The following is a 60,948-nucleotide window of genomic DNA, read 5'->3' as shown; positions in this document are numbered from 1 at the left end:
AAGTGGTACAACCATCCACTTAGTTGCCAAGTCAAAAATCTAGAGGTTATTCTTGAATCTTTTCTCCTTAACAAACTCAATATCCAGCCCATTAGCAAGTTCCATAGACTCTACCTCCAAAATATTTAAACTCTGGGCTGGGCACAGTGGCTCATGCCTATAATCCTAATACATACCCTAGGAGGTCAAAGCAAGAGGATCATTTGAGCTCAGGAGTTTATGAGCCTAAGCAAAACTGAGACTGCGTCTCTACTAAAAATAGAAAAATTACCTGGGCGTTGTAGCAAGTGCCTGTAGTTCCAGCTATTCAGGAGGCTGAGGAAGGAGGATCACTTGAGGTTGCTGTGAGCTTGGCTGACGTCACAGCATAGTAGCCTGGGCAATAGAGTAAGACTCTATCTTTAAAAAAAAAAAAAAAGTTATCTAATTTTCTCTGTCTCCTCCACTATTAGCAACAACTAAGCTACCTTCTAGCATGCACTTCTGGAATAAAGTCCTGATAAGCTGAATCAACTAAGATATTCCAAGTCTTCAGCCAATGCTTAATTTCTTTAACCAATTACAAATCAAAGCATCTTTAAACCCACCTATAACCTGTAAGTGCCCCTAATAGAGATGTCCTGCCTTTTGGGACCAAACCAATGTACATCTTCCATACACTGATTTATGACTTTACGTGTAATTCCTATCTCCCTAAAATATATAAAGCCAAGGTGTTACCAAAACACAGTGAGACCACTTGCTCAAGGCTTCTTGGGCATGACTTTCCAGAACATGGCAACACATTTGGCTCAGAATAAACCTCTTTAAATTATGTTACAGAGTGTGGGTTCTTTTCCATTGACAGTGGTCGAGGAAAGCTCCACATGCTAGGCAGTTGCTTAGATGTCAGCTGGCTGTGGGTGATGACTTGACCATGTGTCCCTCATCATCTATCAGGCTAGCCCAAACTTATTCATATAGTGGTAGTGACAGGATTCCCAAAGATCAACAAGCGGGCAAGCCCCACCTTGCAAGTGCTTTTATGACTCTGCTTGCATTATGTTTGTTAATGTTCCATTGTCCAAAGCAAGTCACAGACTACCAGAGACTTAGTGTGGGGGAGACAATACAAAAGGTGTGAATCAGTTGGGAGACTGGGAATATTTTTTTACTATTTTTATAATCTACTACACTGAACTACTTTTATAATGTACTACACTGATCTTTTTCCACCTGCTTTGTCTCTCTAAAATCCATTTTCCACACAGCAATCCAAATACTCTTTTCAAAATACACACCCACCCCTTTCACTTCCTAGCCCAAACACTACATTTTCATTGAAAAATACAAACTCTATCATGAATTTAAAAATCCTTCCCAGATCTGGCCTCTGCCTACCTGCCCAACTTATCTAATATCATCACCCCGTGTTCCAGCAGCAGTCGTGTTTTTTTTTTTTTTTTTGTAGAGACAGAGTTTCACTTTATGGCCCTCGGTAGAGTGCGGTGGCCTCACACAGCTCACAGCAACCTCCAACTCCTGGGCCTAAGCGATTCTCTTGCCTCAGCCTCCCGAGCAGCTGGGACTACAGGCGCCCGCCACAGCGCCCGGCTAAGCAGTCTTTTTGTTTTACTTAATACAGATAACTCCTTTATACAGCAGATCTTTGCACTTCTGTTCCCTTTGACTGGAATACTTGTCCCTCCCCTCATAATTGCAGGGCTATCTCTCTGTCATTTAGATTTAAGCTTTAAACTCATCTCATTACAGAGATCTCAGTTCATCCAGTTTAAGATTACTCTCAATCACTTCACCTTATTTTAATTTTCTTTGTTGTTGTTGCAGTCGTCATTGTTGTTTTTAGCTGGCCCGGGCTGGATTCGAACTCTCCAGCCTCAGTGTATGTGGCCGGCGCAGTACTCACTGAGCTATGGGCACTGCCAACCTTATTTTAATTTTCTGCAAAGCACAGATCTGTGGTATTTTGTTTGGCCCCTTTCCTGTTTATCAGGGTACTGTCCAGGGTCTACAACACTGCTTGACATGCGACAGACACAAAATGTGTTGAATTAATACAAAAGCGCATACTACCTCCTCAAGTTGTGCGAATCTGCATACTGTACTGTCTTCTCATTTCAGCAGGATACTTTCTTAAAATGTAAAGTCCATACTAAGGATTAATTAGATGCCTGTTATAACGCATCCCACGCCAATAACTCGCCTTCCTCTATTTCCCCACCTTTCCCTTTGGGGAGGAGGAAAAAACACAGGAGTTGGGAAAACTTAGGATCATCACTTTGGTCTCTTGTCACATTTCTTGTCACATTTCGTTGGCTTCGTCGGCTCAGCGCGACATAAAGTAACAGCAGCAGCACCAGCAATGAAAGGTTCAGGGTAAACTTGGCCACCCGCCCAGGCGAACAACCCGGGGTCGGCCGGCAGGTGCGAAGAAGTGCATGCTGGGAACTGGAGTTCCCCGGAGAGACCTAGTCCGATAGGGCCGGACCCCCGCAGCATGCTGGGAGCTGTAGTGGAGGGTTGCGTCGTGGGGACTCCACCTCTGCACGTCTAGTTGGCCTCACTGCATGCTGGGAATTGTAGTCTTAAGAGGAACCCGCTCTTCCAGGTGTAGAGGCGCCGAGACTGCCGCCATTTTAGGTCCCGAGGTGAGGCGGCCGAGACGCGGCGCGCAGGCGGGCTCAGCCCCGGAGCTGGGCCGGCCCCGCCCCCGGGGCGCCCGGCGCCCGCCCCCGGCTCAGGCCCCGCCTTTCCCCACGTGTCTGCCGCCGAGAGGAGGCGCCTGAGCCGGAGCGGGCCTCCGCGGGTCCGGCCCCGTCCGCGCAGAGTCCCCGGTCGGCGGCGCCTCGGAGCTGCCCGGCTGCCCGATGCTTCCGCCCCGGCCGCCGCGGGCCGGGCTGTGCGCGTAGTGCCCGGCTCAGGCCCCCGAAGCGCCGGCGGGGGCGACAGCGGCCTCGGGCCCCGCGGAGACGGAGCGGCTGGAGGACGAGGCGGCGGCCGCGGGGAGGAGGATGGGGGCTAACCAGTTAGTGGTGCTCAACGTGTACGACATGGTGAGTGCGGCTCCGGCCGCTTCCTCTCGCGCCCGAGGTCGGACCCCGGCCCGGCGCTTCCTGCCTGGCGTCTCCGCCCGCAGCTTAGTTCTCTTGGGGAAGGCGGGAGGAGGGAGGACTGTTCTTCCTTAATCCTCTCCTCCGTCGATGCTCTGTCTCGCTCTGGCTGCCTGCTCGGCCCCAGGGCTTTGGTCGGGGTTCCGGCCGCCGTGGACCTCTCCCGCGCCGTCGGCTGGGCCCGCACCCCGGCTCTGGGCCCGACCCCGCGGCGGCTGGCAGTGTCCTTTCCGCAAAGCTTCAGTGGCGTTTCCGACGCCCCAGCTCCCACCCGGGCTGCCCCACCGCCCCGGTCCCGACGGTCCTGGCTCCCAGCTCCTCTGCTGCCGGACGTACAGCTCGCTTCCTGCCGAAGTCTTCAAAGTCTCCCAAGCCCCACTAAGTCCAGAAAGTGATAGTTATCGTTGCCTATGTTGGAATCTGGTCCAAGGTGAACAGGAGCCAACACAACCTGCCTCCAAAGGCAAGCTCATTAAAATGAATGAGGCTAAAATTTAGTAAGAAAAGAGCCCCACTGATTAGAGATGAGGTGGTGCTCCTTTCCAAGATTCTGAAGACCACTTTGTAGGTGATGCAACAGGTGACGTGACCACAAGAGAGGCAAGGGAGGAGCTTATTGTGTCGTCTAACTTTGGAATACTGTAAGCACACAGAATCCAGTCCATGGACTGGTTTTCCTCACAATTGCAGTTGAGATACACCCAGAAAAAGTAGTGGATGGAAGTTTATATTTGGTGTTAGAGGTAAGCTTGACTGTTTTTGCTTGGTTTTGGTTGATCAGGTTTTGTTTTGTAAAAGATTATCTCTGGTGTTTAAAATGTCCTGGAAGTTGACTGACAAATGAAAAATTCTTCATAGCTATTCTTGAGGGCTTAAAAATGTAAAAGAACAGAAATAATACAGGTTAAGAGTCTTGCCATTCTAAACTTCTTATTTCCTTACATTGTTTATAAGTTTCTAAAGTTTTCGTGCTGTATTTTGGAATTGTGGCAGGAAGACATAGGATCCACCTACGGTTTGAAGTGAGTCATTAAGTTCTGGTGTGAGCCTGGAGTAAAAAGGACATGGTTTAACATACAGAGAAAAGTGATGATGGCGCGGCGCCTGTGGCTCAAGCAGCTAAGGCGCCAGCCACATACAGCTGAGCTGGCGGGTTCGAATCCAGCCCGGCCTGCCAAACAACAATGATGGCTGCAACCAAAAAATAGCCAGGCGTTGTTGCGGGCGCCTGTAGTCCCAGCTACTTGGGAGGCAGAGGCAAGAGAATTGCTTGAGCCCAGGAGCTGGAGGTTGCTGTGAGCTATGATGCTATGGCACTCTACCCAGGGTTACAACTTGAGGCTCTGTCTCCAAAAAACAAAAAGTGATGGATGATAGAAAAAGTTAGAATAATCATCAGAATGCCTAGAAACACATAGCACTTTAGAAGGTCTTTGTCTTACGTCAAGAAAAAATTCTGTAGGCGGGGCGGTGGCTCACGCCTGTAATCCTACCACTCTGGGAAACCGAGGCTGGTGGATTGCTAGACCTCAGAGTTTAAGACCAGCCTGAGTGAGACTCCATCTCTACTGAAAATGAAAAACTGATGAAGAGGATCATTTGAGTCCAAGAGTTTGAGGTTGTTTGTGAGCTACAATGCCATGGCACTCTGAGGGTGAAAGAATGAGACTGTGTCTCAAAAAAAATCTTTTGTGTTCAATTGGACCCCTTTGTTTTTCAAGGCTTTTTATTGCCTTTTACTTTTTCTGTGTTGTCCATCTAAATTTGGTTTCTTTTTTATTCCTATAGACCATTACAAACCATCTCAGGATGTATAGTGCTCTTGATTGAGAGCACAGTGTGCCTTTTCTTCTAGCAGTAGATTATTAAACCCCTTTATAAATTAGGAGTATGCAATGGTCAGAGGCTGCAGGTTCAGAGCCTAAAAGAAATTTATAAGAGTAAAGGAAAAGAAGTTTGCTTTATAAAAGAAACTGAAAATGCTTTCTTGGGGGGTGGGTGTGTGTGTGAGGTGAACAGAGTCTCCCTGTGTCGCCCTGGGTAGCGTGCTGTGGCGTCGTCACAGCTCACAGCAACCTCAAACTCTTGGGCTGAAGTGATTCTCCTGCCTGAGCCTCCCAAGTAGCTGAGACCACAGGCACCTGCCACAATGCCTGGCCTTTTTTGCTGCAGCTGTTGTTAGCTGGTCTGGGCTGGGATTGAACCTGCCACCCTTGGTATATGTGGCTGGCGCTGTAACCCCTGTGCTATGGGCACCGATCCTGAAGATGCATTCTTTGACATACAGTGTGCTGCTTTACTCTTTAGGAATTACGGGAATAGGAAAATACATTGCTAATTGTGGTAAATTGGGACAGGCTAGAGATGATATTCAAACCATTATCTTTTAAAGGAGGAGTGTTCTGAACAGATGCTAAAATGTTAACAAATTAACAAAGACCTTAATCTTCATATTACTGTGTAAAGTAGGTAGTTACAGAGGAAGCAAGCAGAGAAAAGCTTAAGTGACTTGCCCACACAACTAAAAAGTAGGATCTAGAATTTCTAGACCACAACCTGATTCACCATCTTCTCTACTGAATAGTACCTACATTATTTCTTATTTATTGCTTTTTTTCTGTCAACAGAAATGAAGCATAAGAAGAGTTATCAGAATGGTAAATGGTTGAATTATTAGACTTCCAATAAACTTGGTCTTGTGATTTTTCCTTTTTGGGTTTTTTTCCCCCTTCTGTTTTTTTTGTTGTTTTTGTTTGTTTGTTTTGAGACAGAGTCTCACTTTGTCACTATTGGTAAAGAGCTGTGGCATCATAGCTCACAGCAACCTCAAACTTTGGGCTTAAGCGATTCTCTTAACTCAGCTTCCCAAATAGCTGGGACTACAGGCGCCTGCCACAAGACCCAGCTATTTTTAGAGACACGATTAGAGACAAGGTCTCACTCTGGCTCAGGCTGGTCTCAAACCTGTGAGCTCAGGCAATCCACCCGCTTCTGCCTCCCAAGTGCTGGGATTACAGGTGTGAGCCACCACGCCCAGCCTCCCCTTCTGGTTCTTAATTCAGGATTGTGTGTTCTTTTGAAGGCTTTTGGTCTATCATTATGTCCCTAATTCACCCATCTACTATTACTTATTTAACTTTGATCCTGTAGAAGCCTTAAGAATGAGTTGGTTGTACTTTCTTCTTTAAGGAATTTAGAATCTTTTAAGGGAGTTACACCAGTAACAACAGTATAAGACAGAATAGCGTAGTTTTGATAAGAGCAGAAAAGGGTGTAAAGGAATATGTGGTTATAGGGTCAGGGAACACTGAAAAATAAAAGGTGGAAAACTTGAAGGATTGGTAGTATCTACAAGGGCAGGGAACAAAACGGCAAGAGTAGGAAAGCACAGGTTGTGTCCTGGTATAACTAGAGTGTAAGATGCATGAAGGAGGCAAAACGGAAAGTTTGATCAGAACTTTGTCAGGTTAGTCATGGACTTGAGTGAAGGGCCGAGGACACTGTGAACTGGGGAAACATTTTCATGGAGGGGAACAGTGAGTTACGTTTTAGACTGAAGACCAGTGGGTTGCGATACAAATTTTTGTCTGTTATACTCATTTTTCTCAAGTCAGTTTTGGTTCCTAAAACATTTTTGCTTGATGCCAGGAATGAATTCCTTTTTTCTTTGGTAATACTTTTTTTTCATCTTAGATGCCTTTGATGAGAATTGCTGTCATCTATACAGGCTTAGTGTATCAGCTGGCTGGTTCAAACTTTGTAAACAGGAGAGTCAACCTTCAGTTTGCTGTAGTAATCACTGTTAATAGGGACCTCTTGCTGTGTGTCCTTGTGCCTCTTTGTCAGATTAACACTTCTGACAATTTTTCCTGTTCTACTAAGTTAGGCAGCTGTGGATCATTCCTTTCCTTGAATAAGTCTGCTACATATATGGAGATACTGTGTAGCCTCCTTTAGGGTACCTGCCCTTGAAGTTCCGTGTCATTGCTCCCTTGCACAGCCCCGCCTTTGTGTGATAAATGTTCTCCGCAAGGCCGGCCCCCAGTGTCCTTCTGAGCCTGTCTCACTGCAGTAGTTCTTCACCTGGCCCACACATGACTAGCTGTGCTCTTACTCGTTGAACCAAGCTACAAGAAGAAAAGTGGTCTTTCCCCAGTTCAAATAAAAGACCAACTTCTAGTATTTCATTTAGATAAGAGTGTCCTGGATTATCCATTTTTCCCACGTATTTGTTTTTAAACTTTTGGCATCTGCTACCATTGAGATAACAAAAATCAATGAACACAGATCCAACAAAAATTAACAAGAAATCTTGCTAACATCCACTCATATCTAGTTCAGCAGCTTGTTTTGTTTGTTTATTTTAATGGCTGTAAGGATACATGTTCTTGGCTGTGATTTCTTTTTGCATATTTATAATTTTTCTATTCCAAAAATATTTTCTAGTTTGTAAAATAAAGTTAAAAATGTCAGTGTTATATTGTTCTACAAAAGCATGAATTTCCTCCTAACAAGTTTGAAAAGCTCACTTGAGCTTTGTAAAAAATCTCCTTACAAAGTGATGCTATGGGACATGAGTTTTGATGGTAGTAAAATAATTTTTAAACGTAATAACAGAATGGAAACTCAGAGAAGCACTGAGAAACACTACTATTAATTTTTAAAATTTCACTATGAGAGGCTAGCAGTTACTTCAGCCTAACTACCAACAGTAGGTAGATCATTATTGTACTGGAGTTTCCCAACTGAAGTCATTCCATGAAAAAAGGGTCAGTTCTCATTTACTTTTTTGTTTTGTTTACATTTATCTTATTAAATCTTCACTTAAAATAGGCATCATTTGTGTTATCTGCATAGTCCTGGCAGGACTTTCAGGCGGAAGGACTGGATAAGGCATTCTGACCTTGAATTAAACTGTGTCTTCTGCAGGCAGCCTGCCCAGTTAGTGAAGATTGAGCCTTCCAGGCGTGTTCTCTAATAATAGATCTAGGAATCCCTAACAGGAGCAGAAACATTTGGAGGACGTCTCTTTTTCTGACCACCTCTCCCTGGAAGATCTTACCCTCTTTTCTTCTAAATCTGTTTAGGAAAAAAGTCACATCAAAGAAAAACATCTAAGTTACTCATTTTGTGTGAATTCTAAAAATTTCTTCAGAAATAATGCTGCTGTTCATATATGAAGGGGTGACTGACCAGAATACCTATTTAGAATTGTTTTTCTGCTGTTTTTGATGTATTACTTTTGTATATCCTGTTTTCCTTGTAACTTAAAGCAGATGTTTTTAGAAGACAGCTGGCTAATTAGGAATGCAATTCGTAACGTAAGAAGTAACCTCTCTAAAGGATTTTGATTAGGGATAGAGTTCAAGAAACTAATTGGATGTCTTTTGTGTTATTAGAAAATGTTTTTGGGTGGCTAACATTTTTTTTTTTCACTTTTTTCCCATCAAAAGCCCTACTCCCATAACCTGTATTTCACTCATAGTGAAGTTCATATTGGATTACATCTCATAGTAGGGACAAGGAAGGGAAGATTTTTTTCCCATGGGTTTTTTTGGTTCTCATTTTGCTAACAAAGGAAGAACTTTGTTAGACTCCCAAATTCCTTTCTTTTATTCTTAAGAAACAAGATGTGTTTTGTAGCTGAAGGAAAATTTATCCTTAGGATTTCAAAATTTATGTAGAATTGTTACTGTTTTTTTTTTTTTTTTTTTTTTGTAGAGACAGAGTCTCACTTTATGGCCCTAGGTAGAGTGCCGTGGCCTCACACAGCTCACAGCAACCTCCAACTCCTGGGCTTAAGCGATTCTCTTGCCTCAGCCTCCCGAGTAGCTGGGACTACAGGCGCCCGCCGCAACGCCTGGCTATTTTTTTTTTTTTTTTTTTTTTTTGGTTGCAGTTCAGCTGGGGCCGGGTTTGAACCCGCCACCCTCGGTATATGGGGCCGGCGCCCTACCAACTGAGCCACAGGCGCCGCCCGTAGAATTGTTTTTGTTTAGGTTTACCAAATATAAAACAATATATTCTTCTGCCGTTTGGTATGAGTTAGATCTTTTACTTCTGTGTCTAATGTTCTTTCTTTAATTAACAGCTTTATTGAGGTATAGTTCATATTCCTTATAATTCACCTGTGTAAAATGTACAATTTCATGGATTTTAGTAAACGCCCAGAGTTGTGGAGCCATAATCACTATAAGCAATTTTAGAAAATTTTTATTACCCCAGAAAGAAACTGTATACCCATTAACAGTCACTTTCCATATCTTCCCAGCTTCCCATTCATAGGTAACCAGTATACAGATACGTTCTGTCTGCATAGATTTAACTTTATGGACATTTCATTTAAATGTGCAATATGTGGTTTTTGTGATTTGCCTCTTTCACCTAGCATAAGGTTTTCAGAGATCATGTTGTAACATGCATCAATACTTTACTCCTTTTTACTGAGTAATAATATTATGGGGATAAAACGACATTGTATCCATCAATTAATAGACATAGCGGATGGTAGTTTCTACTTTAGAGCTATTATAAGTGATGCTGCTATGAACATTGATTACAAATTCTTGTGTGGGTATATATTTTCATTTTTCTTGGGTATAAGCCTAGGAATGAAATTGCTAGGTCATATAGAATGGGCATGCATCACATGTACATATCAGTACAGTAGGCCTAGTTCCTTATGTTGACCATGTTCATGTTAACCGGTTTGTTACAGTCCTTTCATCTTACAGAGGTTCTGCTGTATTTGACTTGCCAATGTCTTTTCCCAGTTTGTGGGTTGCTTTTTATCTTTGACAGCGTCCTTTGAAGCACAAAAATTTTAAATTTTGCAGATGTCTAGTTGATCTACTTTTTGTTGTTTGTGCTTTGCCTTGGTGTCATATATAAGAAGCCATCATCTAATCCAAGATCATGAAAATATCCTTATGTTTTCTCTAAGAGCTTTATAGTTTAAGCCCTTGCATTTAGGTCTTTGATCCATTTTGAGTTCATTTTTATGTGGTATGAGGTAGAAATCCAGTTTGATTTGTAGGTGGATGTCCGGCTGTCTCAGTTCCGTATGTTGAAAAGAATATTCTTTTTTTTGCAATTTTTGGCCAGGGTTGGGTTTGAACCCACCACCTCTGGTATATGGGGCCAGCATCCTACTCCTGTGAGCTACAGGCACCGCCCTGAAGAGAATATCCTTTTCCCGTACTGAATTATCTTGATACCCTTATTGAAGATGAGTTGGTCATAACCATCAGAATTTATTTCTGAACTCTGAATTCTATTTCACTTAGCCGTGTGTCTGTTAGTACCTCAGTAACACACTGTCTTGATTACTGTAGCTCCACGCTCAGTTTTGAAATTGCAAGTCTGAGTCCTCCAAGTTTTTCATGATTTTTTTGGCTATTCTGGGCCCCTCTAATTTCCATATGAATTTTAGTATTTGTTTGTCAGTTGTCAGTTTTGGTAAGGATTGCAGTGAATCTTCAGGTTAATTTGGGGATTATTCCCATCTTAATAATACCAAGTCGTTCAGCCCATAAGCATGGAATGTCTTTCTACTTCTTTAGGTCTTCATTAACTTCCTTCAGTGTTCTGTAGTTTTCAAATACAAGTTGGAAAACTTCTTAAATTTAATCCCTAAGTTTAGTTTTTGATGCATCTGTAAATGGAATTATTTTTTTAATTTCATTTTTTGTTTACTGCTAGTATATAAAATAGTTTTTACATATTGATCTTATACCCTAAAAACTTTTTGAGCTTATAAGTGTTAATAACTTTTAGTGGGTCCTTTATGAATTTTCTAATCTAAGGTCATACCTTCTACAAATAGTTTTATTTCTTTCCAACATAGATGCCTTTAATTTTTTTTCTTCTAATTTCTGTGGCTAGAATCTCCAGCACAGTATTTAATAGAAATAGCAAGAGCAAACATTTTCTTATTCCTGATCTTAAAGAGAAGATATTCATTCCTTCTCCCTTTCATATGTTACTAGCTGTGGGGTTTCTCATAGATGAAGAATGAAGACTTTTATCATCTTGGGTAAACTTCCCTTGTATTACTGATTTGAGAGGAATTTTTTTTTTTTTTTTTTTGATCACAAATGGGTATTGGATTTTGTCACATGCTTTTCTGTGTCTATTGAGATAATCGTGTGAATTTTGTCCTTTATTCTATTGATAATGGTATATTAAGTGGCACCTGTAGCTCACTGGGTAGGGCGTTGGCCACGTACACCCAGGCCGGCAGGTTCGAACCTGGCCCAGGCCAGCTAAACAACAATGACAACTGCAACAAAAAAATAGCCAGGTGCTGTGGCCAGCACCTGTAGTCCCAGCTACTTGGGAGACTGAGGCAAGAGAATCGGTTAAGCCCAAGAGTTAGAGCTTGCTATGAGCCGTGACGCCACGGTACTCTACCCAGGGCGACAGCTTGAGATTGTCTCAAAAATATAAAAATCCCTGATTGTGGTATATTACATTAATTGATTTTTTTATATTAAGCCCATCCATTTCTGGGATAAATTCCACTTGGTCATAGTGTACAATCCTTTTTATATGTTGCTGGGTATGATTTGCTAGTATTTTGTTGATGATTTTTGATTCTCTTCATGTTAGTCAATGTTTTCTTGCGATGTCTTTGGTATCATGTATGTGGCCTTAGAATAAGTTTGGAAGTGTTTTCTTTTGTGTTTTGGAAGAGTTTGTGAAGAATTGGTATTGATTCTTATTTAATTATTTAGTAGAATTCAACAGTGAAGTAATCTCTTCCTGGGCTTTCTTTGTGGATAGTTTTAAATTACTAATTCATTCTCTTTCCTCCTTAGAGGTCTATTCAAATTTTTTGTTTCCTTTTGAGTCAGTTTTGTTTTTTGTGTCTTTCCAGGAATTTTTTTCATTTCATCTCATTTATAATTTATTGGCATACAGTTGTTCATAGTCTTCCTTTTATAATCCTTCTAATTTCTATAAGGTAGAGATGTCTCTTTCATAGATGTGTAACCAGTAGATGGAGTTACTTTTATCTCATGAAGGAATTAACTTGAGGGCCTTTCTGGGATAGAAAATAAAAAAAAGAAAGAAAAGAAAAGAACATGGGTGGCGCCTGTGGCTCAGTCGGTAGGGCGCCGGCCCCATATACCGAGGGTGGTGGGTTCAAACCCGGCCCCAGCTGAACTGCAAACCAAAAAATAGCCGGGCGTTGTGGCGGGCGCCTGTAGTCCCAGCTACTCGGGAGGCTGAGGCAAGAGAATCGCTTAAGCCCAGGAGTTGGAGGTTGCTGTGAGCTGTGTGAGGCCACGGCACTCTACCGAGGGCGATAAAGTGAGACTCTGTCTCTACAAAAATTAAAAAAAAAAAAGAAAAGAACAATTGAATTCCTATTGTTATTACTTACAATGAATAAGCAACATCAATTTTTGCCCGGCACAGAATATTGAAACAGACCCTTCAAATAAAATAATGTTAGGAATGGAGGTGGTCTTAACACTGTTTAATACTGTCCAAAAGAGTGTCTCAAAGTTAAAAATCTTTTCCACACCCCCAGGTAAAAGGCTCAACTACATCTTGAACTTTACCTAGCAAACACAATGTAACCTAATCATTTGTAATAATTTTTACGTATTAATCTGAATTCTTAAAATAAAAAAATCTTTTCCTAGCAGCTTGTGGGCTTTCTATAACCTTGAGCAAAACCATTTGACCTGATTATTCAACTTTTCATCTGAGAATGGAGGTGATACTACCACTTGCAAAGCTGTCGGCTGTTCATTTTTCATTGTACTGTCTCAGCAGTTCTTTAGAAACTTTATTTAGGCCAGATCTCATTATACTGAATTCCAAAGTACTAACATAATTTTTGGATAGTACCTTTCTTTTGTTTTGAAGTTTCTCTCATTGTGCAGATACTCTCCTTTACAAAATATGTCTAACTGTACCCTTTTATTTTTTGAAAATGTAAGAAGTCTTGAATGCAAGAATATTTCAGACTGAAGTTGTACCCACGCAACATATAGAAGTTTTAAACTTGGGATCCTTAAGCATAGAAGAAATTATTTTCACTTGTAAAAAAGTAGAGAATAAAAGATTTCTAAGTTCAGGATACTCACTCTGACAAGTGTACGCTCATCCTAACCCTTTAGCAAGAAGTCACTGTATATATCTATTTTTTGTATTTTCTGGTGAAAACTTTCCATAAAACATTTGTATTCCCGTTATGGAAATTCACTATAAAGCCCTTTTGGAAGGCTATTTGCTGCTCAACTAAAAGAGAAATTGTTAAAATTAAGTGATATTGAACATTATTAAATGAAAATGTTCAATTTACCAAGTTTAAAACCTTTTGATTATATCTCTTTTTGGAAAATACTCTATTTTGTAAGAGAAGCTTACACTGTAAAAAGAGAAAAGGCCATTTTAAAATAGAACTGCCTGCATCTAGAACAAAAGCCTGTTGGTGCCGTTGTTAAGGAAATACATGGTTGGTGTACAGACAAAATTATTGGTTGCATAAACAATGGAATTTCTCGATTGGAAAAGGCAATTTAAGTCCTAGACGTTGGCTGCCAAGGAAACCACCAACTGGCAAAAGACTAGCAGAATTTTTATGCATACTATTATGATACCTTGTATTTTCTACTCATTTTCTGTGAAAAAGGGAGTATAGCAAGAAACTTGGAAAGGCATCTCTTCATTTTAAGGAGGCAAGGATTAGATTATTCTTAGTTCTCTCAACTTTTTATTTTGAAAATTATAAACCTTCCCCCCAGAGTTGAAAGAGTACAATCTGTGTACTCTTCACTGAGATTCACCAGTTTTTAACATTTTTCCACATTTGCTTTGTCTTATACCCTTTCCATCCCCTGCACATAGAAAGTAAGTCACAAATAGTAATTCATCTCTAAACATTTTGGTGTATATTTCCCAAGAAGATTTTTTTGTTTGTTTGAAACAGAATCTCACTCTGTTGCCCAGGCTGGAATACCATGGCATCAGCCTAGCTCACAGCAACCTCAAACTCCTGAGCTCAAGCAATCCTCCTGCCTTAGCCTCTCTATTAGCTAGGACTACTGACAGTGGCCACAATGTCCAGCTAATTTTTTCTACTTTTAGTAGAAACAAGGTCTTGCTATTGGTCAGGCTGGTCTTGAACTCCTGACCTGAAGTTCACTTGGATATGGTGATATTTACCATATTTTTCATTGCAAAGGTATCTTTCTCTCCATTTAGGGAAAGAGGAGGAGGTGGTGTTCTGAGACCATGTGAATATAATTCTTCTAATAATCTTTCTTCTATTGGTTTCCGTCTAATCATCCATGATCTTTGCATAGCTCAGCTGAGGGCAGCAAAGTGGAGAGTACCTGATGTTGCCCTTACGTGCACTTTTGTTCTATAAAGAAAAGCTCTCCCTCCTTTTGCTTTTTTTTTAAGTATTACTATGCATTCTGAGATTTTTTTTAATATGCTATATTAAATGCTCATATTTGATGCTTATATTTTCCCATAGTTAGCCAGTAGAACTAACTAGGTCAGCTTTTCTCTCATTTTGACATGTCTTAATCATTCTTTGAGCAATTCTTATCTTGTACTTTTTCTGCCCCAATTTGGGGTCAACCGTTTCTCTAAGGCAGTGGTTCTCAACCTTCCTAATACCACAGCCCTTTAACACAGTTCCTCATGTTGTGATGACCCCCAACCACAAAATTATTTTCATTGCTATTTCATAACTAATTTTGCTACTGTTTTGACTTGTAATGTAAATATCTGATATGCAGTATGTATTTAGGCGGCCCCTGTGAAAATCGGGGCTTTTTTGCTTTCAAATAACCCTTTTAATTATAAGCGTTCATTCGACCCCCATAGAGGTTGTGACCCACAGGTTGAGAGCCGCTGCTCTAAGGAGTTCTGGTTCTTTTTAGTAAAAAACAACAAAAAGAAAATCTGGCCAGTATGTTGATTACTTCCGCTTCAGTGAGCAAAGCTCCGTAATATATATGTTTTAAAATCATGAGTTTACGCAAATACCTTCAGTTACAATTCAACTTAGCAGGGTTCTTTCTTCTCTTTCTCTCTTCCATAGTTTGTATTTCCCTCACCTACACTGACAACTCTTGAGCCCACCAGCAGCATTGTATTTACTGACTTCTTGCTCTGTGTATGCCATAGTTCATACAGAATAATTTTAGAATTACACCACTGCCACACCGCTCAGTGTTTCTTTGTACTTCTATCCTTAGAATATATTTCATGAAAAGTATATAAGCAGAGTACTATATTTAGAAATTAAATTTGATTTTTCTGTATGGATATATTATTTGATAAACAACTAGGTTCATTTGTTTCTATTTACATTTAACTTGTATAAAATGTTCACATGGTTCAAATTTAAAAGCCATAAAAAGACAGTTTCTGGAAGGCTTCTCTTTCCCTTTCACCCATTCCCCTACAGGTAACTCTTTTCATGAGTTTTCTGATTTTTTTTTCTTTTCTTTTTTTTTTTTTTGCAAAAGTAAGCAAATAGATTGCACAAGACAGGGGTCTTAAACTTTTTCTGTAAAGAATCAGGGGGTATTTTAGGTTTTTGTCACACTAAACTCTGTCACTGTAGCATGAAAGCATCCATAGACAGTTTACAAATGAATGGCTACGACCATGTTCTAGTAGAACTTTATTTGCAAAGATAGGAGGTGGGCCAGATGGTCTGCAAGAGTAGTTTGCTGGCTTCAAGATGCAGAGGTACATAGATATTCTTACAAGAGCATATGCATAGTTGAATGTCAAAACTATTGGTGATGCTTGTTAAAAGTATGGTAAGGCAGACTTTATTCAGGATGACTAGTATGTATGGGGACAACAGTAATGGGATTTTACAGTAGGATAGAAAGATTGGGCTGAACTCCAAACAGCGTGGGCAAATGGGAATTTGTAACCAAGGAGCAGGATTGCGGTAATTGAATGGAAAATTTTTAAGAAGAATCCTCAGGGGTAAAGAGGATTTTCGGTAAACCAATATAACATGATTTTTATGGAAGACAGACCAGGGTGATTAGACATCACGTGGGGTGTGGAGAAAATGAGGAACCTGATCAGATATAGAGGGTGAGTGGATAGTGAGGGTGGGAGCTTCTTGCTGAGCTGAGCAACGAGTTCTTTGCTAAAACTAGATTTTATAGGGATTTGTACAGATGGACCTAGGAGGCTTGAGAGCCTGACTACAGTTTGGTCAAGCAAAGAATCTTTGTCAGTAGTATGTACACATTATTTTACAACTTGGCTTTTGTTCACCCAACAAATACAGGCTGGAAATTACTTCCTATTAGTTCCTCCTGAGCATCCCTTCTGTCTGTGGCTCTATATTCTATTATGTATGTATATCACAGTTTATTCAACTAGTATCCTATAGGTACACATTTAAATTGTTAGCAGTATTTTGCTAGCACAAATAATGCTGCAATTAATAGCCTTGTGCTTATGTTTTTAATGTATACAACCTATTCTCCTTCCATAATGTGAAAAGGCGAGTAAATGAAAACCTGCTCAACCGGAGTGTAGTATTTTGCTTTCAAATAACCCTTTTAATTATAAAAGCAATACTCTTTTATCAAATGTAGAAAAACAGTCCTGAAATATATGAAGTGAAAACTGAAAATAATCATTTTCTACTTCTCTGTTCCAACCCTAACCATATCTGCTTTGCTCCCCCAAATTGTTAACAATTGGATCTATATGCTTCAGACCGTTCTTCTGTTGCAGTTGCTGGTGGTCTTATTTTGTCTTTCCTTACTTAACATGTAAACATTCAGGGCTTATTTTATAAAAATTTGATCATGCTACAGATAATGGCTTGGGTTTTTTAATTTAACCATTCCTTTATTGATATTTAGATTGTTTCCAGCTTTTTGGTATTGTAGATAACTACAGTTAATGACCTGGAATGTGTCTTTGCATACATGCAAGTATTTCTATAGAATCTATTCCAGGAGGTAAATGGTTAAGTAACTGTCATTGATTATTCTTGTGTGTGCAGGGACTGCATCATACCCTTGCCAGCACCCAATTTCCAGTGTTTTTAATACTTGCCAAACTAATGGATAAAAAAGAAAGGTAGTTTGTCGTCTTAATAATTTTCTGTTTACTAGTGAGATTTTTAGTTCAGGTTTGCCGGCACTAGTTTATTCTGAAATTGCTCACACAAGTCTGTGGGTTTTTGGTTTGGGGGGAGGGATTGTTTGTTCATTTATAATGGAACTTTTACATACAGATACACTGTCTGACCTTTTGCTGCCCAAACTCGGGGATTAAGTAGATTTGAGTAAATGTCTTGAGGAATCCTTGCTATATATAATCTCACTATTCTCCACCTAAAATCAAATTGATTTCAGATTAAAAAGTATCCCTCACTTTCCTAACTTGACATCCAAATTCTGGCTGTCTAAAATCAGGAACTCAAAAGAGTTGGATAGAGAGGGATATTTATATTCTCATACTAATTTTTGCTATTTAGAATTTTTCTTCCTATGTATTATCTTTTGATATTGTTTAGTTTTTTGTTTCTTTTTGGAGAGACAGAGTCTCACTTTACCGCCCTCGGGTAGAGTGCCGTGGCGTCACACGGCTCACAGCAACCTCCAGCTCTTGGGCTTATGTGATTCTCTTGCCTCAGCCTCCCAAGCAGCTGGGACTATAGGCGCCCGCCACAACGCCCGGCTATTTTTTTGTTGTTGCAGTTTGGCCGGGGCTGGGTTTGAACCCACCACCCTCCGCATATGGGGCCAGCGCCCTACTCACTGAGCCACAGGCGCAGCCCAGATATTGTTTAGTTTTGCACAGTAAAAATGTGTGCATTTTTACACTGACTTTTGATGTTTTACTTTATATTTTAGGTTTTTTCTTGTCCCATCTACGGTTTTTAAAAATACATTTTATTCCAGTATATATGATTATTTTCAGATATGTGAAATTTATGTGTAATCAATTTGTCAACATTTTTATTTTTTTATTTAACTTATGGCTTTAAGTGATACTCCTGCCTTGGCCTCCCAAGGTGCTGAGATTACAGCATAAGTCACTGCACCCAGCCAACACATTTTTAATAATTTGTACTCTGTTGTTAATTTTTTTTTTTTTTTTTTTTGAGAAGGCATCTCACTTTTTTGCCTAGGTAGAATGCTGTGGCATCATAGCTCACAGCAACCTCAAACTCTTGGGCTCAAGCAATCCTCTTGCCTCAGTCTCCCAAGTAGCTGGGACTACAGACACCTGCCACAATGCCTGGCTATTTTTTTTTTTAATTTTTTTTATTTTTAATTTCAGCTTGCTGGTTCATTCTTCATTTAGAAGTACTTTTTTGTTGTTGTTCATTTTCTTTCTTCTTTTTATAGATGTTCTTTCTCTGGCGATGCTCTGTCCCCTTGCCTCCCCAGTAGCAGTGACTACAGATGCCCACCACAACGTCCGGCTGTCTTTGATGTTAGTAGAGACAGGGTCTTAACTCTGGCTCACTGCTGTTCATACAGGTCTCGAACCTCTGAGCTCAGGCAATCCACCCGCCTCGGCCTCCCACAGCGCTGGGACTACAGGCGTGAGCCACCATGCCCAGCCCTGGCTATTTTTTTTAGAGCTAGGATCTCGCTCTTGCTCAGGCTGATCTCAGACTCCTGAGGTCAAGGGATCCACCAGCCTCTGCCTCCCAGAGTGCTGGAATTAAAGGCATGAGCCACCATGCCTGGCCCTAATTTTATTTTTATTTTTATTTTTTTTGCGACAGAGTCTCAGTGGGGTCGAGTGCCATGGCATCATATCTCACAGCAACCTCAAACTTATAGGGTCAAGCGATTCTCTTGTCTCAGCCTCTTGAGTAGCTGGGACTACAGACACCCACCGCAACACCAGGCTAGTTTTTCTCTTTTTAGTAGAAACAAGGGTCTCATTCTTTGCTCAGGCTGGTCTTAAATGCCTGAGCTCCGGTGATCCACCCGCCTCAGCCTCCCAGAGTGCTAGGATTACAGGCACGAGCCATCCAACCTGGCCCACCGTTAATTTTAAATAACACCTTTACTGTACACCAAATTCTTACATATGTAAGGATCTAGTCCTATAACAGTACAATATTGTTTTAATTACTATTTTGTTATCTAAATTGGAAAGTTCATCGTTTTTTAAATATTTTAGTTTTGGTTAATTTTTCTTTTAGGTACATTTTAGGAAAAAAAAAAAATGACTTGTCCACTTATGCTTCCTCCAGCAATGCATGAGAACATGCCCATACTGGGAGAAACTGGTTAGGGATCCAGAGCCAAGGTTAAGACTTGGGTAAACCTAGGAAAAAATCAAAGACAAATTATTTGTCCTAACCTGGGAGAAATTCAGTAGATTTATAACACTACTGACTGAGCTCTTAACTCATTTACCTCCTAGGTTTAACACCCCAGTGACCCTTTTAGCCCTCTGCACAGTCTTTCTCTGTAATTTCCTAGCTTACTACCTGTTCCTGGCATTTCTTCCCATTCTCTTAACCACTACATCACCACCCCACTCACAGCCCATTTTTCTATCTGGGGAAATTTTATTTGTTTCTAAAGACACAGTTCATATAGTACCCTTTTTTTTTTTTTTGCTGGGGCTGGGTTTGAACCCACCACCTCCAGTATATGGGGCCAGCACCCTATTCCTTGAGCCACAGGAGCTGCCCGGAAGTTTTTTTTTTTTTTTTTTTCATGCTAACAATGAGAATGTTCTAAACTCTGTTTCATGTTATTTATTCCAATATTAATATCATTGTCAAACTTTGGGCTGAGTCAGTATACATGATGCATGCTGTAAATGTTTACTGAAAAAGAATACACTATCCTTTCCCTGAGCAAGCCAACATCCTTTCTCTCAGCAAGCTCACCAGAGAATGAAAGGAAAAGCTTAGCATGGAAAAACAAATATGAAAGCATACATTATGTGTGTAGTTTAAAAAAAAAAAATTACTAACAAATTTATAAAATTTTTTCCCAGGCTTTTGAGCTTTTGATCTTTTGATTTTATTATACTCTTAAGACATGACTTTTGGCCCAGGAAGGCATTCCTGATTGGGATATGGTACAAGTTAACGCACAAAGATGATACCAAATGGATCATTACCATGGTGTTTCAGATCTGTAAGGGAAAATACCAAGAAAAAGGATTGGAAAAATCTACACATTCAGTGAAAGATGTGGGAAATAGTCATCTCCTATATTGTGGAGCTAAGTTGTGAATGAACGGGTGTTCTGAATCTTTTTCTTCTTTTTTTTCTTTGAAGTACTGGATGAACGAATACACCTCATCCATAGGAATTGGAGTTTTTCATTCAGGAATTGAAGTATATGGCAGAGGTACGTGTACACACAGTCTAAATATACTTTCAGAAGATGTGCTTTAAAGAAGATTCAAAATAATTGTAATTTTTTTATTGAAACAAATGACAAATTTTATTACATGAGTTAATTTGTATATCCAAGCACAAGGTTAATGAAATATATTTTCCATGCAAAATATTATATACATTAAATAACATACAGTAACAATGCAGGGTAGGTTTCCTGGGAAGCTGACTGTGATAGAAATATACATGCAGGAAGTGTGTTTACTGGGCAGTGCTGTCTAGGTGAGGACCCGTGAGAATGGAAGAATGAAGCAGGGCAGACAGAGCAAGAAGATGAACTCTGATCGAAGTCCCGACAGATGTTTTAGTTGATCCCTTGAGGACCCTCAAGGATCAAGTTGGGAAAGCCCCTCAAAGATGTCTGAATTGAAGCAATGGCCAGTCTTTGGATATCTGCCACCCCGCAAACATGAACCTTAAATGAGACTGAACCTTGAATGAGGCAGCTCTCTTTAGCTAGAGGCAATTTCCAGCCAAGAACTCAGCAGAGAGCAGCCAACTACCCGTAGTCCCAGTAGCTGAGGGAAGGAGTGCTTCAGTCTCAAAAGGGTTGGGGGATTTGTGAGAATCTGGGAAGCACATTGTAGCATGTAATTCTCTTTTTTAATCACTTCCATATGTTATTACAGGAAGTAGAAGAAAATATACCCATATTTGTTTATAACAGATTTTAGAAAAATCCCCAAAGCAAGATGTATTTGGGAGAAAATACTTAAAAATACAAGAGTATACATTTATTTAGTTATCTTTTAAATACTGTCTTAAAAAGTATTTCCTTTTGATATTATTGTACTAGAAGTTTGTTTTGATCTCATATATATTCCTAAGAAATCTGTTTGAAAAATAGCATGACAAAAACAATCATTTTGGTTGGCAAGGAGTTGGTGCTATGTAGTATCAAACTTGAAATACCAATTTCCTGAATTTGTTTTTGTAGACCTATCAGTATATATTTATAAAGTCTAAAAACATCACTAAACAAAGCCTGATGTCCATTACATGTTGCTTTTTCTCGAGAATGATGTCCTTTCTTATTAACTCGGCCCTTTTAAGGCTTGTTACTTTTACTACCTTTTGTTTTGCTAAATATGTTAGGAGCCACTCAAACTGAGCATGTTTTCAACAGTTTTTTCTTTTGTTCTGATTCCCACTCTTGGCACAAAATAATCCATTCTTGATCATGTTGTATCTAGCAGTGGTCTGCACAAGACTAATCACATGGCTGATTTCATCAGGGTTGTGCTGACATCATTTTAAATAATAAACTAACCTATAGCAGAAGTGTCTTTGTTTGCTTCAAGGGGGAGTCTCTGTGGTCTCTTTTAATATATTAGTGTAGTTCAGAGTTATCCCTGAACAAATCAATTTTAGCTAATGTAAAGAAAAAGACCAGTGTACTTAAATGTGCCAGTGTGATGTTCGTACTGTCTTTTTTATATTTCATGCTAGCTGCTTGGAACACAGCACACATGTTAAGCACATTTAGTGTTGGGTATAAAAATTTGCAATGAAATTTTAAATAAGTTTTAAAAACAAAGAAAATGCTTAACTGGCAGAAAGAAGTAATTAATCTATCTGCCATTTAATGTGCATTTCTACCATAGAATCCCAGAAACAATGAGGGGCCTCTTGGTAATAGCTTCACTGTTTGGAGTATTGCTATGGGTGGGATCAGAGTCTGTAGGCTTGCTTCCTTAGTTGATTTGGCTTATTGCCAAAGTTGCTCATGAATTCCTTTTTTTTGGCCAGGGCTGGGTTTGAACCCGCCACTTCCGGCATATGGGACCGTCGTCCTACTCCTTGAGCCATGAATTCCTTTTTAATTTGAATTTATATAATGTGTTACAGTTTTTAAAGTACCGTCAAGTTTGGAACCACATGGCCATGCTGTGAGGTAGATAAGAGCATGTGACATTTTCTCCATTTTTAGATGCAAAAACCAAGGCCCAAACCTGCTGAAAGTTATATGCTAATAATTAACCAAGCTAGGGCTTGAATCTCTGTGTTCTTGTATGCACGTCATTGCTCTATTATCTGCCTAATCATTGGTTGCTTTCATAAGATGATTTAGTAATAGTTACCACCATGATTCAAAACATGTCCTTATAAATTTAGCAAAGTTAGAACCATATATATTCCTGAAAGTGAATGATCGCTGCTTGAATAAATGAATCTATGACTTTCCTGACCATGTACAATTTAATAAAATTCTGTCATTAAAAACTAAAAAATTAATTTCAAAATAGAAAGCTAAACATTTTCTCAAGTACATCATTGCTGGTCTGAATTAAAAATAAACTTAGTATCTGCTTTGTTCTGATATCTTTTCAGATTGTATTTAATTCTAAGTGAAATTTATACATTTGTTTGAATTCTTTGAATATGTCTGTTGAGACTTAGCTACTTAAATATCTAAGTGAGATATCAGTTTCCTCCTAGCTGAAAGTTTAGTTGTGGACATGAAAGGGTGATAGTGTATATGTTAAAATTTGGCAGCATATTTTTTCTTGAATGAGGAGAATTGAAGTAGCTTTTCAGGTTTGGTAATAGTTCACTCCTTCTCAGAGATAAACCAGGAGCCTTCATCCCAAAAATCATGAAAACTCAATTATTAGATCAGTGGTTCTCGGGTGGCACCTGTGGCTCAAGGAGTAGGGCGCCGGTCCCATATGCCGGAGGTGGTGGGTTCAAACCCAGCCCTGGCCAAAAAGCACAAAAAAAACAAACAAACAAACAAAAAAATCAGTGGTTCTCAACCTTCCTAATGCCGTGGCCCTTTAATACAGTTTCTGTGGGTCGAGACCCACAGGTTGAGAACCGCTGAATTAGATAGTTTTTCCAGTAAGGTAGGAATTTGAGATTAGATTAATTCAAAACATGGCAAAACACTGATCACTTTCCTTAGTTTGACATAGACATGCAGAGAGACTATTCACTTTTGAATGTTATTCACTCTCCTTTTGCCTAAATATGGCAGTCAAGATTACTTTTGGGTGTCTTTCAGTATTTCAGTTTTACGCCCATGAGATGTTCATGATAGCATGTTACAAACTAAGAAATATTTAGATGGTATTATCATCTTCATTTGTTAAAGCTAATTCAGCATTCTGGTTACATTTGATGTGATAAATACTAAAAATCATGAGTTTTTTCTTTTCAGAATTTGCTTATGGTGGCCATCCTTACCCCTTTTCTGGAATATTTGAAATTTCCCCAGGAAATGCTTCTGAACTAGGAGAAACATTTAAATTTAAGTAAGTAAGGAGGATAATTCTTATTACACTGGTTTTAGGTGCCAAAGCTTGTTTTCAGGCACACAGAATTCTGTAGATTAAAACCTAAGAAGTTAAAAATGTTGCTGACACTTTAAAATTAGATCTATTTAACTTATGTAGAGACGGGAATCAGCCAAATAAAGTATCTGAAATAACTATTGCTTTTATTCGGACCCATATAAGTTATTCTGTGCACTTTTAAAGTTTTACCTTTGTGTAACTCAGAAAACTTTCTCATTTAGTGATTTGTTTCCTCCAGTCTCCTGTTTGGAAGGAGGAACATTTAATTGTGACCTACCTACCACTATTAAAAATATTTTCCCGGGCGGCGCCTATGGCTCAGTCGGTAAGGCGTCGGCCCCATATACCGAGGGTGGCGGGTTCAAACCCAGCCCCGGCCAAACTGCAACCAAAAAACAGCCGGGCGTCGTGGCGGGCGCCTGTAGTCCCAGCTACTCAGGAGGCTGAGGCAAGAGAATCACTTAAGCCCAAGAGTTGGAGGTTGCTGTGAGCTGTGTGAGGCCACGGCACTCTACCGAGGGCCATAAAGTGAGACTCTGTCTCTACAAAAAAAAAAAAAAAAATACTTTCCCAATGAAAAGGACACAGTTTATAAACTTGAAATAACTAAATAGTTGACTAGCCTGGTTGTGAAGGTACACTTAACTACATGTAATGATAAATCTAAAATGTATGGGTATACAAAGTATCTCAAGAATGGAAGAAAAAGTATCCAATGTACTCAGCCCTACTATGAAACTAATTTATAGCTTTCATATGTAAGCTATAACCCAGTTATAGCCCAAGAAGAGGAAAGAGGAGTGGGAGGTGGGAGGAGGATGGGTGGAGGAAGAATAATTGCTGGGACCCACATCTATGATGCATTTTACAAGGGTACATGTGAAATTTACTAAGTACAGAATATAAATGTCTTAACACAATAACTAAGAAAATGCCATGAAGGCTATGTTAACCAGTGTGATGAAAATACTTCAGATGGTATATAAAACCAGCATATTGTACCCCATGATTATCGCATTAATGTACACAGCTGTGATTTAATTAAAAATAAATAAAACATGTATGGGTGTAAGTGTTCTGTGGTGCTGTAGATAGTAGTAGTAAAACACAGTGAAATTTTGAATGTTAATCAAATTTCTTAATTGAGGTTTGTATTTAAAGTGATACTTAGAATCTTAATTTTGAGAAGCTTTAAAGAAACTTCTGGGCCTATAATAGATAACCTGCCAAGTGAAAAGTGGCAGAAAGAGATTATAACATTGAAATTGAGAAGAGGGCTACACTTAACACTACTGAGTTCTTGGTTCTCTCATCCTGTCACTGAATTAAGCCTTTTGCACACAGCAGTGCTATATTGCCATCCTTCATGAGCTTAAAGACTACACACGTTTTCTAATAATTTTCACATTTCTTAAATGCGCAACCTGTATTTGACTAATTGTCTATTGCATTCCAAGGTAGTAGTTTTTTGGGGGGGGGTTATTGATAATTGTTTTTAAATTTAGTCAAGTTTGACAGTTCATCTCACTGCAGCATGTAGCAGATAACTTGAAAGTTTGTTTCTGAGATCAGCCCTTTTTTTTTTTTTCCTTCCTAGAGACAGAGTTTCACTTTATTGCCCTTGGTAGAGTGCCGTGGCGTCACACGGCTCACAGCAACCTCCAACTCCTGGGCTTAGGCGATTCTCCTGCCTCAGCCTCCCGAGTAGCTGGGACTACAGGCGCCTGCCACAACGCCCGGCTATCTTTTTGTTGCAGTTTGGCCGGGGCTGGGTTTGAACCTGCCACCCTCGGTATATGGGGCCGGCGCCCTGCTCACTGAGCCACAGGCACTGCCCGAGACCAGCCCTTTGATGGCAGGTGCAGTTAAGCAAGAATATTTGCAATTTGCAGAACAGTTCTGGTTCACTAATAATATAATTATTAATACACTAGTTGCAAAAATAACTGTGATATTACATTTTTAATATGACATACATCGTTTCATAAAGAATTTATTGTGCATTTGTATTTTTCAGAGGTAGTATACTTAAGAGTATTACAAAAAAGTAAAAACTAAAATTATAATTTTATATATATAATTTTAAATTTTAAAATATATAATTTTAATATATATTAACCCCTATATCATATATAACATATAATATACATATATTATGTTGTGTATTATATATAATATGTATTAATATATTAACCCTGCTTTGTTACATCAATCATAATATGTTTGGAAATGAGCAAATCTTTAAACATGCTGTTTATAAATAACTGAAATTCACACAACCATGTCCTTTTTTCTTTTTTTTTCTTTTTGTTTTTTAAGAGAAGCTGTTGTTTTAGGGAGCACTGACTTTCTAGAAGATGATATAGAAAAAATTGTAGAAGAACTGGGAAAAGAATACAAAGGCAATGCTTATCATTTGATGCATAAAAACTGTAATCACTTTTCTTCAGCTTTATCAGAGGTAAGTAAATTAAATTTTATCCCTAAAAGTTGTTGAAATAAATAACATACATTAGTATACTTGCTTTTCTACTATATTTAATCTTGATTCATTTTTTTCCTGATTTTTTTGTTTTGCAAAATATACTATATTTCCTCCTCTTATGAATGACCTTTCCAGAGAATGGCTTTAGAGTCAGAATTTTAAATGGTGATTCTCTTCATTACTTTGCTGTGGGTAGAGTGTAAGTACAAATAATTGGTTTTTTTTTATTTATTGTTGGGGAATTCATTGAGGTACGATAAGCCAGGTTACACTGATTGCAATTGTTAGGTAAAGTCCCTCTTGCAATCATGCCTTGCCCCCATAAAGTGTGACACACACCAAGGCCCCACCTCCCTCCCTCTGTCCCTCTTTCTGCTTTCCCCCCTATAACCTTAATTGTCATTAATTGTCCCCATATCAAAATTGAGTACATAGGATTCATGCTTCTCCATTCTTGTGATGCTTTACTAAGAATAATGTCTTCCACGTCCATCCAGGTTAATACGAAGGATGTAAAGTCTCCATTTTTTTGAATGGCTGAATAGTATTCCATGGTATACATATACCACAGCTTGTTAATCCATTCCTGGGTTGGTGGGCATTTAGGCTGTTTCCACATTTTGGCGATTGTAAATTGAGCTGCAATAAACAGTCTAGTACAAGTGTCCTTAAGATAAAAGGATTTTTTTCCTTCTGGGTAGATGCCCAGTAATTGGGATTGCAGGATCAAATGGGAGGTCTAGGTTGAGTGCTTTGAGGTTTCTCCACACTTCCTTCCAAAAAGGTTGTATTAGTTTGCAGTCCCACCAGCAGTGTAAAAGTGTTCCCTTCTCTCCAGATCCACGCCAGCATCTGCAGTTTTGAGATTTTGAGATGTGGGCCATTCTCACTGGGGTTAGATGATATCTCAGGGTTGTTTTGATTTGCATTTCTCTAACATATAGAGATGATGAACATTTTTTCATGTGTTTGTTAGCCATTCGTCTGTGATCTTTAGAGAAAGTTCTATTCATGTCTCTTGCCCATTGATATATGGGATTGTTGGCTTTTTTCATGTAGATTAATTTGAGTTCTCTATAGATCCTAGTTATCAAGCTTTTGTCTGATTGAAAATATGCAAATATCCTTTCCCATTGTGTAGGTTGTCTCTTTGCTTTGGTTATTGTCTCCTTAGCTGTACAGAAGCTTTTCAGTTTAATGAAGTCCCATTTGTTTATTTTTGTTGTTGTTGCAATTGCCATGGCAGTCTTCTTCATGAAGTCTTTCCCCAGGCCAATATCTTCCAGTGTTTTTCCTATGCTTTCTTGGAGGATTTTTATTGTTTCATGCCTTAAATTTAAGTCCTTTATCCATCTTGAATCAATTTTTGTGAGTGGGGAAAGGTGTGGGTCCAGTTTCAGTCTTTTACATGTAGACATCCAGTTCTCCCAACACCATTTATTGAATAGGGAATCTTTCCCCCAAGGTATGTTCTTGTTTGGTTTATCGAAGATTAGGTGGTTGTAAGATGTTAGTTTCATTTCTTGGTTTTCAATTCGATTCCAAGTGTCTATGTCTCTGTTTTTGTGCCAGTACCATGCTGTCTTGAGCACTATGGCTTTGTAGTACAGACTAAAATCTGGTATGCTGATGCCCCCAGCTTTATTTTTGTTACTAAGAACTGCCTTAGCTATACGGGTTTTTTTCCGGTTCCATACAAAACGCAGAATCATTTTTTCCAAATCTTGAAAGTTGGTATTTTGATAGGAATGGCATTGAATAGGTAGATTGCTTTGGGAAGTATAGACATTTTAACAATGTTGATTCTTCCAAGCCATGAGCATGGTATGTTCTTCCATTTGTTAATATCCTCTGCTATTTCCTTTCTGAGGATTTCATAGTTTTCTTTATAGAGGTCCTTCACCTCCTTCGGTAGGTATAGTCCTAGGTATTTCATTTTCTTTGAGACTATGGTGAAGGGAGTTGTGTCCTTAATTAGCTTCTCATCTTGACTGTTATTGGTGTATACAAAGGCTACTGACTTGTGGACATTGATTTTATATCCTGAGACATTACTGTATTTTTTGATGACTTCTAGGAGTCTTGTGGTTGAGTCTTTGGGGTTCTCTAAGTATAAGATCATGTCGTCAGCAAAGAGGGAGAGTTTGACCTCCTCTGCTCCCATTTGGATTCCCTTTATTTCTTTGTCTTGCCTAATTGTATTGGCTAGAACTTCCAGCACTACATTGAATAGTAAAGGTGACAGAGGACAACCTTGTCTGGTTCCAGTTCTAAGAGGAAAAGCTTTCAGTTTTACTCCATTCAGTAAAATATTGGCTGTGGGTTTGTCATAGATAGCTTCAATCAGTTTTAGAAATGTGCCACCTATGCCTGTACTCTTCAGTGTTCTAATTAGAAAAGGATGCTGGATTTTATCAAATGCTTTTTCTGCATCTGTTGAGAGGATCATGTGATCTTTATTTTTGCCTCTGTTAATATGGTGGATAACGTTTATGGACTTGCGTATGTTAAACCAGCCTTGCATCCCTGGGATGAAGCCTACTTGATCATGATGAACGACTTTTTTGATAAGCTGTAATCTATTGGCTAGGATTTTGTTGAGGATTTTTGCATCTATATTCATGAGTGAGATTGGTCTGAAATTCTTTTTGTTTGGGTCTTTTCCTTGTTTTGGTATCAGGGTGATGTTTGCTTCATAGAATGTGTTGGGGAAGATTCCTTCTTCCTCAATTTTTTGGAATAATTTCTGCAGTACAGGAATAAGCTCTTCCTTGAAGGTTTGATAAAATTCTAGTGTGAAGCCATCTGGACCAGGGCATTTTTGGTTGGAAGATTTTTTATTGTTTCTTTGATCTCAGTGCTTGAAATTGGTCTGTTCAGGAGCTCTGTTTCTTCCTGGCTAAGTCTAGGGAGAGGGTGTGATTCCAAATATTTATCCATCTCCTTCACATTGTCAAATTTCTGGGCATAGAGTTTCTGGTAGTATTCAGAGATGATCTCTTGTATCTCTGTGGGATCAGTTGTTATTTCCCCTTTATCATTTCTGATTGAGGTTACTAGAGATTTTACTCTTCTATTCCTCGTTAGTCTGGCCAATGGTTTATCTATTTTATTTATTTTTTCAAAAAACCAACTCCTTGTTTCATTAATTTTCTGAATGATTCTTTTGTTTTCAATTTCATTGATCTCTGATTTGATTTTAGATATTTCTTTTCTTCTACTGAGTTTAGGCTTAGATTGTTCTTTTTCCAATTCCATAAGATCTCTTGTGAGATTGTTGATGCGCTCTCTTTCTGTTTTTCGAATGTAGGCATCTAAAGCGATGAATTTTCCTCAAAACTGCTTTTGCAGTATCCCACAGGTTTTGGTAGCTTGTGTCTTCATTGTTGTTATGCTCAAGGAAGTTAATGATTTCCTGTTTTATTTCTTCCTGCACCCATCTGTTATTCAACAGAAGATTGTTTAATTTCCATGTCTTTGGGTGGGTCGAGCATTTTTGTTAGAGTTGAGTTCCACCTTTAGTGCCTTATGGTCTGAAAAGATACAAGGTAAAATTTCAATTCTTTTGATTCTGTTGATATTTGTTTTGTGACCCAGGATATGATCAATTTTGGAGAATGTTCCATGGGGTGATGAGAAGAATGTATATTCTTTATCTTTGGGGTGGAGTGTTCTATATGCGTCTGTCAAGCACAGTTGTTCTAGGGTCTCATTTAAATCTCTTACATCTTTGTTTAACTTCTGTTTAGAGGATCTGTCCAGCTCTGTAAGAGGAGTGTTAAGGTCCCCTGTGATTATGGTATTATCAGGTATCATATTGCTCAGACTGAGTAAGGTCTGTTTCAAGAATCTGGGAGCATTTAAATTGGGTGCATAGATATTTAGAATTGAAATGTCTTGTTGTATTTTTCCCTTGACCAATATAAAGTGACCATCTTTGTCTTTTTTGACTTTAGTTGCTTTAAATCCACATGTATCTGAAAATAAGATTGCAACTCCTCTTTTCTTCTGAATTCCATTTGCCTGAAAAATTGTCTTCCAACCCTTGACTCGGAGCTTTAATTTGTCTTTTGAAGCCAGGTGTGTTTCTTGCAGACAGCAAATAGACGGCTTGTGTTTTTTAATCCAGTCAGCCAATCTATATCTCTTCAGTGGGGAATTCAAGCCATTAACATTTATTGAGATAATTGATAAGTGTGGTAGTATTCTATTCGTCTTATTTTGTGAGAGTCCATTGCTTAGTTTTATCTTTTGCATCAGTGTGGAGGTTAGGTTCTGTCCTTTAATTTCTGAGTTCTTACTTTGATGCTAATCCATTGTGGTGGTCAGTGTGCAGAACAGGTTGAAGTATTTCCTGTAGAGCTGGTCTTGTTGTTGTGAATTTCCTCAATGTTTGTATATCCGTAAATGACTTGATTTCTCCGTCAATTTTGAAGCTTAGCTTAGCAGGGTACGGAATTCTGGGCTGAAAATTGTTCTGTTTAAGTAGATTAAAGGTAGATGACCATTGTCTTCTTGCTTGGAAAGTTTCATTAGAGAAGTCTGCGGTCACTCTGATGGATTTGCCCCTGTAGGTCAACTGGCGCTTACTCCTGGCAGCTTTCAGAATCTTTTCTTTTGTCTTGACTTTGGACAGGTTCATCACAATGTGTCTTGGAGAAGCTCGGTTAGAGTTGAGGCGACCTGGGGTCCGATAGCCCTCTGAAAGCAGTGTGTCAGAATCTTTGGTGATGTTTGGGAAATTTTCTTTTATAATATTCTCTAGTATGGCTTCCATTCCTCTGGGGCATTCTTCTTCCCCTTCTGGAATTCCTATAACTCGTATGTTGGAACGCTTCATAAAGTCCCATAATTCTGACAGTGAACGTTCTGCTTTCTCTCTCTTCTTTTCTGCCTCTTTTACTATCTGAGTTATCTCAAGAACTTTGTCTTCTACCTCTGAAATTCTTTCTTCTGCATGGTCTAACCTGTTGCTGATACTTCCCATTGCATCTTTAAGTTCCCTGATTGACTGTTTCATTTCCTTCAGCTCTGCTATATCCTTTTTATATTCTTCATATCGTTCATCTCTTATTTGATTCTGTTTTTGAATTTCCTTTTGGTTATTTTCCACTTTATTAGCAGTTTCCTTCATTGTTTCCATCATTTCTTTCATTGTTTTCAACATGTGTATTCTAAATTCCCTTTCTGTCATTCCTAACATTTCTATATAGGTGGAATCCTCTGCAGTAGGTACCTCATGGTCCCTTGGCGGGGTTGTTCTGTACTGGTTGTTCATGTTGCCTGGAGTTTTCTGCTGTTTCTTCCTCATGAGTGGTTTCTTTTATCTGTTTCCTTGCCCTAATTTTCCTTTCACTACTTCTTGCTCTTTAAGTTCTCGTGCCTGTGGACTCCAGAAAGCCCCCCTTTGGGGTGCGGCTCGCAGCGCAGATGGGGACCTGCTTCCTCGCGCATTGCCCAGCCGTTCCTCCCAAATAATTGTTTTTTTTTATCTTACAACTTATAACTTTCACTTTTAAAAAATACATGTTTACAGAAGTGTCCTGCTTAGCCACTAAGATTTTCCTTTTGCTAAATTTTAGTTGCCAACTTGAATATTTTCCTGGCTCTTGAGTGATTCATCTCTTCCATTTTAAAATTCTAGTCTGCTAACATACCACAGACTCTTATTTTCTTCTCAATTCTTGAATTCCAAACAGATCAAAACTAGATGGAAATTAAAGAACCATAAAAAGAAAATAGAAGAAATCAGAAAAGATTATAACATAAGGTCTAGAGAATTAAATAGCACTTGAAACAGCTTCCCAACTTTCTGACGCCTTAACAGGTGACTGCAGTGGTGGCATCAGGGCACCACAGACATTGTGGAAGTTATGAAGGAGAAAAAGAGCTGCTGTTTCGGTAACCTCCTTTGCAGAAATGTTTAGCTATCTAGCTTTTTCCCTTTCCTCGTGGCTTCCTTCTGCAACACAGCACTACAGTGGTCTGTTAGCCACTACTCGTAAGTGTGTTGCATAGACCAGCAGCAGCAGCAGCATCTCCTAGAAACTTGAGATATGCATCTCTGCCCTATCACAGATGAATCAACACCTTCATTAAAAAAAAAAAAACAAAACTTCATTTTCCTATGATCCCCAGGTGATTCATATAAACATAAAAGTTTGAGAAGCACAGCAGTCTCCAGGAGTGCATGGATACCATAGAGGTGACCTATTCGAGTTTCAGGAAAGGTGATTCTGAGCCTTCTTGACCCTCAACGTTACGTTTGTAGAGAGTGCATTCAAATGTTAAAATTGGTAGAGTTGTTAGTGTGTAAATCTTGTCTCCTCCTTTTACAGACAATGGAACAGGCCCTAATTGGGAAAATGATCAAAAAGTTTTATGGAAAACTCACATTAGACTGATTTCTTAGTCCAGTGCTTATTATGCTTCTTATTGTGTCTGGTTCTGATTTATTCTGTCTTCCAAAATATTAATAACTTTATTGAGCATCTATACCACTACCTCAGCCTTAGTCTAACCCTAAAATGGTGTGGATGACAGTTAGGGGTCCAAAGAGCAATTCTAGATGTTCCTGGAGTCATCCTTTTAGCCTATACTTTTTGTGCCTTCCCCCGTATGAGTGCTGGATTTAACATTAAACTGTGAGACCCAGAAGTTAAGTAACTTAGCCAAGATTACCGAGCTTGCTAATGACAGTGCTGAAGCTACAATTCCAGATATTAAGAGTTGTAAGAAGCTACTTTGTAAACCCCATTAGAGAGGAGGCAAACGAAATTAATATTAGGCACTCTAAAGAAGGATAGTAAAACTAATGTGCCTTTACTTTTTTTTTTTTTTTGGAGACAGTCTCACCTTGTCGCCCTCCTCAGTAGAATGCCAGGGTGTCACAGCTCATAGCAACCTCAAACTCTTGGGCTTAAGCTATTCTCTTGCCTCAGCCTCCTAACTAGCGGGGACTACAGGTGCCTGCCACAATGCCCAGCTATTTTTTTTAGAGACGAGGTCTCACTCTGGCTCAGGCTGGTCTCCAACCTGTGAGCTCAGGCAGCCCACCTGCTGTGGCCTCCCAGAGTGCTAGGATTACAGGCATGAGCCACCTCCCCCAAAGTTTTTACATCTTTAATGTCGTATAACCAGTTGTAGATAGACAAAATAGTTGCTAATTGTAATTGATTGTTGATATACATATTCTTTTGTTAACACATTGCGCACTGGTCTTGAGTTACCAGTAAAATGGCTAGTGTGTAAAATTGCCAGTCAACAATGTGTTAACGTTGTTCCAAAAACTTAACACTATGTCAAATGATGAGAATGCTTATCAGTTCAGATGCTTCCTCTGCAGCAGGGATTAGCGAACTACAACGGCCTGTGAACCAACAGTCTGCCATCTGTTTTTGTACAGTCTGCAAGCTAAAGATGGTTTTTGTTTAAGGGTTGAAAAAAGTCAAAAGAGGAATAGATGGTGACATGTATAAATTATGTAAAGTTCAAATTTCAGTATTCATAAAGTTTTATTGGAACACAGCCACGCTCATTTGTTTGCCTATTATCTTGACAACTTTCAGGCTGTAATGGTAGAGTTGAGTAGTTGCAACAAAGACCTATGACTTACAGAGCCCAAAATATTTACAGTTTGGCCCTTAACAAAGTTTGCCTACTTCTACAGGTTAGATCCATTGTAATCTGATCCAGATTGGCTTAAACAAGGAGGAAACATTATTTTACAAAACAGGTCTCAACTAAAGCAGGTTCCAAATCAGTATGACCAGTGTCTCAACTGTGAGTGTCAGTAGGTATCCAAGGTCTTTTCATTTCTCCAGGTTGCCCTCTTTAGACTGTTGGCTCTGTCCTCAGGCTATCCCTGTATAGTTTTCAGATAGCTACAATAATTTCAGCACATCCAGAGGAAGAAGAAAACTGTGTGGATTGTCAGTGGAAAATTCAAAACATGTATAGAAGTAGAATAGTATAATGAGCCCGTATACACCTATCACTTAGATTTAAAAATTATTAATTCATGGCAATCTTGTTTTATCTGTAAGTACCCACTCTAGAATTCCTCTCCATCCCTAGGTTATTTTGAAACAAATCCCAGATATCATTTAATTTAAATTATATATTATGTTTCACTCCATAACTCTGAAAGATGGGTTCTTTTTAACATAACCACTATACCGTAAAGTATCACTCCTAAAAGAAATGAACATTTCCTTTCTTCATAGTATCCAAACCTACAAGTTCAAATTTCACCAGTTGTTACAATTTTTTAACAGTCAGTTTGAATCCAGATATAAACAAAGTTCACACAGCTGGTTACTGTAACGTACAGTGCCCAGAGAAAAGGCAGAATAGATCCTTGATTCTTTCTCTTACTAGTTTTCAAAAAATGCGTTGGTTCTTGTGCAGAAAAGAGTTAACACTGCAGGCCCAAGACTACTGTCCTTAGAAAGGCCTGCCTGCAGATTTGGCCTTAAGCTGCCATCTGGGAACCTGGTCTAAAGGAGGGCCCTCACCATTCCTAGAACTGGTAAGAGTGGCTCCCTGTGCCTAATCTGTTTGCATTAATTTATTTGTGCTTACCACTTGCTTAACTTCTGGGAATCTGGAATTTTGGCAGAGGAATGCTTACATGACCAGCCCTAACAAAAACCTTCGAGACTGATTTTGTGATGAACTTCCCTGGTAACTATTTTCTACATGTTGTCACAACTCCCTGCTGAGGAATTAAGCATGTCCTATGTGACTTTACCAGGAGAGGGTCCTTAGAATCTGTGCCTGGTTTCATCTTTCTTCATACTTTACCCCAAGTATGTTTTCTCTTTTGTTATAATAAGTCATAGCTATGAGTATGATTAGATGCCAGTTCCTAAGTCCTAGCAAATCCCCAAATCAGCACCCCTTGACTTACCAAAATATGACTGCTTGAGAAGAGAAAGGATGAAGGGAATGGGTATATGGCAAACTTTAGGTGCCTGGGCAGCTATAGAGTCAATCCAAAATATAAAATAGCTGAGATTTGTCTATTGAGAAAGGTAAAAATTAAGTAACTGGAAAATGACAAAGCCAACTCCAGGAGAGCTGATTCACTGGAGCATCCTTGGCTACTTCTGGCCATGCTGGCTAAAGCAAGGAGGTAAAAAAAAAGATGTGCAGCCCAGATAATCTGGTTTTTATTCTCTCCTACAGGTGGGAAGGAAAAAAAACAAAAAAAGGCCCAGAATTCCTAAATATGAGCTTTGATTGTATTGCTCTTTCCTCACATGTAGGAGGGAAGAGGTTGAATACATTCCCAGGGCTGGAGCAAAAGGGGGGCAAAGGGCATGCCCCAGTCTTTCCTTAGCCTCACTTCTGCTGACGCACCCTCAACCCCATTCCATTTAGGATCTCCCCAGGCATCTGTAATGTCGACAAGCCTTTTGCTAAATTTACTGCAAAGGCTTTGATGAAAACATCTGCAGTCAGGAAGTGGAGGGAGGGGAGTGGCCTTAGATTTTGCAGTTATCACATCTATGGTTATAAAATAGAATTTGATGTAAAATGTTTTATGCTTGCAATTTTGCAAATGCTAGAGGGATCATCTCAATCAGGCAATGCAGCAAAGTTAAAGGGTTCGTGGGACCCACAACTTCCTTGCTTTTTGCTGTCATAGGGTAGATGGAAATTTAAATCCTTTGAGTGTTGAAAGCAAAATAAATCTCATAACTAATGATTTTGCCCATTGGAGCCTCTGGGGAAAAAGAGGCAATCTTCAGGTGGAAATACACCTTAAAAATTTTTTAAAGCAGGCTCAGTATCCATAGCTCAGTGGTTATGGCACCAGCCACATACACTAGGGCTGGTGGGTTTGAGCCCAGCCTGGGCCTGCTAAACAATGACAACTACAATTTAAAAAAAAAATTTTTTTTTTAAACAGTTTTTCATTGCTAATAAGCTTTTATAAAATCAACTGTCTGACCATTAGAGGCTAGCGATTATCCAGCCTGACGTACGTATTTTTTGAGTAGGTCTTAGAACGGTATTAGGAAAGCCTTGTCACTTGGCATTGGAAACCTGGCTGTCTGGCCCTTTGGCATATCAGCTTGACTGCTGCCATAGAAAAGCCCCTCGCTTTTTTCTTTTTGAATCCTGAATTCACAGATCCTAATTGTCTGGACTTGGCTCTTAAGCTAAAACCTGACATCGTCTGCCACACAGTTTCAGCCCCACCTGAAAGTAGATACAGGCTCAAGGAACCAGATTTCTGCTTAGGAATCGTTGCAGGGTTAGGATACTATTCTGTGGGGGCTCTAACCTAGAAAAACATGGGTGTTGACTGAACTGTCTGGGTTCCACAGGAAAAGGCTTCTCTGGTTGGAGCATATGAAAGCAGGCTGCTGCTGAGTTCTGTATTTCTGGTACAGAACTGATTGCATCCCTTACTTGCGGTTACTGACAGAAGCTACAAGTTGGGGGAAAAGCATAGTACTGTGACGCTGTTCTTACTCTTCACTGTAGTTGACTTAAGACTTTCTAGATTCGTTGCTAAATATAGCTGTCCGCCAGAAATGGAATTTTTTTTTCCTTAAGGGACAGCGTTCAAGCTGGGGTACAGTGGCATAATCATAGCTCACTGCAGCCTCTAACTCCTAGGCGCAAGCAGTCTGACTGCCTCAGCCTCCCAAAGTGCTGGCATTACAGGTGTGAGCCAATTGCCCAGCCTGGAATGATCTTTTATAGGCCACTCACTAGACGAATGATCAGGATGAAAGCAGTGAGTTCAGGATTTAATCCTGACCAGTTCCTAAAATGACATGTCTTTGTTAAGTTATATAAAAACATTTCCTATGAAAACTTGTGTCCCTCTTTAATACCTCTCAGCCTTTCTGGTTGAGAAAAGGGATAATTAAGATGTAAAGAAGTTAGGATTGTGGGTGGCACCTGTGGCTCAAGGAGTAGAGCGCCGGCCCCATATACCGGAGGTGGCAGGTTCAAACCTGGCCCCGGCTAATTACTGCAAAATAAAGAACAACAACAACAAAAAAGGCTCGGCGCCTGTGGCTCAAGTGGCTAAGGCGCCAGCCACATAGACCTGAGCTGATGGGTTCAAATCCAGCCCGGTCCTGCCAAACAACGACAGCTGCCACCAAAAAATAGCAAGGTGTTGTGGCTGGCGCCTGTAGTCCCAGCTACTTGGGAGGCAGAGGCAGGAGAATCGCTTGAGCCCAGGGTCTGAGGTTGCGGTGAGCTGTGATGCCACTGCACTCTACCCAGGGTGACAGTTTGAGGCTCTGTCTCAAAAAAGAAAAAGAAGTTACAGTTACTAAATGGGACACACTGGTTTTATAAAAAAAAAACAAAAAAAACTCTGGCACCTGAGCAGTTGCAAAGGAGGGCGAACACTGATAATCTTTTTCAATATTCCCTTTACTCTCTTCCTAAAGAAAAACTTCCAATGCGGCCTTTTTTAACTGCTGCAAACACTTTGACTTTAAACAGGCTACTGAGCCTATCCACCTGACAGGACTGTAAGACACCAAGGGGTGGCCTTATGCACGTCCCACGCAGAACACCCACAAATGCAATCCACACTCTTGAGGCTGGTACCCTGGTGTCGTAGATGAGCAACTATTTGAAGTAGACTGCACAAAAATACTCCTTCTGAAACAGACTCAACTAATTTTTCAGACTGGATTGGAAACCTGATTTCCTTTAGACCAGGAATATTGAACCTTTTTTTCCTTCTGCCACACAGAAGAGTAAGAGTTACCTTGGACCACACGTTAAATACACAAACACTAACACTCATGAAAGCTTATAAGCCAAAAAAAGTCCACACAGGCTTTTCATCATATCTGACACCAAAGGTAAGCAAAAAACCCTCATAAAGTCAGCACGCAGCTTGCAGCCACAGGTTGGACACCCCTGCATTAGACTTTACCCAAGTACCTTTTTTCTTGCTAATTTTGATTTATATTTTTTCATTCTGACAAACCATATGTGTGAATACAACTATACGCCAAGTCCTGTGAGACTTCTTAGCAACTCGTCCAACCTGGAGGTTGTCTTAGGGATCCCTGTACAGTCTCTTAGCATTCTCTAAAGGTAGCCAGTGTTTTTTTCCTTTTGAGACAGGGTCTCACTCTGTTGTCCCAGTAGAGTGCAGTGGTATGATCATAGCTCACCGCCACCTCAAACCTCAGGGCTCAGGCAATCCTCCTGCCTCAGCCTCCCAAGTAGTTGGAACAACAGGCATCCACCATCCCGCCCACCTAATTTTTTCTGTTTTTTTTTTTTTTTTTGTAGAGAAAGGGTCTTGTTCTTGCTCAGGCTTTTCTCAAACTCCTGACCATATTGGCAGCTCTCCCATATTGGCCTTCCAAAGTGCTAGGTTTATAGTCATGATCCACTGCCCCTGGCCCCTAATAGTCTTTGCCAGCATTTTTGTTTTCTGGTAAGACAATATTCCAGGCTTATCTATATATATCTACCACAGAGCTGTTTCTAATAGGAAATAATTAGAAACTTTAATCTGGACATTAGGGCTGTTCATTGCTGCTAAATTAATCATTGTTTCTAGATTCTCCCCGCCATAGATCAAGCTAGGACTTAAAAAAAAAAAAAAAACAAAAAACAGGTTCATAGTAATGTTTCTACTACAAAGTCAGGCTGCAGGGTTTTACAGAGTTTATCAGTAGTACATCTATATCTCATCTGTTCCTGGTCAAGAAAGTCTCAGTTCTCAGCCCAACAACAATTACTCATTTATTTTATCCTTCTGTAGCTAAAGCAGCTTTAGAAAGATAGTGTCACCAACACAACAATATGGGTGCTGGAAAGTTGAAGTTTTTTTTAGTTCTCTAATTAGAGTATGGAATAATACATAAATTCGTGTGTTTTAAGTTACTTGGAATTTCTTTCATTGTGGTTATACCACCAACTCAGTACAAAGTTAGGCTCCTTTGTTTCCCCCTTTTTTTATTGGGAGAGATTTCTTTTTTGTTTAAATTTGTTTACTTATATAAAATCTTTTTATGGTTCCAAAGTCAAATCTAAAAAAAAAAAAAAAAAAAAAAGTATATTCTCTGCCACTCCCCTCTAATCATCATATTTGACCTCTAGACCTGAGAAATAAGTTTTTAATGTTTTAAGCCACAGTTTCCAATAATTTGTTACTGTTAATTAGCAGCCATGGGGAGCCAAGACAAGTATTAATACCTGGAATTAGGGTGCTGCTGTAACAATACCTAAAAAATGTGGAAGTGGCTTTGGAATTAGGTAATAAAGACTGGAGCAATTTTTAGAGGTTTCATAAAAAAGCTTAGATTCCTTGAATAGACCGTTAGCGTAATAGAAATAGGAATACTAAAGGTGCTGTTTGTCAGGACTCGGAATGAGGAACACACTGGAAACTACACAAAGGGTTCTCCTTGTTACAGAGTGGCAGAAAACTTTACCAAGTATTTGTAGGACAACCCAGCTAAAGAACGTGTAAGCAATAAACTTAGATTTTAGCTGAGGAGCTAAAGTGTAATAGGTGCAGTGTGCTTTCTTCTTGTTGCTTCTAGTAAAATGGTAAGAAAGAAATTGAGAGAGCCGTTAAGCAAAAAAAAGGAATTAACATTAATGACTTGAAATTAGGAGCCTCCGTTGTGAGGAAGGAATGCTATAGAAAGCCGAGGATATGCCCAGACACCTTTTACTGTTGCTAAGGAGATTAAATATGATTTACAGAGCCTCTCAGAAATCTCTTCCAACAATCTCTTCTCGGCCATCTCTCAATTAGAAATAGAGGTAGGATTATCCAGGAAACATCTATAGAGGAGCCTTTTCTAATGGAGTCAATCTCATACATAGGAGACCCATGTTTTTCAGAAAGTTACATTACCAGAAACACTGCCGGCTGGGATGAAAAGAGAAGACAAAAATGAAAGGTAGGAAATAAGCTGGAATAAAAAGAATGACTCCAGCGATATAATCAAGAGCCAGGCAACAATCCCAGCGGTCACAGAGGATTATTCTTAGGCCTTGAAACCTAATGGAATTTGCCCAGTTGAATTTCAGAATTACTTTGGACTAGTAACTCCCTTCTTCCATTTTCTTCCTATTGGAAAGGGAATGTCTAACTTATGCCTATCCCACTATTTAGAAGCATCCTATACTCTTCCGCACTTTGCATTTTTCATTTAATTGTATGTCCTAGTGTTTATTTTGTAGCAGTGTATGTAGTCTTCATTTTTCTCAGCTGAATAGTACTCCTTTTGTGGATGTAGCATAATTTATTCAACCAGTTTCCTATTAATGGCACTTGGGTTATTTTTATAGTATTTTGCTATTACAGAAAGTGCTATAATGAATAACCCATCCATGTGTCTAAATATGCTGTGGGATGGAAGAGGTATTGCTGGATTGAAGCTTAAATACAACACTCATTTTACTATGTAAACCAGATACTATTTAACCACTAGCCACAGTAAGTACATTTTACATTATGACCCAACTTACATGCGTGCACACACACACATAACTAAGACAGGTGTCATAGTTATCTTAATACCTAGGATCTATTTCATTTTAAAAATTCAGTTTGCAGTCCTAAATGACCTACTTAGGGTCACAATTCAAGCATAGGCTTGACCAAGGTCTGACACTTTTGTTTTTGTAAGAGCCAAATTTAGTCTCAGACTAGTCATGGTTCCACCTCTGCCTCTGCATTGTAGCCTAAGACTCATAGGCAATACATAAACTAAATAGACTTGGCTATGTTTTGGTAAAACTTTATCAAGAAAACAGGTGACTGTAAGCCAGGCGTTGTGGTGGGCACCTGTAGTCCCAGCTACTTAGGAGGCTGAGGCAAGAGGATCACTTGAGGCCAAGAGTCTGAGGTGCTGTGAGCTATGAGGCCACAACACTCTACTTGGGGCGACAAAGTGAGACTCTGTCTCAGAAACAAGAAAACAGGTGACTGTAGATTATAGAACTCTGTTTTAGGCTTATCAGGCTGCACAATGCTTCATCTGTAGCATGTGGACATAAGGAGGGTCAATTACTGGTCATTTAAATCCAGTGTTATTTGCGGAAAAGAAAATAATAAAAGTTAATATTACAAAAGACTCCATTGTTACTGTTTGAAATGTGTGTTTGGGGGTAGTCGGGGGTGCTTAAGGATGGGAAGGATTCTTCCTGGCACCCATTTCTACTCCTAATAGCGTCTTTTTTTTTTTTTTTTTTTGGCCGGGGCTGGGTGTGAACCTGCCACCTCTGGCATATGGAACCGCCGCCCCCTAACAGCGTCTTCATACTGAAGCTTGGCTGGGCACCCATGCCTTGTTCTTAACCATAGGCCTGCTTTGCTTCTGCAAAGGAGTCAGGGAGCCAGGCCACTGGGGGAGGCACCTCTTTTTAGACCTCTATAAGCTCTTGAAACAGTGAGTCAGGGATAAAAGTAAAGGGGTAAACTGAAGGCCAGGAAAAATGGCGTGAGGGAGACTGGAAGAAAGCAGAAAAGTAACTGGAAAAGAATTGACAGATGGGAAGATACACAGCATTGTTCCAGCTGCCTGGGGCTTCTGTCATTCTCGTGATATCTTGCATTAATAAGCATCTTCTGTGTGTTCAAATACTTTTACATGTGTTTCAAAGCAGTTGCAGGGATCAAAGAGAGGAGCCAAGTAGAATTAGCTTGATTATACAGATTGTAAAAAGTGACTTGACAAAGCTCTCCAGAAAGAGGAATGGGACTGACAGTAGGGACCCCAGGCTACTGAGTGACTGGTGAAGGACTACCAAAGGCCAGTCTGTCCAGCCACCTCCCGTCTCCCGCCCTGCATTCCTTGGCAGTGGACCAGCTAACCTTAACATTCCTTACCTAATACCCTTTCTTCTCCGTAGATTCTTTGTGGGAAAGAGATTCCTCGCTGGATCAACCGACTTGCCTACTTCAGCTCCTGTATACCCTTTCTCCAGAGTTGCCTCCCAAAGGAGTGGCTCACTCCCGCCGCCCTGCAGTCTAGTGTCAGCCAAGAGCTCCAGGAGGAGCTGGAGGAAGCAGAGGACGCTGCCGCCTCCGCTTCCATGGCGAGTGCCGCTGCAGGCTCCAGACCCGGGCGCCACACTAAACTATAAATGTCTCCAAAGTCACACTTTCAGAACTGTCTCTGGCAGTTGAATATAAATAGGGAAAGTAAACAGAGTAAGCGTCCTTTGGATATTTTGTATGCAAAGATGGCTCTCCCCCAAATCCCAGTTTTTCAGCTCAGGATTATATTTGTAATCAAAAAAAAAAAAAATCACTTGGCGCAGGAGGGAGAACTTTGTATGAAGCTGCCCTCTGTTTTTTTTACCCACTTGTACATTTGGATTTACTTCTGTTTTTTACAAGCTCTGTTAAGTTATGTTTACAGTATTTTGTATCACTGTTTACACATCTTGCATGGACTCCTGCCTCCGTGAAAGAAAATCTTCATGTCTTCATAACTTAGGCAGGTAATCTTTGTACACTTCGGACAATTGCCAGAGCTACAGCATAAATAGTAGGCACATGAAAAAGGTATGTACACAGTTTACAGTTGGTTATTACCTGCTCAAGAATGTAGATTTGTTTTTGTTTTGTTAACGTTGTGGGCACCAGGATACAGAGACCCAGAGTGTCCCAAGGTGAAGGAGCACGCACAGCCTGAGGGCTTGGGACCCTGAGTCCAGTGTCCCCCCTCCCCCCCCCCCCGTGCTCTCTCCCACCCTGAGTAGCACATTTCCCAAGGTGCCCATGGAGGATTCGTTTTACCCAAACATCCGTCCATCTAGGCGGGTGGTATATTGTCTTTCTGGCTTTGCTGCCTCATCGGTCCACAATTGAGATGTTTTTTGATAAAGATACTCTTGTAACTGACAAGTGTTTTTGCACATGTTTTCAGGGAGGGGCTTCATTTTTATTTTAATACACATTGATTTCCTCCCAGCACAGGATTTCGTTGGTGGTATAGGAATATCCTAAGTGGTAGCCTTCTGAGTAACAGTATAAGTTGACATTCAACTGCTTTTAAATATTCAGGCTACCTTTTTTATACTAGACCTTGAAAAACAGAGTCTGAAGTAACATACCCCAAAAAAGGTAATTCTTTCATATTTCATATTTTTTATGTACCATGTCAAAAAGAGTATGTTACAGTTCGTTAATTTGTTATGGGAATTGTTTCACCTCAGAATAGAGTGCTTAGTCCTGCAGACATCATGTTGAAAAGTCATGTTTGTGTGTCTTAAAATTTATCTTTTTATGTCCTCACAAATGTCTTTTACATAATGTACTCTAAGAATGACATTGTCGCCACAGATAAATCTTCATAGACAAGGAAATCTATCTGCTTGAGTCTACTCTCGATTTGACCCTTGGATGTAAGAACCAGCTTGTTAAATTTCTTTTTTTTTTTTTTTTGTAGAGACAGAGTCTCACTTTCTGGCCCTCGGTAGAGTGCTGTGGCCTCACACAGCTCACAGCAACCTCCAACTCCTGGGCTTAAGCGATTCTCTTGCCTCAGCCTCCTGAGTAGCTGGGACTACAGGCGCCCGCCACAACGCCCGGCTACCAGCTTGTTAAATTTCATTCAGTTTTTCTGCCTTAAGAATGAATGTCCTAGATAAAATAGTGGATGCAGTATATTAATTATCCAAGGCAGTAACTTCAGCTTCTTATATATATTGTTAACGTTATTTACACATTTATTTAAACTTTTAGACTGGATTTTTACTGTTGCTCTGTGAGGATACATACCTTTCAGTAAACTACATTTTTAACTTTTCCATAAGCTGAATTTGGTTGATAAATTAACTTAAGCACACCCTATTCATAGGGAAAATAAACCTTGGGTTATAAGCATTGGCCCAAGGACGGTGAAGCCACTTAAAAAACCTAGTTTATGCTTTTGTAAAGGGAAACCTTTACAAATTTCTTGCAGTTCTTTAGGGGGCAGAACACTTGTTTTAAGATTGTGACAGAAAGAAGAAAGAAATACATGAACTTGAGGAAAAGTTGACTTGGTTCAGATCTCAAACTGAGATTCAGGACAAAACACTAAGGCTGTAGCAGTGAAATGTTTGCTTTAAAAAAAGAGTCCTGTCATCAAAACCTGGCTTAGGACAAAGTGGTGCAGTTTGCTTGGCATATTTTTAAAATATGGATTGTAGTTTTTTCTAATTCATTCAAATATACATGAGTTAAACCCAGGCTACTGACACAAAGGAGTAGCCCTTAGTTAGACACTTATTGGTGAATAGCCAGGAACATCTGTGCTTAGCCAGAGTCCGCACCCCAGTATACATACAAATCATTTTGTTGTTAATTTGTTACATTTACTTTCATCTACAGCATTCGGGAGTTTAAAAATACTGTAAAGCATTCTAGTAGAAATAGCATCCTAAGACCAGTTAACTTATGAACAGATAAAATTCTGGACAGTGAGATTCCTTGCGATCTAGTTATACCTGAGGTTGAGAAATAAATGTCTTTAGAGAATCCCACTCAGGTCCTTCTCTGCAGTTCAAAATTGAGAATAGAGTTAATTAGCATTTAACCAGCTTTTACTTGCCCTTGGAAGGAAAGAATCTTGTTCTCAGCCTGATTTCTGTTTAGAAAAATCCTACATCAAAAATCTGGTTCTACACATACATGTGATACAACGGAGTCTGTTTATTGTTAGAACCAAGTGAAACATACTTTTCATGGTGGGTTGGACAGTAATATAGTGTTAGAGGGTCAGAAACTTCTGGTTTCTGCTGTTTGAAATAAAAATACCCTTGGGTTTGGGGTATTTTTAACCCTTCAAGGAGCATTCACTCTGGAAAGTGTGACTTGGGAACTATAGAAGGCAGTGGTGTCCAATCTTAGAGAGCCTCCACTTGATGCCTGCACTCCAGCCAACTATTGCTCTGACCCACAGCAATAGTGCAAGTTACCCATCACCAGCATTTGTACAGAGCAGGGAATTCTGGGTTTAGTCAACTGAGCATGGTATGTGTGAGGAGGGAGATTCAGCACGACAGACAGCTGCAGACTCGCCGTCCATGGCTTCTTTCCATTTCAAAACGGGTAGAAACACATCACTGCTTCAGGGTTCTAATCTGTGTGTCTCTGTATGGCATTTCTGTAAGATACTCTGTAATTTTCATATATGCTGTATTTGCGTTAAATGACTAAGTTTAAGAGACTTGGGTTTGTGTTCAGCAGGCTGGCCATGCTGCCGTCCTACGCCTCAGTGTGGCTGGTTTGGAGTGCAGCTCAGTTATGAGACTTGTGCTGTCTACTCGTTCAATACACATCTTTGCTGTGTGAAAGGTGTTAACAGCTGTCAAAGAATCTTCACGGACCTGAAGATAATTTCTTGTGAAGTTGAATGCAAGTGTACTGTCATTCATAGTGTTTATATAAAAATGCCAGGAATCTTCACTTTTGCTACCTTGATATAGCATTGGGCTATCATGTAACAACATTGAAATACATTGATTTATTAAAAAAATACTTTTATAAGAAATGCTTCATAGAGTTCTCTGACCTTCCAGAGACTGCACTGTTGTGTACTTGTGTTGGGTGAGGTGGAGTGTGTTTTAAAACCCAAGAATCCCATCTGCTGGCAGGAGTATGGCCCGCCCTTGTCTGTATGTCTTCCTCCTGTGCTCACACATGCGTTTACTCACATGCATTCCTCTTGCTCCCAGGCCCGTGGGCCCCCGCTGTCAAAGCCTGGCCACGCCTCACAGGCAGCAGGGCCAGCCCTGGCTCTGGGGGATACACACAGGGTAGGGCAGGCTGGAAAGGACTGTCCAAGTGCAGGGGACAGGCCTAGCAGAGGGGAATCCTTTCCCCAGCACACAGTCCATCTAGAATCAGCGAGCAAGCAGGAGCCCGGCTGAGGGGCCCCTTACTCGCCATGAACCGATCATGCTGCTGCTCTGCGCCTCCAACCTGCCCATCTCCCTCTTTTCTCCTCTGAGCTCTTTGCAGTACCTGAGTAATAGTTTTCTCCACTAATTCAAAAACCCTTGAATTCACTATTGTCACATAAATAAATGGCAGTCTTGTGTGGGTTTTTAATGGCTGTCCACTCTGCTAAATCAGAATGATCTATAACTTATTCTTACCTCAAAGGAGAATTCTCTCCAGTCTAAGGTATAGGTTCCTAATAGACTAAGTAACATTACAAAGTCAGATCAGTAAACCAACTTCAGGGTCTTGCCTAAAAGAAAAGATGCCAAGTGTACAGGACAGTGGTCCCCTTTTTTCCACTAACATCTGCTCCTGAAGTTCTTACTACCCAGCTATTGGCCTTGTAACTTTGCAGAAATCTGTGCTGATTAATAATGAGCAGCTTGCTATTGCTATACTTCGCAGGAAGTTAGTGATAGCTACTTCTTAGATCCAGAGGACTGCTGAGCCCCTTTGGGAGAAAATCCTCCCAAAGATGATCATACCTTGCCCCTACACTGGGAATTCGAGTAGTTGCCCTTTGTCAAGGCCAAAAGGAAAGCTAAAGAAGTCTCCCCCAGCCTTATCAGGAAGGCTTTCATTTTCCAGAGCCCCAGTGAGCCCTACCTGTGCTCTGCAGCCCTGCCCTGCCTGGAAGTTTTCATGGGCACGGTACAGAATGTGTCACTCATGCTGTTGAGGTCTGGAGTTGACGCCATCTTTGAGCTCCTCCCCAACGCCCTCCTTCCAGACAGTTGCCAAGTTCTGCTGAAAGCCATTGGCTGCCAGGCTGTTTCCTTCACACCCCCAAACTCCCAGGTGATCTGTGGGATTTGGTACAGCTGGACAGCTTCTGAAGCCCCAGCCATATGGCAGACTGTCTTAAAGCCTTAGAACTCAGAAGTTACCAAAGTCACGAAAGCCAGACTCCTCAAAGTAGAGTGAGTGAGGTGAGGTTGGCTATAACTCACTCTCCACTGGGAGGCGAATGTGCATTTAACAAGGTTGTGGAGAACAAATCAGACTAGGAAAAGCAATTCTGTCTACCAGGGACCCTCAATTGGGCTCACTAGGGAATAGCCACTTAAATACAGACTGGGGTTTTCAGATTGAAAAACTAGAATAAGGTGTAAAGGAGCCAGGCTGCAAGCATCAGCCCTCAACAAAGATTGAAGAAAACTCATCCCTGGGCAGTGCCTGTGGCTCAAAGGAGTAGGCTGTGAGCCTGTATGCCAGAGGTGGTGGATTCAAACCTAGCCCCAGCCAAAAATTGCAAAAGTTAAAAAAAAAAAAAAAGCTCTTGAAGAAAATCCATCCCTTCTTCCTCACCTGGGATCAGTGAGTGAGTACCACAGACATGCCCTGGCATTACCTTGGCAAGCAGTTGATAATCCACAAAAGGCCACTATCCCAGAAAATATAGAAAGAATGGGGCAGCCCCTGTGGCTCAAAGGATAGGGCGCCAGCCCCACATACCAGAGGTGACGGGTTCAAACCCAGCCACAGCCAAAAACTGGAAGGGAAAAAAAAATACAGAAAGAATGTCACCTCATGTCTGGAAAGAGTGCATTTTAAGGACATCAGAGGTGGAAAACGGAAATTCTCTACCACTGCTGTGTGCTTGGGGCTGTGCTGGGCACTTTACACACATTTCATTTCTCACAACAGCCTATGACATGAGCTCTGCTTTACACAGTTGAGAGGTGATTAGCTCACGACCAAATACGGGAAAAGCCCATATTTGACCCTCACCAGTTACAAAGCTGCTCTTTCCATTCAAGCACACAGCTTCTCCCAAACAGCAAATCTCCAGCCCACCCCAGACCTACTGAATCAGAATCCACAGTTTAGCAAGATCCCCAGGTGAATCATGAAGTACCTTAATGTTTAAGAAACACTGCTCTGAAGAATGGAACCTCTGGATTTAGATCCAAGATGGTGGGCGAGTAACAGCCTCCCTGCAACAGGGCATGGAGTCTGGGGAGATAAGAGTCCAGGCATCTCTGGCTGGTGGGATCTGCCTATAATCATTCCTTTGAGGATACAGGGAGTCAGCAAGGGACTTCTGGACCCCAAGAGGAGGACAAAAACAGTGGAAAACTGGCAAGTGGTTGCGTGTGTCCAATCGACCTAATCTCGCCGGCAGCCATAAGTACAAGCAGCAGTGAGACTGCAAACTGGAAAGGCCTAACCTGTGAACTGTTTCGGTGTTTTTGGACTTGGCACTCAGTTGAACTGCCTTTGGGGAGAGCTTAAGCAGGAGTGGGGAGAACTCTGGGCATTGTCTAGGGCCCCAGACTGAGCCGCTGAGCCGGACAGAGCTAATAGTGTTTGGCTGTGGGCCGCAGGAAGCCATTGTGAGAGAACAGCCCCAGCAAGCTCCACCCTCAGGGTCACAGAGCAAGGATCGGGTGGGAGCCAGTAACCTAGTGACTGACCAGCCTTACAGCCTTAACCCTCAGGGGCAGAGTGAGACCAGTTTTGGCACACTGGAGCCTCGGGCTGTTGCCCAGGGTAGAGTGCCGTGGTGTCACAGCTCATAGTAACCTCAAACTCCTGGGCTAGGCGTCACCAGGATCTCCATAAGAGCTGTGCCGTGAGCCCCAACCTGCGACCCGCGCCCACTGGGCCTCCGCATGCCCTGACCAGGAACTCCAGGAGCTGCACAACCCTGCGTCCTGCCTCCTGTACCCTCCCTGCCTCCACACCGGCCTGCTCGTCTGGCCAGGGACTCTGGTAGCCACGTGCCCTTCAGAGCCCTCCCTGCCTGTGCGCAGAGCCCTTCTTCTGGCTAGAGACCACTGAAGCCTTGGGCTATCTGTGCAAAAGTCACTGGGCGCCAGGCACTCCCACAACCATGTGCACCACCTCCCGCCCTGTTGCTGGATCCGGGTGTGTCACACTCTGGAGCTGCTTCCACAACCAGTACTCCCTGGCTGAGGCAGCCCCAGAGGAACTACACAGGGTGACTCCCTACAAAGATCCAGCAACAATGGAATGATCCCGCTGGGGTCTAATCTTGGAGAGACACCTCCCCAACTCTGAGGACGGCCAGAGGCAACTGTGAAAAACATCATGAGGCGAAATCAAAAGAAAAACCCTGGCAATATAAATAGAGTAGATCAATTCCCCCAAGGATCAATGGGGCAGACACAGCACAAGATCCCATGCACAAATAGCTGAGATGTCAGAAATCGAATTCAGAATCTAGATAGCAAATAAGATCGAATTAGAATTCCAAGCAGTAACCCAAAAGATATCTCACGAATTCAAAGACCAAATGACCAAAGATTTTGACACAGTGAGACAAGAAGTTGTAGCCGTCAAAGATCTGAGAAACACAGTAGAATCCCTCAGTAACAGAATGGAGCAAGCAGAAGAAAGGATTTCTGACATTGAAGACAAAGCTTTTGAATGCTCCCAAACTCTCAAAGAGGAAGAGAAATGGAGGGCAAAAACAGATCACTCTCTCAGAGAGCTCTGGAATAATCTGAAGAAAACCAATATTCATCTTATAGAGATCCCCAAAAGCGATGAAGTGGCTTCACGAGGCACAGAGTCTCTTCTCCATGAGATTATGAAGAAGAACTTTCCAGACATGCCAAGAGATTCTGTAATTCAGATAGCAGACAGTTTCAGAACTCCAGCACCACTCAACCCAAATAAGACGTCCCCTAGACACATCATAATCAACTTCACTAAAGTTAATATGAAGGAGAAAATTCTCAAAGCAGCCAAATGAAAGAAAACCATCACCTACAAGGGCAAAAATATTAGAATAACTGCAGATCTCTCTGCTAACACCTTTCAAGCTAAAAGAGGATAGTCATCAACTTTTAATCTCCTAAAACAAAATAACTTTCAACCCAGTATCCTGTACCCAGCTAAACTGAGTTTCATTTATGATGGAGACATTAAATACTTCAATGACATTCACATGTTGAAGAAATTTGCCATAACTAAACCAGCTCTCCAGGATATTCTCAGACCTATCCTCCATAAAGACCAGTGTAATCCTCCACCACAAACGTAAACCCACCAAGAAAATTTTGATCAAATTCCAACTTCCACAGTCACAAAATGATTAAAAATGTCCACTGGACTCTTGAAAGGCTTATCAATATTCTCAATTAATGTGAATGTTTAAATTGTCCTCTGAAGAGGCACAGTTTGGCTGACTGGATACAAAAACTCAAGCCAGATATCTGCTGCATACAAGAATCGCATCTTGAGTGGCGCCTGTGGCTCAACAGGGTAGGGCACTTGCCCCATATGCTGGAGGTGGTGGGTTCAAACCCAGCCCCAGCCAAAAATAAAAAAAAATAAAAAGAATCGCATCGTACATTAAAAGACAAATTTAGACTCAAGGTAAAGGGATGGTCATCTATACTCCAGGCAAATGGAAAACAGAAAAAAGCAGGCATTGCAAACCTATTCGCAGACACAATAGGCTTTAAACCAACTGAAATAAGGAAGGATAAGGATGCACACTTCATATTTGTTAAAGGTAATACTCAATATGAGATTTCAATTATTAATATTTGTGCACCCAACCAGAACGCACCTCAATTTATAAGAGAAACTCTAACAGACATGAGCAACTTGATTTCCTCCAGTTCCATAGTAGTTAGAGATTTTAACACCCCTTTAGCAGTGCTGGATAGATCCTCCAAAAAGAAGCTAAGCAAAGAAATCTTAGATTTAAACTGAACCATTCAACATCTGGACTTAACAGACATCTACAGAACATTTCATCCCAACAAAACTGAATACACATTCTTATCAGCCCACAGAACATACTCCAAAATCAACCACATCCTAGGCCACAAATCTAACCTCAGCAAATTTAAAAAAATAGAAATTATTCATCTTCTCAGACCATCATGGAATAAAAGTTGAACTAAATAACAACAGGAACCTGCATACCCATACAAAAACATGGAAGCTAAACAACCTATGCTGAAGGATAGATGGGGTATAGACGAGATTAAGAAAGAAATCACCAAATTTTTGGAACAAAACAACAATCAAGACACAAATTACCAGAACCTCTGGGATACTGCAAAGGCAGTCCTAAGAGGGAAATTTATAGCACTGCGAGCCTTCCTCAAGAAAACGGAAAGAGAAGAAGTTAATAACTTAATGGGACATCTCAAGCAACTGGAGAAGGAAGAACACTTCAACCCCAAACTCAGCAGAAAAAAAGAAATAACCAAAATCAGAGCAGAATTAAATGAAATTGAAAACAAAAGAATTATACAACAGATCAATAAATCCAAAAGTTTTTGAAAAGATCAATAAAATAGATAAACTTTTGCCCAACCTAACCAGGAAAAAAAGAGTAAAATCTGTAATTTCAATCAGAAATGGTAACAATGAAATAACAGACCCCTCAGAAATTCAAAAAATCCTTAATGAATACTACAAGAAACTACTCTCAGAAATATGAAAATCTGAAAGAAATCGACCAATACCTGGAAGTATGCCACCTACCAAGACTTAGCCAGAATGAAGTAGAAATGTTGAACAGGCCCATATCAAGTTCTGAAATAGCATCAACTATACAAAATCTCCCTAAAAAGAAAAGCCCAGGACCAGATGGCTTTACGTCAGAATTCTACCAAACCTTTAAAGAAGAACTAGTATCTATATTACTAAAACGCCTCCAAAATATAGAAAAAGAAGGAATATTACCCAACACATTCTACAAAGCAAACATCACCTTCATCCCCAAACCAGGCAAAGACCCAATAAGAAAAGAAAATTATAGACCGATATCACTAATGAATATAGATGCTAAAATACTCAATAAGATCCTAAGAAACCAAATCCAACAACACATCAAAAAAATTATACACCACGACCAACAGGATTTATTCCAGGGTCTCAAGGCTGGTTCAATATACGTAAATCTATAAATGTAATTCAGCACATAAACAAACTAAAAAATAAGGACCATATGATTCTTTCAATTGATACAATAAAAGCTTTTGATAATATCCAGCATCCCTTCATGATCAGAACACTTAAAAAAACTGGTATAGAAGGGACATTTCTTAAACTAATAGAGGCCATCTACAGCAAACCCACAGCCAATATCGTATTGAACGGAGTTAAATCGAAATCATTTCCACTTAGATCAGGAACCAGACAAGGTTGCCTATTGTCTCCACTGCTCTTTAACATTGCAATGGAAGTTTTAGCCATTGCAATTAGGAAAGAAAAGGCGATCAAGGGTATCCACATAGGGTCAGAAGAGATCAAACTTTCACTCTCGCAGATGATATGATCATATATCTGGAAAACACTAGGGACTCTACTACAAAACTTTTAGAAGTGATCAAGGACTACAGCAATGTCTCGGGCTACAAAATCAACATTCATAAATCTGTAGCCTTTATATATACCAACAATAACCAAGCTGAAAAAACAGTCAAGGACTCTATTCCTTTCACAGTAGTGCCAAAGAAGATGAAACATTTGGGAGTATACCTAACAAAGGATGTGAAAGATCTCTACAAAGAGAACTATGAAACTTTAAGAAAAGAAATAGCTGAAGATGTTAACAAATGGAAAAACATACCATGCTCATGGCTGGGAAGAATCAACATTGTTAAAATGTCTATACTACCCAAAGAAATATATAATTTTAACGCAATTCCTATTAAAGCTCCATTGTCATATTTTAAAGATCTTGAAAAAATAATACTTCGTTTTATATGGAATCAGGAAAAACCTCGAATAGCCAAAACATTACTCAGCAATAAAAACACAGCAGGAGTAATCACGCTACCAGACCTGACACTGTACTATAAATCCATAGTGATCAAAACAGCATGGTACTGGCACAAAAACAGAAGTAGATGTCTGGAACAGAATAGAGAACCAAGAGACGAACTCAGCTTCTTACCGTTATTTGATCTTTGACAAGCCAACTAAAAACATTCAGTGGGGAAAAGATTCCCTATTTAACAAATGGTGCTGGGTGAACTGGCTGGCAACCTGTAGAACATTGAAACTGGACCCATACCTTTCACCATTAACTAAGATAGACTCTCACTGGATAAAAGATTTAAACTTAAGACATGAAACTATAAAAATACTTGAAGAAAGTGCAGGGAAAACTCTTGAAGGAATCGGCCTGGGTGAATATTTTATGAGGAGGACTCCTCAGGCAATTGAAACAGTATCAAAAACACACTACTGGGACCTGATCAAACTAAAAAGCTTCTGCACAGCCAAGAACATAGTAAGTAAAGCAAGCAGACAGCCCTCAGAATGGGAGAAAATATTTGCAGGTTATACCTCTGATAAAGGTCTAATAACCAAAATCTACAGAGAACTCAAACATATTAGCAAGAAAAGAACATGTGACCCCATCTCAGGGTGGGCAAGGGACTTGAAGAGAAACGTCTCTGAATAAGACAGGCGCATGGCCTACAGACTTATGAAAAAAAGCTCATCATCCTTAATCAGAGAAATGCAAATCAAAACTACTTTGAGATATCTTCTAACCCCAGTAAGAGTAGCCCACATAACAAAATCCCAAAACCAGAGATGTTGGCGTGGATGTGGAGAAAAGGGCACACTTCTACACTGCTGGTGGGATTGCACACTAATACATTCCTTCTGGAAGGATGTTTGGAGAATACTGAGAGACCTAAAAATAGACCTGCCATTCGATCCTATAATTCCTTTACTAGGTATATACCCAGAAGACCAAAAATCACAATATAACAAAGACATCTGTACCAGAATGTTAATTGTGGCCCAATTCATAATTGCTAAGTCATGGAAGAAGCCCAAGTGCCCATCGACCCATGAATGGCCTAGCAAATTTTGGTACATGTATACCAGGAATATTATGCAGCCTTCAAGAAAGATGGAGACTGTACCTCTTTCGTGTTTACATGGATGGAGCTGGAACATATTCTTCTTAGCAAAGTATCTCAGGAATGGAAGAAAAAGTATCCAATGTACTCGGTCCTACTATGAAGCTAAATTATAGTTTTCACATGAAGGCTATAACCCAACTATAGCACAAGACTATGAGGAAAGGGCCAAGGAAGGGAAGGGGGGGGAGGTTAGGGTGGAGGGAGGGTAATGGGTGGGGCCACACCTACGGTGCATTTTAGAATGGGCACAGGCGAAACTTACTAAAGGCAGAATACAAATGTCTACATACAATAACTAAGAAAATGCCATGAAGGCTATGTTGAACAGTCTGATGAGAATATTTCAGATTATATATGAAACCAGCACCTTGTACCCTTTGATTGCACTAATGTACACAGCTATGATTTAACAATTAAAAAAAAAAGTAAGAAACACTGCTCTATTTCATGAGACTCAGGTCTGTGTGATTCAAACCTATTCTGCTCACGGAAGTGAGAATTTCCTGGATACGGTGACTCAGGGGAGTCGCTGTACGAAGGTCTGAAGGACCTGGAAGTTGACTCCCCTCCAAAATTCAGTACAGGAAAGGTAGAATTTAAGTTTTGACTGGGTTTGACTCAACCCATATAAATTATTTGAGGAGTCACCACCCCTATAAACATGAAGGATGAACTCTGGAGTTGCTACTAGAGAACTTAGGCTTAAGTTATCTGGAAGCCCCTAAGAATTCCGGACTATTGCTTCAACTGATACCCTCCTTCCTGTGAGAGCTCTTCAGGGCCACACCCTGCAGGTGCCATCCCTATTTACCCTGAGTCATCACCAAAAGCCTAATCCCCCCAGGCCATCCAGCCCCAGACCCTCATTCCCAGCAACCCGTTCATACTTAGCCTACCCCCTTTCAGTGAACCTTCTGGAATTCCCAAGCTATGACAGGCAAATGTCCCCATAGACCCCACTTTTTTGAAAGTTTCTTTACCTCTCTGCTTTACCTGGAGACCTGACTATCCCTCGAGAAGCTCTCTCTCAGCGTGTTTGCCCTCCATCTCCCACTTGCTCCTTCCAAATAAGTTCTCTTTCCTTCCAACCTGCCCTGCTGAAACCTGTGCTATTCTGTTCTACCAGCTCCTCCGGCTAATAGCTGCGTCTGTGCTCTCCCCACTCCCGTTCCCATTGCTTTCCCTTTGAGCCTTTGCCTGTCCTGTCTCAGTGAGTTCACATCCATACCGATGGCCCATCCAACACCCTGCCCCAGAGCTTCTCAACTAGGTCTCTGTTGTCATTTGGGGAGGGACAAGTGATTGTGTTGGACAATCCTGCACATCACAACTCATATGGCATTGCTACACCCTGCCAGACTGCCACCATATTGTCCTCCCCGAAGTCACCACAGCATCAAATGTCCCCACATCACCACACATTTCACCCTCCAGGGATGAGCTGTCTGGACCTCGGCTGAGGACCACTGTTGGCATCTCTCCATCTCCTCACGCCCACCTTGCATGGAAACCTTTGAGTTGTCATCACTAGAAATGGTCTGAACCACTTCCACGACCTTAATTTCAAGCATCTCTAAGCATCAACTTCCCAGCTCACCCTAGCACCCTACACCACAAGAATTTGACCCTTATGAAGATGCCAAATCCACTAAAGCCAGCATTTGTCTCACTATTGTCGCCTTCCCCCATCTCCGTTTCTCTCCTCACCCAATCTGAATTCCGGGGCAAAAATTAAATCAGTACCCTCCGCTTCTGTGCCCCTGCCTCCACAACTGACTCTGCCCCTGATGAGCTGATGTCGCTGGAGAAGAATCACGAGAGGGACCTGCCTGGCCTGAGTTCCACGTTCCTGTTCACACACCTCCCCAGGGCATTCCATGCCGCTCCGTGTCTTGCCACAACTCCCTCACAGGTCAGCTCTGCTGCTCTACAGAGGACGCCTGACCACCTCCTCCCTCCTCAAACTTCCACATGTTCCACGCGCCTTCCAGCTGAAAGCCTCACTTGATGTTTCAGTGAAAAGACACAGCAGTTTAGACAGTCGGCCTCCAGTCCCTCAGCCTACAAATTCACCCAGCTTGTGCCCAGAGTCACGGTCCCTGCTGTCAAAGGCCAGCCCCTCCCTTGTCACCAGATTCCCCCCACTAGGACATAGCTGCAACAGTGATCCCTTCTCTCCACAGGATCATTCCTATGCACGTTTTATCATTTCTCATCTAAAAACTAAACCCTCCCCAGACTTCCTTCACTCCAGCAACACATTCTCTATTTCCCTGCACAACAAAAGTTCTTGCCATTCATGTCCCATCTGCTATTTTAAAACACACTTTGGTTGTGAAATATGTGCACAAAAGATGTATAGAAGGTACGTGTACAGTTTAAAGAATGATGAGCAGGTCCCTGTACCCCGCACTCAGCTTCAAAACATTAGCAGGACCAGAGAGGCAGATCTAGGCCCCGCCCTGTCACCTCCTCTTCTCTTCGCTGCAAGGGTAACCACTACTCTGAGTTTGGGTTCATTGCTCCTTTGCTGCCCTCCTCTCCCTCCCCAGACAATACCGTATTATCCAGTTATGCCTATTTCGAACTTTACATAAATGGAGTCTCATTGTATGTTTTATAATTTTTTTAATTCTGTATTTTTGTAACATGTATATTAATATATGTCGCTTTGGTTCATTTATTTTCACTGCTGTCTACCTTTCTGTTGTATAAATATAGCATATTTTACACCGTATTTTATCTATACATTCTAACTTTAATGGGCATTTGGACTACTACCTCTATGATTAGAATGCATATCTCCTACTGCAAGTGTGAGAATTTCTCTAGGAAGAGAATCATCCACGTTGTATAACAGAAAAACAGTACATTCTTATTACATTTTTATTAAATAAAGTCATATTCAGTCATCTCTCCATTACTCCATCAAATAGAGCTCCACAGCTAGTTATTCTCCTATAATGTCATGTAATAAATTCTAGAGCCTGGCCTTAAAAATATTATTTTTTTTGAGACAGAGTCTCAAGCTGTCACCCTGGGTAGAGTGTCGTGGCATCGCAGCTCACAGCAACCTCAAACTCTTGGGCTTAAGCGATTCTCTTGCCTCAGCCTCCCAAGTAGCTGGGACTACAGGCACCTGCCACAACACCTGGTTATTTTCTGGTTGCAGTTGTCATTGTTGCTTAGCAGGCCCGGGCCAGATTCGAACCCACCACCCTAGGTGTATGTGGCTGGCACCCTGCCAACTGAGCTACAAGTGCACCCTTAAAAATATTTTTTATAATTAAAAGAATCAAAGAGATGAAAAAGGTGCCCTACTCCAGTGCGTACAGCCACTGAAAAAGATAATTCTCAGCATCACAAAAGTAGTTCAAAGAATCTGATCTGGTTAAGAACTTTCAGTAGAATATCTTATTCTCCTAGATAGAGTGGACACATAAATATTCATCACTATTTACAACTCTGGGTCTCATTAGACTCCTAAAACTTAAGAAATTTAAACAAATTAAAATATTTGTAAACATAATCACCACATAAACATAACCTCCCAAAGGAAACTATGTTTGGCTCCTTGTCTTGATCAATCACTGCCTTTTATCTCAGTCTGTGTGAACGTTGTAAGTGACATCTCAGTTTTCCTAAAAGTTATACAGACTTGAAAGATCGGAAGAGCGCTGTACACTTTTCGTCTGCACACATGATGGAAAAAGCAAAGCCCGTGACACCCTGCGGGATATATTATTTAACAGATCCTCAGCGCCTGTGTTTCAAACACCAGCTAATCAAAGTTGTTGTCCAAAGTGACTGTAACATTCTACACTCCCACCAGCCAATCTTAGTTCCCGTCTCTCCACATCCCTGCCACTTGATTCTGATCAAGTCTTTGATGTTTGCTAACCTGGTAAGCCAAAGTTGGCATCTAGCTGTGCTTCTGATGTCCATTTTCCTGATTATTAATAAGGCTTAGGATCTGTATATATTTCTGGGCAATTTGTGTTTCGTGTGAAATGTCTGTCCTATACTTTGCCCCCTTTTCTATTGGATTATTTTTCTTGCTGATCTGTAGGAACTCCTCACATATCTGGCTACAATTCTTTGACAGTTCTGCCAGAAGGTAGAACATTGTTCTAATGTTTTCTCCTACCAATGTTTTCTCCCAGTTGGAGATTTTTCACTGTAAGGTATTTTGATAAACAGAAGTTGATTTTAAAGTAGTGAAAAAATATCAGTATTTTTTCTTTATGGGAAATAATTTTTGTATTTTAAGAAATCTCATCCCCCAAGTCATATATTCTCCTATATTTTCCTCCAAGTATTGTGATATTTGTCTTTTGCATTTAAATCTTTTACCCAACCAGAACTGATGGTGTGTGTGTGAGGTAGGGGTCCAATCCAATTGAATAACTACTTCCCCCCCCCACAATACATGCAACAGAATATCTTTTCCCTTTTGTTGTACCATTGCTACTTCCTATACACGTGACTGTCTTCCTGGGCTTTGTTTTGTTTACTATCTCCAGACCAATGACGATCTTAATTACTAAAGCTTTATAAGTTTTAATATGCAGTAGAGCAAGTTCCCTAAATCTCTTCCGGAGTGCCTTTGTTATTCTTGGCCTTTTATCCTCTACATAAATTGAGAATCAGCTTCCCAAGTTCAACACCCATCTACAAACACTCTATTGGAATTGCACTGAATGTACAAGTTGACTTGTAAAAAATCAACATCTTTGAGTCCTTATCCAAGAACATGACATATGTCACTTCATGTAAACAGATTTGGTATCTTTCAATAAAATTGCATAGATTTTTCCATAAAGAGCTTTCATATATTTTGTTAGATTTGTCCCAACGTTCCTTATACAGAGGGTACCAAAAATATATATACACATGCTAAGAAAAGAAAATCTTGTATTAAAATTGTAATGTTCAGGGTGGCGCCTGTGGCTCAAAGGAGTAGGGCACCAACCAGCCCCATATGCCAGAGGTGGGGGGTTCAAACCTAGCCCCGGCCCAAAACTGCAAAAAATAAATAAATAAAATTGTAACGTTCAATATGTACCAATGACAAGATAACTACAAGTCATGTTTGAACACCTCCTATAGTTGCAGATGTCAAATGTGACTTGAATGTTACAATTTTAATACAGTTCTTTCCTTTCTTAAAAGCTGTATTTTCTTTTATAATATCCTGTATATATTTTCTGTATTATATCCTTTTATAATATCCTGTATTTTCTGTTGCTAGTGTAAATGGTATCTTTTACTTCTTAATTATATTTTTTGGCTCAATGTTCCTTTATGGACTTTTTTTAGAGAGAGTCTCACTTTGTCGCCCCTGGACTTTTAATTTTTTGAGACAAAGTCGCTCTCTTTCCCTAGGCTAGAGTACAGAGGCGTGATCACAGCTCACTACAATCTCGAACTCCTGGGCTCAAGTAATCCTCCCACCTCAGCCTCCTGAGTAGCTGGGACTACAGGCACACACCATTGTACTTGGCTAATTTTTGTATTTTTGGTAGAGATAGGATCTCACTATTGCCCAGGCTGGTCTTGAACTCCTGAGCTCAAGCAATCCTCCTGCCTTGAAAGGTGTAAACGATGGCACCCAGAGATGCTTCAGGGGAGATGTTCAGGCCAGGTTTATTAAAAGGGGAGGGTGACCCACCTGGGCAGTGCAAAGGTGGTGTCTACACTCAGAGGCAGTTAGAGACCCCTTTTATATGGGGCTCTAGGGAGTGGGCAAATTAAAGTGAAGGTCTTTTGGCTAGAACTTCTCGGGGGGTGGCCAGATCCTTTGTGTCTTTGTCTTAAGAGGAAAGGAGGAGGGGAAGGGGAAAAGGTTTGTGTGTTGCTGTCTTAGGCCTAGGTTTCCCACAGTGCTAGGGTTACAGGAGTGCTCACTCCTGGCCACTAAGCCCAGCTGACACTTTTTATTATGAAAATCCTGATCTCTACTTTGCCTCATACTACAGCCATATCAACTTCCCTAGGATTTGTGGGGTTTTAAGATCTTATTTATTTATTGAGACAGCCTTACTCTGCCACCCAGGCTGGAATACAGTGGCATCATCATAGCTCACAGCAACCTCAAACTCCTGGGCTCAAGGGATCCTCCTGCCTCAGCCTCCTGTGTAGCTGGGACTACCATCATGCACCACCACACCCAGCTAATAATCTTCAACAATCTGTGTCATTAAAATATCTTTCGTATACAGCATATTTGGATCTTGCATTTTTATCACAGTCTAACAATCTCTGCCTCCTTTATTGGAGTTCTTGGACATTTATATTGAATGTAATTATCAATACATATGGGTCTAAATCTATGGCTTCACTTTTCCCCCCCGTCTGTCCCAAATTTGTTATTCTTCCTGCATTCCTTTAGATTAATGTAGTATATTTCAGTATTCTATTGTTATATATCTTTGTTGCTTTATTTTTTGGTGGTAGCTCATGGTTTACACTATGTATCTTTAGCTTATCTTTGTCTACTTGCAAATAATAAACCACTTAACTTACATTGTTGGAAACTTAAAAAGGTACACTTCAATTTCCTCTCCATTCTTTTCACAATTATTGTCATCAATTCTTTTCTACGCATATTATAAACACATGATACTTAGCCATTGGTTTTTGCTATTTAAAGTGTACTTTTTTGTTGTTTTTTACTTACCACTATACGAATAAAGATAGTAGACTATCTTTTAAATAAATTGTCAAATGTTAAATTTTGTTTGGAAGACAAAAAAAAAGTCTTTTATATCTGTCCACGTATTTACCATTCCCAATTTTCTTTATTCTAGTTAGTTTTCTGCACTGGTC

At 40.3% G+C, this 60,948-nt stretch overlaps 1 protein-coding gene across 1 annotated transcript; it reads left to right on the top strand.

Annotated features, from left to right (window-relative positions):
* The first annotated feature begins 2,664 nt into the window (after positions 1-2,664).
* Positions 2,665-45,794, top strand: DESI2 (desumoylating isopeptidase 2). Its single transcript, XM_053607024.1, has 5 exons — positions 2,665-3,053; positions 20,389-20,461; positions 23,672-23,765; positions 26,127-26,268; positions 42,163-45,794. The coding sequence occupies exons 1-5, from the start codon at positions 3,012-3,014 to the stop codon at positions 42,394-42,396; spliced, it is 585 nt and encodes a 194-aa protein (XP_053462999.1). The 5' UTR covers positions 2,665-3,011; the 3' UTR covers positions 42,397-45,794.
* The last annotated feature ends 15,154 nt before the right edge of the window (positions 45,795-60,948 follow it).

This window comes from Nycticebus coucang, chromosome 10, assembly GCF_027406575.1.
Source record: "Nycticebus coucang isolate mNycCou1 chromosome 10, mNycCou1.pri, whole genome shotgun sequence".
Lineage (NCBI taxonomy): Eukaryota > Metazoa > Chordata > Mammalia > Primates > Lorisidae > Nycticebus > Nycticebus coucang.
Note: the sequence above shows the minus strand (reverse complement) of the source record. Positions and strands in the feature narration are given on the sequence as shown.

Coding starts and splice junctions, on each gene's coding strand:
- DESI2 (XM_053607024.1), top strand. CDS start 3,012: ATGGGGGCTAACCAGTTAGTGGTGCTCAACGTGTACGACATG. Junction 23,766..26,126: donor GGAGAAACATTTAAATTTAA/GTAAGTAAGGAG, acceptor TTGTTTTTTAAG/AGAAGCTGTTGTTTTAGGGA. Junction 26,269..42,162: donor TTTCTTCAGCTTTATCAGAG/GTAAGTAAATTA, acceptor TCTTCTCCGTAG/ATTCTTTGTGGGAAAGAGAT.